General features: G+C 37.2%; 3 protein-coding genes across 3 annotated transcripts; 2 read left to right on the forward strand and 1 right to left on the reverse strand.

Moving 5' to 3' along the window:
* The first annotated feature begins 19,650 nt into the window (after positions 1 to 19,650).
* LOC136806643 (uncharacterized) lies at positions 19,651 to 20,115 on the forward strand. Its single transcript, XM_067063228.1, has one exon. It carries the CDS (start codon positions 19,651 to 19,653, stop codon positions 20,113 to 20,115), a length of 465 nt encoding a protein of 154 aa, XP_066919329.1.
* Positions 20,116 to 21,839: 1,724 nt separating this feature from the next.
* On the forward strand, positions 21,840 to 22,583 carry LOC136806644 (uncharacterized). Its single transcript, XM_067063229.1, has one exon. The coding sequence runs from the start codon at positions 21,840 to 21,842 to the stop codon at positions 22,581 to 22,583; it is 744 nt and encodes a 247-aa protein (XP_066919330.1).
* Positions 22,584 to 41,909: 19,326 nt separating this feature from the next.
* LOC136806650 (uncharacterized) lies at positions 41,910 to 48,254 on the reverse strand. Its single transcript, XM_067063236.1, has 3 exons — positions 46,968 to 48,254; positions 46,248 to 46,472; positions 41,910 to 45,003 (listed from the first exon to the last, which is right to left on the reverse strand). The coding sequence occupies exons 1-3, from the start codon at positions 48,124 to 48,126 to the stop codon at positions 42,500 to 42,502; spliced, it is 3,888 nt and encodes a 1,295-aa protein (XP_066919337.1). The 5' UTR covers positions 48,127 to 48,254; the 3' UTR covers positions 41,910 to 42,499.
* Between the last annotated feature and the right edge of the window lie 6,780 nt (positions 48,255 to 55,034).

The following is a 55,034-nucleotide window of genomic DNA, read 5'->3' on the forward strand; positions in this document are numbered from 1 at the left end:
CTTATGTTAGTATTTTTGTTGAATGTCATTTAACATTCATATATTTTCAAACTTTATTTCTAGCAAGAAACGTGTTATCTTTTTGTTAAACAAAACTTCTTCTGAAGTATCAACTTTTATTTTTAACCTTTTTGTACATATGAATGTTAATACTTTTGAGAAAGAAGTAAAAAAGTATTCATATCTGAACTGAAAGCATATTTGTGCATGATATTGTACGATTAAGCCTCTGAATACACGCTTTTTTTTCTATAAGAATATACTTTATAAGAATATTCATGATGAAATTGGCCAAAAATTAAGAATATGCTAAGAATATCACCATCATGGAATTTGGGAACCGAACCTCAGAATGCTGTTTTTAACGTCTTTTACCTGTAAATTGCCTGTTTTTTCCCCGACATTACCAAGACTTTGACAAATAGTTTTAAATTTTGCTTTGAGTTCACATTACTTGTCAGATGCAGGCTTGGTTTGAATTCTAACCTAAGAATACCTTAAGAATATTTTAGGATGAATTCCCCTGAAAAGTTAAGAATATCCATGATGAAATGAAAAAACACCATTCTTATAAAAAAAAGCGTGTAGAAAATGGCGTTGTATACCATTGATTTTGTCGGTGATGAATGATGAGATAGATATTGATTAAAAAGAGTAGATACATAAACTCGCTATTGTCTTTGGTTGAGCCGTCATTTCTTCCATAACAAGTTTCACTGTTTTTTTCAAAACCTTCGGAAGCTTTCACCGGGGCATTTATAGCGTGAGCTACTTGCTTGTTATACAAGCTCCATTTACTATCAAGGAGTTTCAACATTGATTGTTCTAGATAAAAAAATTTATATTCTGTAACCAATTTAACGTACAGTTGGTACTTTAAGTTTGACAAAAGTGTATTTACTTATTGCTAAATATATTATCATTGAATATAAGAAGAGATAATAAACTTTCACTTGGGGTAAAATAGCTTATATTCATCATACCAGTCCAAGCTAACAAGTTTATAAATTGTACCTTTTGAGGTACAAAATGATTGCTTTCAAAATATTTATTCTCTTGTTTGTAGGATAGTTATATAATCAATCAAATATTTAACAAAGCTTGTCCAAAGCTAAAATACCCATTAAGTTCCCTAAGATAAAAACAATAACCAGTTTAGATTTAAAGTTTATTGACCAATAAATTTCTGTTCAGTTTTTTAGCAATATCAAAATGTTCTACAAGCTGAGGGTATTCTGGGACATCAAACATTGTTCCCCTTTCAACTAGTGCGACTTTAAGAGGTCCAGCAATTACATCAGCAATGGTAATGAAACATTGATTCATCAGCTGGAAGATGAGAGGGAGTACTTTCAAGCTTGGTACCAGAGCCCATTTTTGACTTAAGACAGCGCATAAGGATGTTTTCAACTGGACCGTATTCATCTGCAAGGAAGCGTTTAACAACTTTAGCTACAAACAGCATGTTGATTTTCTTTTGTGAGAAGATAACATCGTACCATTTTCCAATTATGTCTTCTTCTTTTACTGGGACATTCAAGGTTTTCCATGCTTTTAAGGATACAGGAGGTTGTGGAATCTGATGGATCTTCTTCATAAGCAGATGTTTCCAATTCATCAACATCATCTGATATACCAGATTCATTCAATTAATCATCGCTTTCATCATCTTCATCACTGGCCCAAATCTCTTTTTTCTTCTCGAAACCTGCTGGTAGAATCATCTGTGGTCGCTTTCCATCTTTTTGCATGCTGCTTTACTACAAACTGAACGTAAAATAGAATGGCAAGACGGGCATTCTTTCAGTGAAGCTGCACGTCACATTTTTCCCTTGCAAATGCATTTATTTTTACATTGGAAAAAAGGTCTCCTTGTCCATTTCTTTCTTTTGCACTTTTTTCTCTTTGGCTTTAACTTTTCTCTGCTTCTCATCTTTGATTGATTTTACCAATGATCTTACATCTTTCCCCTCCATTGATTCATACGCCTTGTGTAACACGCGCTGAAGGTTTTGGTTGTTGCTTTGGTTTGACCTTCTGAATTGTTAAGAGCCCTGGAATCTCTTCAAGAGTAATAATCTTTTCAGAGCTTTCACGAATTATACTTGAGCCTGCTCAAACTTTTCTTTCCAGTAAAGAGCAAAACCCTGGTGAAGAAATCACTGATGCATCTTTTGGATCAGCTGATGTAGAAGGACCAGAATTTTGAATGCAATTTTCTTCTTGAATGAACTTTTCTTTTTGCATATGGTGAACATTCAAACCATTAGCTGAAATCCCAACTTTTTTTGCTGCTTTTTTCAAAGTGTCAGGAATACCCCATTTGTCCCACATGTCAGCTAGGGTTACCATAAAAGATTCCCTATCAATGGTCATCATTGATGTAAAAATGTCATCTTTTGCTTTTCTGTACTCTGTATGAATGCTTTGGTTACATTGATCAAGCATCTGTGTCACACCTGTTGTATCAGGTTGGGAGATAAACAACCGAATACCTTTCTCATGAAAAATGTCAATACATCATAATCAAACCTTGAGCATCACTCAGCATGACAACTGGTCGCGTGACATTCTTTTCTGTCAGATATTTGTCAAAGAGCTTGTAACATGCTAATAACGACTTATTGTCCTGACTTCCACTTTCTGTTGTTGAAACAAAAAGGCTATCAATTTTGTTAACAGCTTCCTGTGGGCCATGTGGTCGGTTATTCCTTTGACTCCAAAGATTACATGACAAATACATATGCGACCTGAAAAATATAACAAAACATTTAACTTAAATTACAAAAAACAACCGCAACTGTAATTACTGTGTAGCAATTGCAAGTTAGTCTATTATTTCTAGGAATATTTCAAGGAATATTTTTCAATGCTAAATGTGGAATATTTGTGAACAAGTTTTAATAATGTATACCTGATAAAGACACTGCAGGATTCACAGTGACACACTCTCTGTTCTCCATGATCATCTTTTTGCAAGATTCTCCTCTTCCTGCATAAACAAGTCCATTTGGTGTCCCATCCACGCCACAATTAATGAATCCCAATTCTTGAGTTTCATCATGGTTAAATATTGGGCTGGTGTCAATATTTCCGGTGCAGACGCCAGGCTCAACGTTGGTATGATCTGCGAAAATATCGGCTTCAATCAGCTCCTCTGCAAGGGAATCTAAAACAAAATATATGCATATTCAGCAAAGATGCTTCTGATATTGCAGCTAATAGTGGGAAATAGGAGAATAAAATTGTAGGGATAACACTTAACAATTTTTCTGTAAATATGAGATTTTGTATATACCTAGGTATGAACAAGCCATCTCTTTAGTGCAATTGAGAGCTCTGTTGATAGATATTGTTCCTTGACGTTTCAATCGCAGATCATCATGCTTTGCATCCCAACTCTTCCAAAATGATCAACTCAACCTGAATAAGATATCAATATTATCTTTAAAGCTTCTTTGGAGTTGCCTGTAGATTGTCATGCAAGTGACATGAAACTGTCAGTAGCCAAAAAAATTTAATGTTTTCTTCTCTGAATGAAGCTCCTTTATATAAGTAAATAACAAGCAAGAAAACTCTAATCTACTAATCTCTTTCGAACCAAGAACTCGTTAATAAGAGAGGTATTTAATAGAGAGGCACACTTAGGAGAGATGTGTTTTCAAAAAGAATATTGAAAATACACTTTGACTAACCTTCCACTTTCAAAGAGCCTTCTTAGCATTGTCAGACAGCTTTTTGAAGGCTCTTTCACCCTTCACTTTATTTGTGTAGTTGCGAATTTTCAAGGCGTCCATGATTAGGTCAACCAATTCTTTCTTGGACACTCCTTGGTAGCACCTATTCTTGTTTTTGATATAACTGCAAAATGCCTCTTCTTCTTCCTTTGTCAAAATGTTACAGTATTCTTGTTCTTTTCCTGTTACAATTTCTCCTTTCAATCTTCGATCTATAGCATTACGATGTTACGGAAACAATCCAGATTTCAGTGCCAAATAACCAGTTGCATTATTTTCACGACACCATTGAACAGCAGCTTCTATTTCCTTTGGCCTCTTTTTGGTAGCTGACCAAGCAACTTTAGCCTCAGCTCTCGTATTTGGCCTCCTTCTCTTCACTCTCTGTGGTATATAACATATCTTTGGTGTTAATTTAGGCTTCATTTTCTACTTTTTTTTACTTTTTCTAGCCTGAAAATAGACAAAAATATTCCTTTCATTAACTGCTCAAAACTCTTACATTTCAACTTTGCAAAAGTTATAAAGAAAGTATTGGCTGCCAATGATTATAACAACACTTCTGTATACTCATTTATGAACCCTTCGGTATTAAAGTTCAAAGCATCAAACCGATATTTGTTGAATATTATCCTTTCTGGAGTTCTATTTAAAAGCAGTTTTAACCGAACTTAGGAATGGATTTTTTTAAATCGAGAATCAAATATTGTCCACATTTTACCAATTTTAAGTGCTTTTTATTTTGCATGATATTATCGATTCAGATTAGTCTGAAAAATTAGGAACGCATTTAAGAACATTTTAGGCTGAACATTTCTAAAAAAATAAGCACATCCAGGCTCAGCCAAATTTTAGGTGTTCTAATAAAAAAAAATGTGTATGACTACAGATATATTTGTATATTTTGACGTACGCATATGCAAACATATGTCAACTTTGAAGTGTTGTAAAAGTGTAACAAAAATGATAACCCAGGATGAAAAACCATTACATAGGTCAACCTAAAGAAGAATTTAGGCTTTTGTATATTTTGAGGTACATGCACCTGTAATTCTATTCTACATTTTCAAATTGAGAAAGTTATTGGCAATGACATCTAGCCTGGATATCCAGACCGTAAACTATTTCACCGTCTAGTTTTTTATAATCTTGTCTCTGGTTTACGGTCTAGTCCAAATAACCCATCTGATGCGAGTGTATCCGATTGGCCAATATGTGACCAGTCACTGATCAGAATTTCCGCGGAATTTCGTATATTTTTCTATGCATGCGCATAATTTATTGAAAAAGCTGACCTTGCAAAAAAAGATAAACAAATGAAAATGAAGACACAAGTTTCATTTCTAAACAAAATGGGGACTGGAAAGGAGCTTTTATAAGTGTGGCTGATGTTTTGATGTAGTTTAAAGTAGTTTTGAAAGTTTTTTGAGGTTTTATAGTAAGTTAATTATGTGTGTCTGCCTGGGTTTGCAAAGTTTTGATAGTCTGTCAACAAGGGTTCACTCACAGGCAGTATCAAACAAACAGTACCCAACTTTTTTTAGTTTCACCAGACTGTAAAATTTAAAAAACTTTGTATTTTGCGGTAACAGTTTTTTTCCAAAATTTTGAGTCTGGATACCCAGGCTAAATGACATCCTGAAATATTGAAGTCGCTGTTCTAAATTTGAACGAGTGATATGCACTTTTGCATCCCATAGAAAGGCATTTTTTGTAAGAATTAGAGAAAAAATTAGGTCGTAAAATTTTGACCAATTCAAATTTAAATTAAGTATATTTTAGTAATTTTGGTACGTCTTCAATAGAAAATTTTTCTCCAACATCTTAAAAGATCCTACTTTAGACGTAAAAACTTTTCCGAATTAGGTGATTAAAATGAAAAGAACTTTTCTCTCCAGCACTTCACAATATTCTTTATCAGTTTCGATGAAGTGAGGGCTTGTTCCAACCCTCAAATGGTCATTTTGCTGCTCATACCATTGATCGAAGATCTTAAAAAAAAGATTATTCTAATGAATAGATTTGAATACCTCGATTTTTAAATCATAAATTTGACACTATGCGCCCACAAGGTACAAAGTTGGAGTCACGAGCTCATAATATACCCGTTTGAACGAGGAGCTGTGGGTCGGACAAGTTTTACTTATTTGTCAGCCTAAGCTGTGCATTCAAATAGGTAAAATTTTCCACCATAAGACGCCAAAAAAAATCCGATCTCCCGATCTCATTTTGATTTCTAAACTTTCTTCCGATCGGGTTAACTTTTTGGGTACTTTTAGCGTGTGTTGTTTTTACAGATCATAATGTGGTGTTTCAAGATGGCGGCTCAAGCGATAAGTCGATAAAGTGTTGTTCCAAAGTATTTCCAGTGTGAATCTGTTGCAAGCTTCAATAGCTGTCATTTATTTTTTTAACTTGGCAAATCAAACACATGATTTTCATCAAGGGGATTCTTTTTCTACATCTTATGAAGGTTTAAATCCGTTTGCTCAAGTTTTTGTTTATGTTGAATTTTCTGATACTTTTTATTTTTGCTTTTTATTACAGTAGTTTTTGAAATAAAAACATATTTTTCTTGTTTGACTCTAGAGGGGGGATTGATGGTGTTATAATGTTATTGGAATTTGATAAAGTATACAAAAGTACATACAGCTACTGTCTAAATTTGATAAAGACTGGATGCAATCGTGTTTTTTTGGACTTGGACGTGTTTGGCTTCAGACGACACTGCCAATACACCGGACATTCCAGCATTATTTTTTGTCCGGTGTTTTCTTCATTAAATTTTCCGGACTACACCGGACTGTCTAGTACCATCAACTGCTCCAACTTGGGACGAGTACGCAACATGGGACTTGTTGATATCTTGCCTGTATTTTCACTTACTGTTAAATCTCTTTGACAACAAATTTGTTTTGATAATTCCACCAAGTTTATCAATCATACTTTCTGTCATAACATGTCACGATAACTTTTACTGATAGCGCGCCCTTTTTAACTTTTGTTTTCATTTCAATGGACCGGACTCAGAATGGAGAATTAGAGAATGCCCGCCGCCTAACCGCCCGTTGAGGGTTTCTAGATATTTAGGTTGTATATTTTCAATTAAAAATTGATTTGGGATTGTTCGCTCCCCACCCAATTTTTTTGTGACCTCAGCTGCCTGTCTATAACAAATAGATCACATTCACGCGTGTTCCACTACGGATTTTTTTTCATATTTGGTGTGAAAGAGAAATTGTGTATTTTTTAATACGTGGTTCATTAAACTCAATGCAAATGACTTTGGATGTTCGGTGAAATTGTGGACTTTTGTCCAGTGATTTATCCATATATTTGCGCACCTGACAAACTGCAACGGAATGTTCTGTGTATCGGCAAGGTTGTGGTTTGGTTTGCTTCACAAAAAATTGTTTGGTTCCCATCATTTCTACTTTAAAAAGGTGGGTCGTTCGGTCAGTCGGTCGAAAATATTTTTCTGTTAAAGAAGCTGGTCCGAATTAAAAAATTGAGAAACCATCAACCGTGGATAAACTAGTTTTCGGTTTACTCTCCATTAGCACGCAGCTCGCTACTTCGATTTGAAAACTTGTAAACACAGAGCGTGCAGAGGTTGACAGTGGGAATCCAGCAAAGCAGCGGAAAAGCTTTCAGACTTACAGACTCTACCTGCTGACCGTAAATCAGGGCCGGTCAGATATGACGGGAACCAAATGATGACGATCACATCTCCTATTATTGGACTTTCAAAATTATGACAAATAGTCTTTGGAATTTGATCAATTATTGATATGTAATGCCACATAAAGATAGTAATTTACCATCAATTATCTTTTACAGTTCTATATATTCTGAGGTCCTACGCATTGCTAGATGCACTCTTCTTTTTTAAGATGTTCTGCCCAGAATTTCAGAACTTTTCAAGCGCATGCTCAATCAGGGAGCTGAAAGATCTTTCTTGCGAAAACAAATTGTAAAGTGTTTTGATAGATTTCCAGGGACTTTAATGAAATTCGGAGAATCTTTAAATGGTTTTTTAGCGGAACTGCATTTTTGAAAAATTGAAAGATTTTTTTTTAATATTATGTACAGTGGCCCATATATGCAAACATATTAAAATATACAAACACAAACAAAAATTATAAACACTAACAACTAAAATGCAAACACTTTCAACTAAATTGCAAACACTTTCAACTCAAATTACAAACACTAACAACTTAAAATGCAAACACATTTAACTAAAATTGCAAACACTTTCAACTAAAATGCAAACACTTTCAAGTAAAATTGCAAACACTTTCAACTAAATTGTAAACACTTTCAACTCAAAATGCAAACACATTTAACTAAAATTGCAAACACTTTCAACTAAAATTGCAAACACTAACAACTTAAATGCAAACACTAACAACTTAAAAGCAAACATTAACAACTTGAAATTACAAACACTGACAACTAAAATGCAAACAATAATAACTTAAAATGCAAACACTAACGAATTAAAAATTGCAAACACAAACCAAAACTTCGAAAAATATGATACAGGACACAGGGTACAGGCTGACAGGCCTTCTCCTGGTATATCACATGTAATAATGACTTAGGGTTTTAGTCTACGCATGCGCATTACATGGGCTCTTCGTGGAACTTACACCGTATGACAAGGCAGACTGGGCAGACCATACAAACTTTCGATAATTTAATTGCGGATAAAAGGGGAACACTGTCTTGCGCTGTACCAATTCTGAAAATAGTCCAGACCGACTTAAGGCAAAATCTAATCGGGTGCTGTGTCTTCAATTTTGGTCCTACGTCTTAGATATTTTGCACGCTTGTTCTCCACTCGGTAGAGATGCCTGAAGCCAGTTTGACCGGCTGAAAACGCCGTACGGCCTGGCAATCGTCCTTACGGGGACGTTCTGCAGCGCACCTTTCGCGGCCCGTAGCCCGGCGACCAGTGACAGTGAAACAATGAAATTTGGCATGCTTTCCCCTTTCGATGTGCTCGACGTCTCCAGAAAGTTTCAATTCATGATACCCACCCAGTCCGGCGCTAGTGGAGGGGGTCATTTACGGTTCCTTAGCGCCCTTCCGTCAACTTTTCAGGACTTCGGACCTATTTTTTCGAAATCTACACCCAAAAAACATGAAAAAACAAAACCTGAATAAAACATTAAAATGTGACCCTGAGCCGATTCGAACTGGGGATCCCTAGTACGTGAACCCAACGCCTTATACCACTGGGCGAACTGGGCCAACTTCTAGCCGGGCGCTAGTGTATTTTCTGAGGGATGTCATTCCTTCGCTAGTTTGACTTGGTCCAGAGCTCAATAGGGACCCCTCAAAGTATTTTTTAGACTTGGCTGAAGGTGTACGTCAGCACCAAGCGGTTCACGAGTTGTAGAAACGTCTCACTGCTTTCCATCCCACCGGGGGCTCCAAGCTGGTCTGGTACGAGTTCTGACCCCCCCCCTCTAAAGCCTTCCCGTGAACTTTTCAGGACTTCGGACCACTTTTTTCAGAATCTACACCCCAAAAACATAAAATATCAAAACCTGGTCAAAAATTTCTAAGTAGACCTGAACCGGATCGTATTCGATCAGGGGATCCACAGTGCCTGAACTTTGGACCACTGGGCTAGCTGCTGGCCGAGCGCTGGGAAATTTTCGGGCTTGTTAATGAGCTCTAACGATCCCTTAGAGCATTCTTGAGACTTGGATAAAGGTGCAAAAGTAAAGCACCACCACTCAAAAGCATAGTATAGCATTACTGGAAGAAAAACCTCCACCACCGCTTGTTAAAGGACTCTCAAATGACTTCAAAAGTCATTAGTATATCATTAATAAAATCAATTATTTCATACGCAACATTAAATATATTTTAATACATATTTCATTACGTCATCGTCCCTTGAGACTCTTTTCGCCCATAGTCACATTTTCTGTTTTGTCACTCTCACTCTTCAGTTACACGAGAGCTTTTAGAGAGATAAGACGTATGGTGTTAAGACATGTTTTTGAGTTTGACATTTTGACATCATTTTACTTTGAATTTCAATTCACATTCGAAGTACATTTTCATGGCAGTTTTTACACAGTGACTACACTTGGGCAATCTGGTAAGCATTATTCTAGTTATTTGACATTTTTAAATTCAGAAAATTTACAAAAATATTTATTTAAAACTTAGATTTTCATTTACTTTATTCATTTCATTGGACTTTCATTGCACTCACGCACGTTCGTGTTCAGGCTCTCTGGCTCGTTTAGTCCTTTTCCTTTTCATTGGCCTTGCCTTGTTTTCATTTTGGCTCAGTTCAGTTCATTTTCTGGCCTTCATTTTCCATTTGCATTGCACGTTCGTGCCCTGGTATCATGGTCTTCTCAGCTGTGCACTCGTTTCGCCCGCATTCTCATTCGCACGTTCGTGCTCAGGCTTCTTGGCGGTCACAGCTGTGGTTCTACCTTGTTCACGTTTCGTGCCTTTTTTGTTTGATTATTAGTCATTTTTTCATTAATTAGACATTTTTTTCACTAATTAGTCATTTTTCACTAATTAGCCATTTTCAATAATTAGTCATTTTTTCACTAATTAGTCATTTTCACTAATTAGCATCATCATTCCTAGTTTTCATTTATTTAGTCAAATTGTCAATTTTTCTAAATTATTTTCTTTGTATTCATTTCAGTTTGAACACTTCACTCCATATCACAATAATCACGTGTTACAAACATCCCTAGCGGTCCTGCCCTGCTACATTCAAACAGAATCTCGATTCAATCAGAAACTCATTCAAACCAATCATGTCGCACCATTAACAATCTTCATGCTGTTACGATCCAAGAAACGTATCGATTACAAAATGTTCAGTGAGGACGGTACAAAGCATCTCAAACCTGATCTCACCGGAGCCACTGCAGGAGTCGTGGCTGATGAGCTTCAACATGTGATCAACTCAATCACCCTCATCCTGGAGGAAATCAAAGACTTTATCATTGAATCTGCTATTGACGGTTTAACACCACCAGAGGAGATCGATGACAACATTTCAAAAATTGGATCAATGAGATCAACTCTACGTCACCTCTTCATCAAAGTGCCGAATGACTCCATCGACAAAACGCTTTTCGAATCCTACGACTCAGCAATCTCCAGCATCCAAATGTACATCACTGATGCAAAGCAAACCAAACGTGATCAACGAGAATTCGTCGAGAATTCATCTAAAGAGGCAAAATCGAAATCAATCGAGTTTTCCATCAAAAATGTTGACCACTCCCTAAAATTAATCGAATCCCAACTTTCCATCGATTTCAATGAAGTAACAGACACTGTTGTCCAATCTGCAAGCAAAGATATTCCTGATATCACGAAGTCAATGGAGAAGATAGCAATCGAACTCAAGGTCCTTATCAGAGACACAACTGGGACAACTAAGGAGCCATCAGTCACAATGCTACAGCAGAAGTATTCACGTTTGATTACTTCTCTTCAAACCTTCTCAACCAACGTCAAAAAGCAGCTTGCCGACAGAGAGATCGATAAACTCTCGACATTCAAAGATTCGATCCTGAAAATCAAACTGCAGAAATTCAGTGGATTCGACTCAAAACTAGACATTTACTCATTCCAAACCGAGTTTGAGAAGCTCCACAAACGCCATACTCCAAGATGCTACATGCCAGACCTTCTTCGCAACAATTATTTAGAGGATCCAGCCCTGTCAATTGTGAAAGCTGAAACAAACATTGACGAAATCTGGAAACGTCTAAAGTCATCATTCGGTAACACAAACATTTTATTGAACAATAAACTGCAAGAGCTATCCAGTCTCGAAAATATCTGGAGGCTTAAAAATCCATCCAAAATTGCTGAAGCTCTCACTAAGATCATCTCGCTCATGAAAGACCTAATGTCATTATCAGAACAACACAACATTGAAGCCAAGCTCTACAACAGTGATGGAATCCAACGTCTCTACAAATTGATTGGTGACTCTAGAACTACTCGATGGTTTGAGTCTATTTGTGACCAAGATTTAGAGGGTAAAGAACTTTGGTTTCAACTGATAGAATTTTTAGAGAGAGACTTAAAAGTTCAACAGCAAAAGCAACTCTTGACATCGCTAGACACTGACAAGCCACCAAGAGGTCAGCATTCGCATCCAAGCATTCGAGATCCTTCAATTCCAATTCCAGACGATCAAACTCAGTGCGCCATTTGTGGTTCAAAGGATCATCCAACAACCATTGGACCAAAAGGAAACAAGCTGATCCAATACTTTGTCTGCAAGGAATTCGCAGATATGTCACCTTCTGAACGCTTTTCCATCCTAAAACGTAAACATTTGTGTCATCAATGTCTCTTCCCTGGTGCCCACGTCGACACTGGCAAGCATCAGGAAGGTAAATGTCAACGTCAATTCATATGCAGACACAAAGATCATGACAACTTCACCATCAAGAAACACGTGCTTGTCTGTGAAGAGCACAAGAGGGATCAAGAAAATGTCAACCAACTCGAGCGATTCAAGCAGAGGTGCATCAGCAAACGTAACAACATGCCAGAGTTCTCCAAAAACATCTCCAATTTCATCATTCCAAACCAGATCACCAAAGGACTCTGTGGACGAATCAGCCATCTTCCAGTTTCAAGAAGTCACCATCAACCATAAACCGTATTTGATTTTCTACGATTCTGGATGTGACGATTTCATCGTTCGTACGTCATCAGTCAAATTATTGGATGCCGAATTGCAGTGCCAAATTCCTATCAACTTGGGTGGAGTCAACTTCACCATCAAGAAACACGTGCTTGTCTGTGAAGAGCACAAGAGGGATCAAGAAAATGTCAACCAACTCGAGCGATTCAAGCAGAGGTACATCAGCAAACGTAACAACATGCCAGAGTTCTCCAAAAACATCTCCAACTTCATTGCAATTTCATCATTCCAAACCAGATCACCAAAGGACTCTGTGGACGAATCAGCCATCTTCCAGTTTCAAGAAGTCACCATCAACCATAAACCGTATTTGATTTTCTACGATTCTGGATGTGACGATTTCATCGTTCGTACGTCATCAGTCAAATTATTGGATGCCGAATTGCAGTGCCAAATTCCTATCAACTTGGGTGGAGTCGGAGGTGTGACAACTCCAATACGAACAAACGTTTATTCAGTCAAGATCCCAACCCATGACGGATCTGATGCAACATTTGTTGGAATATCACTGGACAAAATCACCTCAACATTTCCAACCTACAATTTGAACGGCCAAGTCGAGCACGAAGCCTACAAGAAAGTTGGAGGTGATCCATCGCAACTTCCAAAGCTACCACCTACCATTGGAGGAGACGTCGATTTAATGATTGGAATCAGATACCTCCGTTATTTCCCAAAGTTCGTGTTCCAGATGCCTTCAGGATAAATGCTGAAGCTCTTCTAAGATCATCTCGCTCATAAAGACCTAATGTCATTATCAGAACAACACAACATTGAAGCCACTCTACAACAGTGATGGAATCCAACGTCTCTACAAATTGATTGGTGACTCTAGAACTACTCGATGGTTCGAGTCTATTTGTGACCAAGATTTAGAGGGTAAAGAACTTTGGTTTCAACTGATAGAATTTTTAGAGAGAGACTTAAAAGTTCAACAGCAAAAGCAACTCTTGACATCGCTAGATACTGACAAGCCACCAAGAGGTCAGCATTCGCATCCAAGCATTCGAGATCCTTCAATTCCAATTCCAGACGATCAAACTCAGTGCGCCATTTGTGGTTCAAAGGATCATCCAACAACCATTGGACCAAAAGGAAACAAGCTGATCCAATACTTTGTCTGCAAGGAATTCGCCAGATATGTCACCTTCTGAACGCTTTTCCATCCTAAAACGTAAACATTTGTGTCACCAATGTCTCTTCCCTGGTGCCCACGTCGACACTGGCAAGCATCAGGAAGGTAAATGTCAACGTCAATTCATATGCAGACACAAAGATCATGACAACTTCACCATCAAGAAACACGTGCTTGTCTGTGAAGAGCACAAGAGGGATCAAGAAAATGTCAACCAACTCGAGCGATTCAAGCAGAGGTGCATCAGCAAACGTAACAACATGCCAGAGTTCTCCAAAAACATCTCCAACTTCATTGCAATTTCATCATTCCAAACCAGATCACCAAAGGACTCTGTGGACGAATCAGCCATCTTCCAGTTTCAAGAAGTCACCATCAACCATAAACCGTATCTGATTTTCTACGATTCTGGATGTGACGATTTCATCGTTCGTACGTCATCAGTCAAATATTGGATGCCGAATTGCAGTGCCAAATTCCTATCAACTTGGGTGGAGTCGGAGGTGTTACAACTCCAATACGAACAAACGTTTATTCAGTCAAGATCCCAACCCATGACGGATCTGATGCAACATTTGTTGGAATATCACTGGACAAAATCACCTCAACATTTCCAACCTACCATTTGAACGGCCAAGTCGAGCATGACGTCCACGAAGCCTACAAGAAAGTTGGAGGTGATCCATCGCAACTTCCAAAGCTACCACCTACCATTGGAGGAGACGTCGATTTAATGATTGGAATCAGATACCTCCGTTATTTCCCAAAGTTCGTGTTCCAGATGCCTTCAGGATTAACAATTTACCAATCCATATTTCGCAGCTCATGTGGCAGTCGTGGAGTTATTGGTGGTCCTCATCAATTGTTCACCATGATCAACAATGAATTCCACAGGACTGGTAAGAGTGATTTTATTTCTAAACAATTCAGACTTTATCAAACTGGTTACCAACTCAACCCAGACGTTCCACTTCTGTGCACAACTCGCACCTACCAAGTCTCCAACAACTCGTATCCTGGCCAACAATCAACGTTCGACATTGCTGAAAGTGCCGGCAGTGAAGTTACCTATCGTTGCACCAAATGTCGTTCTTGTGTCGATTGTAAGTCCAATGGATCAATAGAGGCAACAAGCATTCGTGAAGAGGTCGAACAAGAACTCATCAATAAATCAATCATCGTAAAATCCGACGAGCAAGTGACGATCGCAACACTACCATTCATCCAAGATCCCATCACTCGTTTGGTGCCCAACCGTTCTAGGGCACTGAAAGTCTACAATCAACAAGTTTCAAAGCTTAATCGTCATCCAGAGGACAAGTCAGATGTATTAGAATCCGAACGTAAGCTTCAAAGACTTGGACACGATGATTACGTCAATAATCTCCCAAAGGACCAGCAAGATCAACTGTCATCAAACGCTATCCAAAACTACATTCCATGGCGGGCTATATGGAAACTCAGCTCGCTAACAACGCCATGCAGAATTGTGTTCGATGCATCACAGCCAACAAATAGTGGATATAGCTTAAACTCAATCCTCGCCAAAGGAACCAACGGAATGAACAAATTGGTGGAAATCCTCATCAGGTGGTACACTCACAGATCCGCCTTCCATACCGATGTCACCAAAATGTATAATTCCGTCAAGCTACGCTCTGATCACTGGTGCTACCAACGATACTTATGGCACGACACACTCGACATCAACCAGCCACCTGAAGAGAAAGTGATAAAGACGTTGATATACGGTGTGCGATCAAGTGGCAATCAATCCGAAAGAGGCATTCGTCAAACCTCATCCTTGTCGAAAGAGGAATTCCCAGAAGTTGACCAAATCGTAAACGAAGACTTGTACGTCGACGATTGCATGTCTGGTGAAGTTGATGATCAAACCTCAAAACAACGAGCCGACCAAATGGAAATCGCTCTCAGTCGGGGAGGGTTCGGTTTGAAAGGTTTCACATTCAGTGGTGATGATCCTCCAGCATCCTTGACCAAAGATGGAGAATCAATCGGCGTTGGTGGTCTCATTTGGTATCCGAAATCAGATCAAATTGCCATCGACGTAACCGAATTAAATTTTGCCAAAAAGCATCGTGGTAAAAAGCCAACCATTCAAGTCGGTGTAATACCATCAAAACTCACTCGACGTCATTGCGTTTCGAAAGTTGGTGAAATATTCGACATCACTGGCAAATTGACACCCATCACCGCTTCATTCAAGCTTGATCTTCGCAGCCTTGTCGATCTTGGACTCAGTTGGGACGATGCCATTCCTGACAATCTCAGACCGATCTGGGAAGATAACTTTACCATGATGCAAGAAATCAAGACCATCCGGTATCAAAGAACCATCGTTCCTCCAGATGCAGTCAATCTGAACATCAACACTGTCGATTTTGGGGATGCTAGCAAACAGATGGCAGCTGTCGCTATCTACGCACGAATGCTCCGTAAAAATGGCGAATATTCCTCGCAACTCATCTTCTCGAGATCCAAAGTCATCTCACCGACAACGCAACCACGTGCAGAGCTCATTGCTGCTGTGCTCAATGCCCATACTGGTGAGGTCGTCAGACGTGCACTCAAATCAAAATATGATGGATCAATCAAACTAACTGATAGCACAATCAATCTGCACTGGATCAGCAACGACGAGATCACTCTAAAGCCATTTGTACGTAATCGAATCATTGAAATCAAACGCTTCACGTCATCCGAAAATTGGTACTACATCAACACAAAGCAAATGTTGGCCGACCTTCCAACACGTCGGGTTGCAAGCTTTTCGACATCAACAACAGTTCGAGATGGATCAACGGTGATTCCTGGATGACAACTGATGTCAAGGACTTCCCCATCAAAAAAGTGAGTCAGATTATTCTTAACTCTTCTGACCTTACCCAAATGAAGAAAGAGGCTACTTTCGAGAGCAACCAACATCATTCATTCACGAAGACTTCTGGACATTCGTCACTTCCTGCCGAAGTGAGCGAACGCTACTCATTCTCGAAATACTTGATAGACCCCAACAGATTTCGTTTCACCAAAGTTATCAGAATTCTTGCTCTCGTATTTAAATATCTGCAAAAACTTAGATATTTAGCTCAACAAAGACGTGCATCCAATACCAACAATCATCAGCTTATCATCAAATTGGACGATATGGAAGTTCACATCAAATCAGCGGTTCGATTCGTCAGCCCTAACAAATACAAACGTATCTCAACTGAAGTGGACGGTATACTCATTTACACCGGTCGCATTCTTCCAAACGAAAGCATCAACATCGTTACACCAATGACTCGTATCATGAAAGATCTCCATCAAACTGTCTTTTGTGTACCGATCCTGGAAAAGCATTCACCACTTTCCTACGCCATTTTACAAGAGGTTCACTGGTTCAACAAGACCGTCAAGCACTCGGGAATCGAATCGACATTACGTTATGCATCCAAAGTCGCCCACATCATTGAAGGTCGTGAGGTCACAAAGAAGATCAAACGAGCCTGCAAACTGTGTCGTTATCTCGAAAAACAACGCATCAAGGTTTCGATGGGGAAGATTCCAAACTCCTGCATGACGATTGCACCAGCATTCTACAACACTCAATGTGATCTAGCCGGACCATTTCAAGCATACAGTTCATTCAACAAACGCAAAACGATCAAAATTTGGTTGACGATCTTTTGTTGCTCCACAACTTCCACCATTTCGATCAAGACAATGGACGACTACAGCACGCCATCTTTTCTACTTTCCCTTACTCGCTTCGCTTGTGATAACGGTTATCCAATGAATATGTTCATCGATCAAGGCAGCCAAATGGTCAAAGGCTGTGACGATTCAAGGATTTCGTTCAAAGATCTCAAAAACCGCCTTCACGTCGACGTCAAGATGAATTTCGAAGTTTGCCCTGTCGGCGGACATAATTATAACGGAAAGGTTGAACGTAAGATACGAGAAGTGAAATCATCAATCAACAAATCATTCCAAGGAAGGAGACTATCGATCCTGCAATGGGAGACACTTCATCGGAAGTAGCAAACTCCATGAACGACCTGCCTTTGGCACTCAATGGCATTGTATCCGATTACGAATCAATGGATCTCATCACACCGAACCGTCTCAAGCTTGGACGTAACAATGATCGTAGCCCTACCGAACCACTCATCGTTTCCAAGAATCCATCGAAAATCCTTCAAACCAACACCGAAATCTTCGACACTTGGTTTGACAACTGGCTGATCAACCATGTTCCAAAAATCACATATCAGCCCAAATGGTTCATCAACGACAGAGACATCATGGTGGGCGACATCGTGTTGTTCCTCAAGAATGACTCCCTCATCAACTCCACATATCAGTACGGTATCGTTCGAGAGTTATTCCCAGGACGAGATTCAAAAGTTCGGAAAGTCAAAGTTGCGTACAAGAATCATAACGAAAGCGTGTTCCGCGAGACGAATCGTGCAGTTCGTGAGTTAGTAGTTATCCATCAAGTGGATGAAGTTGATCTGGTGGATGGTTTAAATGAAATGTTTAACTTGACTAAGTGACTTTTGCATCTGCCCGGGGGCAGTGTTAAAGGACTCTCAAATGACTTCAAAAGTCATTAGTATATAATTAATAAAATCAATTATTTCATATACGCACATTAATACATATTTCATTACGTCATCGTCCCTTGAGACTCTTTTCGCCCATAGTCACATTTTCTGTTTTGTCACTCGCACTTCAGTTACACGAGAGCTTTTAGAGAGATAAGACGTATGGTGTTGAGACATGTTTTTGAGTTTGACATTTTGACATCATTTTACTTTGAATTTCAATTCACATTCGAAGTACATTTTCATGGCAGTTTTCACACAGTGACTACACTTGGGCAATCTGGTAAGCATTTATTCTAGTTTTTATGAATTCAGAAAATTTACAAAAATATTTATTCAAAACTTAGATTTTCATTTACTTTCTTCTTTTCATTGGACTTTCATTGCACTCACGCACGTTCGTGCTCAGGCTCTCTGGCTCGTTTAGTCCTTTTCCTTTTCATTGGCCTTGCCTTGTTTTCATTTTGGCTCAGTTCAGTTCATTTTCTGGCCTTCATTTTCCATTTGCACGTTCGTGCCCTGGTTTCATGGTCTTCTCAGCTGTGCACTCGTTTCGCCCGCATTCTCATTCGCACGTTCGTGCTCAGGCTTCTTGGCGGTCACAGCTGTGGTTCTACCTTGTTCACGTTTCGTGCCTTTTTTGTTTGATTATTAGTCATTTTTTCATTAATTAGACATTTTTTTCACTAATTAGTCATTTTTCACTAATTAGCCATTTTCATTAATTAGTCATTTTTTCACTAATTAGTCATTTTCACTAATTAGCATCATCATTCCTAGTTTTCATTTATTTAGTCAAATTGTCAATTTTTCTAAATTATTTCTTTGTATTCATTTCAGTTTGAACACTTCACATCCATATCACAATAATCACGTCGTGTTACAAACATCCCTAGCGGTCCTGCCCTGCTACAATAACAATGCACTTAAATCAAGCGCTTACAAAGAATCAATCACCTACAAAAAACGAAAAAATAATCGCCCAAGATCAAGAAAACGAAAAATTATATGGTTTAATCCACCATTCAGTTTGAATGTCAAAACTAACGTTGCAAAAAGATTTCTTGCGATCGTCGATAAGAATTTCCTAAAAAAACACAAATTTCGAAAAATCTTGAACAGAAACACTTTGAAAGTTAGTTATATCAACATCGTTACACCAATGACTCGTATCATGAAAGATCTCCATCAAACTGTCTTTTGTGTACCGATCCTGGAAAAGCATTCACCACTTTCCTACGCCATTTTACAAGAGGTTCACTGGTTCAGCAAGACCGTCAAGCACTCGGGAATCGAATCGACATTACGTTATGCATCCAAAGTCGCCCACATCATTGAAGGTCGTGAGGTCACAAAGAAGATCAAACGAGCCTGCAAACTGTGTCGTTATCTCGAAAAACAACGCATCAAGGTTCGATGGGAAGATTCCAAAACTCCTGCATGACGATTGCACCAGCATTCTACAACACTCAATGTGATCTAGCCGGACCATTTCAAGCATACAGTTCATTCAACAAACGCAAAACGATCAAAATTTGGTTGACGATCTTTTGTTGCTCCACAACTTCCACCATTTCGATCAAGACAATGGACGACTACAGCACGCCATCTTTTCTACTTTCCCTTACTCGCTTCGCTTGTGATAACGGTTATCCAATGAATATGTTCATCGATCAAGGCAGCCAAATGGTCAAAGGCTGTGACGATTCAAGGATTTCGTTCAAAGATCTCAAAAACCGCCTTCACGTCGACGTCAAGATGAATTTCGAAGTTTGCCCTGTCGGCGGACATAATTATAACGGAAAGGTTGAACGTAAGATACGAGAAGTGAAATCATCAATCAACAAATCATTCCAAGGAAGGAGACTATCGATCCTGCAATGGGAGACACTTCATCGGAAGTAGCAAACTCCATGAACGACCTGCCTTTGGCACTCAATGGCATTGTATCCGATTACGAATCAATGGATCTCATCACACCGAACCGTCTCAAGCTTGGACGTAACAATGATCGTAGCCCTACCGAACCACTCATCGTTTCCAAGAATCCATCGAAAATCCTTCAAACCAACACCGAAATCTTCGACACTTGGTTTGACAACTGGCTGATCAACCATGTTCCAAAATCACATATCAGCCCAAATGGTTCATCAACGACAGAGACATCATGGTGGGCGACATCGTGTTGTTCCTCAAGAATGACTCCCTCATCAACTCCACATCTCAGTACGGTATCGTTCGAGAGTTATTCCCAGGACGAGATTCAAAAGTTCGAAAGTCAAAGTTGCGTACAAGAATCATAACGAAAGCGTGTTCCGCGAGACGAATCGTGCAGTTCGTGAGTTAGTAGTTATCCATCAAGTGGATGAAGTTGATCTGGTGGATGGTTTAAATGAAATGTTTAACTTGACTAAGTGACTTTTGCATCTGCCCGGGGGCAGTGTTAAAGGACTCTCAAATGACTTCAAAAGTCATTAGTATATAATTAATAAAATCAATTATTTCATATACGCAACATTAATACATATTTCATTACGTCATCGTCCCTTGAGACTCTTTTCGCCCATAGTCACATTTTCTGTTTTGTCACTCGCACTTCAGTTACACGAGAGCTTTTAGAGAGATAAGACGTATGGTGTTGAGACATGTTTTTGAGTTTGACATTTTGACATCATTTTACTTTGAATTTCAATTCACATTCGAAGTACATTTTCATGGCAGTTTTCACACAGTGACTACACTTGGGCAATCTGGTAAGCATTTATTCTAGTTTTTATGAATTCAGAAAATTTACAAAAATATTTATTCAAAACTTAGATTTTCATTTACTTTCTTCTTTTCATTGGACTTTCATTGCACTCACGCACGTTCGTGCTCAGGCTCTCTGGCTCGTTTAGTCCTTTTCCTTTTCATTGGCCTTGCCTTGTTTTCATTTTGGCTCAGTTCAGTTCATTTTCTGGCCTTCATTTTCCATTTGCACGTTCGTGCCCTGGTTTCATGGTCTCTCAGCTGTGCACTCGTTTCGCCCGCATTCTCATTCGCACGTTCGTGCTCAGGCTTCTTGGCGGTCACAGCTGTGGTTCTACCTTGTTCACGTTTCGTGCCTTTTTTGTTTGATTATTAGTCATTTTTTCATTAATTAGACATTTTTTTCACTAATTAGTCATTTTTCACTAATTAGCCATTTTCATTAATTAGTCATTTTTCACTAATTAGTCATTTTCACTAATTAGCATCATCATTCCTAGTTTTCATTTATTTAGTCAAATTGTCAATTTTTCTAAATTATTTCTTTGTATTCATTTCAGTTTGAACACTTCACATCCATATCACAATAATCACGTCGTGTTACAAACATCCCTAGCGGTCCTGCCCTGCTACAATAACAATGCACTTAAATCAAGCGCTTACAAAGAATCAATCACCTACAAAAAACGAAAAAATAATCGCCCAAGATCAAGAAAACGAAAAATTATATGGTTTAATCCACCATTCAGTTTGAATGTCAAAACTAACGTTGCAAAAAGATTTCTTGCGATCGTCGATAAGAATTTCCTAAAAAACACAAATTTCGAAAAATCTTGAACAGAAACACTTTGAAAGTTAGTTATATCAACATCGTTACACCAATGACTCGTATCATGAAAGATCTCCATCAAACTGTCTTTTGTGTACCGATCCTGGAAAAGCATTCACCACTTTCCTACGCCATTTTACAAGAGGTTCACTGGTTCAGCAAGACCGTCAAGCACTCGGGAATCGAATCGACATTACGTTATGCATCCAAAGTCGCCCACATCATTGAAGGTCGTGAGGTCACAAAGAAGATCAAACGAGCCTGCAAACTGTGTCGTTATCTCGAAAAACAACGCATCAAGGTTTCGATGGGGAAGATTCCAAACTCCTGCATGACGATTGCACCAGCATTCTACAACACTCAATGTGATCTAGCCGGACCATTTCAAGCATACAGTTCATTCAACAAACGCAAAACGATCAAAATTTGGTTGACGATCTTTTGTTGCTCCACAACTTCCACCATTTCGATCAAGACAATGGACGACTACAGCACGCCATCTTTTCTACTTTCCCTTACTCGCTTCGCTTGTGATAACGGTTATCCAATGAATATGTTCATCGATCAAGGCAGCCAAATGGTCAAAGGCTGTGACGATTCAAGGATTTCGTTCAAAGATCTCAAAAACCGCCTTCACGTCGACGTCAAGATGAATTTCGAAGTTTGCCCTGTCGGCGGACATAATTATAACGGAAAGGTTGAACGTAAGATACGAGAAGTGAAATCATCAATCAACAAATCATTCCAAGGAAGGAGACTATCGATCCTGCAATGGGAGACACTTCATCGGAAGTAGCAAACTCCATGAACGACCTGCCTTTGGCACTCAATGGCATTGTATCCGATTACGAATCAATGGATCTCATCACACCGAACCGTCTCAAGCTTGGACGTAACAATGATCGTAGCCCTACCGAACCACTCATCGTTTCCAAGAATCCATCGAAAATCCTTCAAACCAACACCGAAATCTTCGACACTTGGTTTGACAACTGGCTGATCAACCATTTTCCAAAAATCACATATCAGCCCAAATGGTTCATCAACGACAGAGACATCATGGTGGGCGACATCGTGTTGTTCCTCAAGAATGACTCCCTCATCAACTCCACATATCAGTACGGTATCGTTCGAAAGTTATTCCCAGGACGAGATTCAAAAGTTCGGAAAGTCAAAGTTGCGTACAAGAATCATAACGAAAGCGTGTTCCGCGAGACGAATCGTGCAGTTCGTGAGTTAGTAGTTATCCATCAAGTGGATGAAGTTGATCTGGTGGATGGTTTAAATGAAATGTTTAACTTGACTAAGTGACTTTTGCATCTGCCGGGGGCAGTGTTAAAGGACTCTCAAATGACTTCAAAAGTCATTAGTATATAATTAATAAAATCAATTATTTCATATACGCAACATTAATACATATTTCATTACGTCATCGTCCCTTGAGACTCTTTTCGCCCATAGTCACATTTTCTGTTTTGTCACTCGCACTTCAGTTACACGAGAGCTTTTAGAGAGATAAGACGTATGGTGTTGAGACATGTTTTTGAGTTTGACATTTTGACATCATTTTACTTTGAATTTCAATTCACATTCGAAGTACATTTTCATGGCAGTTTTCACACAGTGACTACACTTGGGCAATCTGGTAAGCATTTATTCTAGTTTTTATGAATTCAGAAAATTTACAAAAATATTTATTCAAAACTTAGATTTTCATTTACTTTCTTCTTTTCATTGGACTTTCATTGCACTCACGCACGTTCGTGCTCAGGCTCTCTGGCTCGTTTAGTCCTTTTCCTTTTCATTGGCCTTGCCTTGTTTTCATTTTGGCTCAGTTCAGTTCATTTTCTGGCCTTCATTTTCCATTTGCACGTTCGTGCCCTGGTTTCATGGTCTTCTCAGCTGTGCACTCGTTTCGCCCGCATTCTCATTCGCACGTTCGTGCTCAGGCTTCTTGGCGGTCACAGCTGTGGTTCTACCTTGTTCACGTTTCGTGCCTTTTTTGTTTGATTATTAGTCATTTTTTCATTAATTAGACATTTTTTTCACTAATTAGTCATTTTTCACTAATTAGCCATTTTCATTAATTAGTCATTTTTTCACTAATTAGTCATTTTCACTAATTAGCATCATCATTCCTAGTTTTCATTTATTTAGTCAATTGTCAATTTTTCTAAATTATTTCTTTGTATTCATTTCAGTTTGAACACTTCACATCCATATCACAATAATCACGTCGTGTTACAAACATCCCTAGCGGTCCTGCCCTGCTACAATAACAATGCACTTAAATCAAGCGCTTACAAAGAATCAATCACCTACAAAAAACGAAAAAATAATCGCCCAAGATCAAGAAAACGAAAAATTATATGGTTTAATCCACCATTCAGTTTGAATGTCAAAACTAACGTTGCAAAAAGATTTCTTGCGATCGTCGATAAGAATTTCCTAAAAAAACACAAATTTCGAAAAATCTTGAACAGAAACACTTTGAAAGTTAGTTATAGTTATCTACCAAACATTTCAAGAATAATTTCTTCACATAATAAGAAAGTGCTTTCAAAAAATCAAAATCCAACAACTAACGACCCAGCGTGTAACTGTCGTAAGAATAATATCTGTCCACTTCAAGGAAATTGCCTTAAAGAAAACGTCATCTACCAATGTCACATCAAATCAACTATCAACGACCCGGGCAAATTTTACATTGGTCTCACTGGCAACACGTTCAAGGATTGTTGGAACACACACAAATACACACTGAGACACGAAGATGCTACAAACCACACCCAGCTCTTAAACCACCATTGGGATTTGAAAATATCAGGCGTCACTGACCCAATCCTCTCCTGGGAAATTATTGATCAAGCTGCATCATACAAAAATGGAACAAAAACGTGCAACCTTTGCTTGGCAGAAAAATTCCACATCATCACTTCCAAACGCAAACTAGTGAACAAAAAAACTGAATTAGTCTCTAAATGCAGGCATAAAAGCATAGATTCATTCTAAAGAACTATAAATCAGTCCCCCCGGACAAATAACTTTTATTTGCACCTTTTCAACTTTTTAATCATGTACATTATGTAATCACTATTCTATTAAGTTTTTTTATTTTAGCGCTTTATTTAGATATTCCCTTTGGGACCAGGTATTTCGCTGAGACTGTCTGGCGAAAATCGATTAGCTGAAACAAAGAAAATTGATAGGAAAGCATTACTGACTCCCAAAACAGTTGTCAAAGCGTTTACAACCCTTTGAATTTGAAGAAAACTTTATTAAAAATCATCAACTCGCATATTAAGGGATTTAGAATTACAGCCTTCTAATGAACATTTTCTGTGACAAGATTCCTCGTCTTTTGTATCAAATCAATACAGATGAAAGTTTGCTCTTCAACTCTATCGGGAATGAAAACACTTTTCCCATATGACCAATTTTTTACAAAAGAATCCCACTGCACAGTCTGCTACTTTTATGGCAACCAATTTATTTATGCTGTTGTTTTCGCTTAGTTGGTCATTAAGCCAAGAGAGCTCTAACCCTCTCTTGGAGAACAAAAGGTTTAATGACCAATTTTCGACGTTAAATCTGGAATGCTGATATGAAGCGATCAAAATCTGATGTTAAGCACGAATCTTCATTGTATATTTTTTACAACCCTTAGAAATTTATGAAAAGGACCGTTGATGTGAACCACTTATCTATCTAGCGTAGTGAAAAACCACCCGTAGAATTTGTTCGTAGAAAAAAAATTTTTCTTACGCATGCGCACAATAGAAAGTCAGATAATTCGATTTTAGCCTTGACTCGTCAATTGATAATTGCGCGTATAGGGCCCGACAAAGTCAAAACTTTTCGACCAGTTGCGTTTTAAAGGCCCATTACGCTGCGCGCTGGGCTAATCATAAGCAACAACCAACAACCTAATTATCTCTATACTAATATCTTCTATCACTGATGGAAAAATTATCTCCTTTATTGTGCATTCTGAAAGACAAATCACTATTTAAGAAAAACGCCCACGTCTGAAGAAAATTCGCAAACGGTTTTTTTGCCGGAAATATTTTACAGCTGGTAGAGTTTGCCAGTCTTATAATAGATAATAATCTCATAACCGATCACCATTGCTGAGGCATATGATGATCTGAAAAGTTTATTCAGCGGAATTTTACAAAACCCCGTTTGAGGTCTGGGAAAAACTATGACACGTGACCAGATACTGGTATCCGATAAGCCCGCAGTTTTCAAGATTTCTTTTTCATTTTATGGGAAACAATTTTTTGTAAGAACTAATTATCATAAACCTCTGTATCTTTTGAAATATCGAAACTTTTCCAAGAATTTTTTTCAGATAATAACAGGTAATTGTATATGGAACAATCTGAATCTTCACCTGCCAAAAATACTAATTCTTTTGCTGCTGGAATGCCCTTTGAGCACCTGAAAATGTCATGGCTGCAGAATCGTAAACAGTATCATTTAAATTGGAGTTTTTAGACCTTTTCTAAATCTATCTAAATCCTTCCAAATCTATTAAAAAGTTCTCATGAAAGGTTTTTTAAGTCTGATTATAAAAAAGCCAAAAAAGTATGTAACCCAAAAAATTAGCATCGAAACCGCTTGAAAAAGCTCAACAAATATAAAAATTTCACAATAATTTTATCCAAAAAGAGTATCCAAATATCCAACAATACAAATAGAGATTAAACTAGTCAACCCTTGGTGTTTGAATCAATTATTTTGTCGATGAGCGCCTCACTGAGATTTCACACAATGTAAGTTAAGAAAAAACTAAACGGTTGTCGTCTGAAAAATGCACAAAGATGGCGGAAAAAATTCAAGAAAATAATCAAAAATCACCATCAATAAACGACTTTTGCAGCCCGTCAAAGTGCATCATAAATGAAGAAAACGCACTAAAAGATACCCTACAATGCAGGAAGTGCCACCGTTTAGTCCATTATCTTTGTACAGAACTGCCACTTTACAGATCCAGATATGCTTGTCATACAAATCAAGAAGTTTCCAGTGTCAAAACTGTACCAAAATCGCGCCACAGGTAATGGAAAGGTATAATTCAAATGAAACATCAAAAATTGAAGGATTCAAAAACGAAATCAAAGCCTGTGAGAATATAATGAAAAGGCAGGACGAAGAAATAAACCATTTGAAAGCACAAGACGTCAATGTTATGGTCAACGAAATGAAAGAAACTATCGACACCAGAATAACCACGCTTGAAAAGAAGATTGAAAGCATCATCGAAAAGAAAGAAGAGAAAAGACCACCAATGAGCTACGCTAAAATCACATCCAAACACATCGAGAAAAACATTGGAGATGCGATTCGAAAAGAAAAACAGGAGGAGCAGCTGATTCGATCTACAGCACGCAACCTAATTTTTCATGGGATTGATGAATCGACAGATGAAACTGAAGAAGAAACAAAAATCGAGGACGAAGAATTTATCCATGATAAAATTATTGGTCAGCGGCTCCATCTGAGGAATATAAAGATTACCGAGACGCAGCGGATCGGGAAATTTACGAAAGAAAGAGAAGATAAAGCGAGATACCGACCAATTAAAGTCACATTTACGAACGAAGAGGACAAGAACACAGTGTTGCAAGCAATAACAAAAGAAAAACGCTTTCCTTACCGAGTGACAGAGGATTAGACCAAAAATGAAAGACAGATAATCAAAGAATGGTGTAAGGAAGCCGAAAAAATGAATGCTAAAATCAAGGAAGACAACACAAAATGGAAAGTCCGGGGGAGTCCACGAAAAAAACTCTATTTCAAAAAGATCATTGTAAAAAGTACGAGCGGTTTATAGAGGCCCATGTGCCTTCACGGTGGCCTGCAAACCTGTAAAGCTTTATTATTATTATTATTATAAGATTATTCTGATAGAATGCCTGATTCCTCTTAATCATTAAGGAGAAAGCAAGAGAGGAGTAAACATTTTATAAGAGAACATACCTCAAATAATTTGGTTGGTGTTTGAGGAGCAAAATCAATGTGAAAGAAATGCAACTCTCAAAACAGTCTTTCAAAGCTTTTAAGGTGGTCGTTAACACTTCTGAGATTGGATCATCTTTTTTGGGTCGATTTTTCAATTTTTGGTTTAAATTAAAGTTTGAACCTTACTAAACAATATCCCGAAGTTTTATTTCATATAAAGAAGAGGAAAGTGGAAAAATTTAGGTCTTTAGACACCTACCTGAGCAGATCTTAGGGTCCGCCCTAACCGCCCACGCCGCCGCCCGTCACGAAAACCGCAATATTCGCTCTTCTGGTCCTTGGAGCGACTCTAAATTTTTACCGTCGCTACTTAGAGCCACAAAGAACATTTCCGGAAAATTTTACACCGGTACTGTTAATAGTTCCGGATATATGACAATCAAAACAAACCCGCCATATTGAATCTTGTCAAACTTGAAGTGTGGATTTTTGGTAAAGGGAATAACCAGACGATGTCAATCGAACGAATCGAACGCCGAATCAATTGAACGCAATCGAACGCAATCGAATGATTGAAATTCGATTGCCGAACGCAATCGAATGCCAATCGAATATTACCGCGATTTTCTCGATTGATTCGATTGCGTTCGATTGACTAATGTATTCGATTGATTCGATTGATTCAACTACGTTCGGTTGGCTTATGCATTCGACTGGTTCGACTAATTGATTCTGTTGATTAACATTGATTCTCGTTCAACATTTGAATAGTTAAACGAGATGAATCATTTTAGCCTGGATTCTAGAAAATGCAGATCATGCAGGCGGCCCACATGTTTACTGCAAGTTGTGTGTCAAAGCCCGTTCGTTGCGTTGATTTATCTATCGTATCGCGATACTTAACCTCCCTAATAAGAGGCGCTCGAAATTGAAAGGAATTGAGGTAAATTGGAATCTAATTTAATCGACCACCCGCCGAATGCAGTCGAACATAATCGAACATCAATCGAACGTAATCGAATATCAATCGAACGTGATCGAATATCAATCGAACGTAATCGAATATCAATCGAATCAATCGAATTTTACCCAGAATTTTACGTTCGATTGATATTCGATTGCGTTCGGCAATCGAATCGCAATCATTCGATTGCGTTCGATTGCGTTCGATTGATTCGATTGAAATTTTCGTTCGATTCCGTTCGATTGACATCGTCTGGGAATAACTGTTTCATGGCTTATTTTCTTGTAGTAAGTGATGGTTTAATGCTTCCATTTTATATAAAGAGCTTCTCAAAACTCCAAGGAACATTTTTACTTGATAATCTTTCTAATTTCCTCCCCATTGGGATCAAATTTCAGCGCCACAAATGTGTGACAGGTACGTGAAACGTTTCTTCTGTTTTCTCTCTCTTTTTAAGTTATTTAATTGATAATTTACTTTCAAAAACGTCCATAATATATTCTTGAAACTATCCATACACCTTTAGTTGGGTTTTGATAGTGATATAGTTGATTTTGGTGCATTTCGAGGTTTTCGCAAAAGTGAAAGTGAAAGTGCTCTTTACTAGACTTGAGCGCAGCTTGTATTTCAAGTAACGGGGATGGAAATTTGCTTCTCTACAATAAAATGTGTTACTTTAACCAATGAAAAGGTTAAGGAATACTTTTCAATCACTTTTCACCAACTTTTAGCTTTTTCGCAGGCAAAAGTAAGGTTTACGCAACTTTTTTGCATGTTTGCGGTAAATCTCAGGGTTCCAGGCGAAGCCATGAATTTGCTGACACATGCAAAAAAAATGGCTTTACTTTCTTTCTTATATTGAAAATTGGATAAGTGCATCAAGTTCAACTGAAATATGTCAAAAATCCCATATTAAAAGCTTTTTTTTCCTCTTTTTACAGCAATAAATAGTTTTAAGGCCAGTTTACGCAAAACAGCAAAACCGGGGGTTTTTGATCTCTTGGCGGAAATATCTCAGGATTGGATGGTCCGATTGGCATGAAATTTTCAACACAGCTTCCCCTCATGGAAAGGTGTGATCTGAGTGAAACAGTTTAAAAAAAAAATGTTTTGTTGATTTTATAATTATAAAAAACAGTTTTTTGGGTTTTTACCCCCTGATTTTATTTTTTTCAAATTTTCTTTTCACTCAGATCACAGAAGGTCACTAGTGTAACATAACTGCCAAATATCAAAAGCTAACTCCTTCTGGTTGCTGAGATTTTTCTGCCAAGAGATTTTCGAATCTATTTTTAGAAGTGACGTCATGACCCCCGTCTTTGATATTTTTAATTATTTTTTCTATTTTTAGAACAACATAATAATGAAGTACCATCATACAAAGTTTCAACAATAGATCATTTATACATTTTGAGATATTTCAATTTGAATATTTTTTGACATTTTCAAAAAGTTTGTTAACGACCACCTTAAATCAATAAGTACGAACAGCCACTGCTGTGGGTGTAAGTCGGAGCTACACTTAACTAAATAAACAACATGTGAAACATTGAACTTTCCCTTTATAAGTCTCAAAATCCATAAAAAAAATCAAAATATTGACCAACAGTCAAAACATGAATTTCAGGTGACATTTTGAATTTGGTTCGGAAGAAAGCCACGGTCGCAGTATAATCGATTTTCTTTACCTCACGTTTCCAAAGACGGCCCGAGCAAATCGATTTAATTTTATGCGAATGCCCGCGATTGAATCGCGAAAAGTACTCTGAAATTTCAGAGTGTCGGCCATCAAAGAAAACCCAAGAACCTTCGCAGGTCTTCTTGCAGAACCATTTCCTTTAGAGCACATGCGTGGAATGCGTGGATCACGAAAAGCTGCTTGGAGGTTAGTCTTATAGACTATACCATTTTGGCGCAAAGTACAAAAACAGTCAAAATCGTATGAAATTGAGTTTCCGTATGCGAGGCCAACTGTGATCGGTAATTAAAAAATCAAAACAAAAAGAAAACAGGCGGAAGAGAGAAAGGGAGATTCCACGAAATAATTTCTTTCTTTTTGGATACCCTCTCCATTTTATTTCCTTGATTTGTTCTTGGAACTGCACTTCCTTTCTTAGGATTAGAATGAACAGTGTCGCATAAGAAGGATATTTTGAGAAAGAAAAACCTTACCACGTGTTCACTACACGTTTTTTTATAAGAAAGTAAATCCATTTCATCATGGATATTGTAAATTTTTTTTGGGAAAATCATCCGAAAATATTCTTACAGCACATTCTTAGGTTAGGATATCCTAAATCAGAGTAGATTTTTTAACATTTAGTACATACGTCTCAAGCCTAAAATGAGGGTTACATGGGGGTAATTGACAATTTATAGTTGAAAGTGCTCTAAAAATGGGATTCTTAGATTGAGTAGCAAAATTCCATGATGGTGATATTCTTAGCAAAATTTTTAATTTTTTTGCCATTTTCATCATAGACAACTTCCTATAAAGTGTATTCTTATAAAAAATCGTGTATTTTGAGAACGAACAAACCTTGTCACGTGTTCACTAAAAAAATCTGACTAACATCAATAGGCGAAGACAGAACTTCTGTCCACCTTATTACCTTCCTCTTCTTCTTCGTGAAGGTATAATTACCTATAAATCACTTTCTTTATTTCGAAACATAGATTTTATCTTGATGAGGTCATTCATTTTTAAATATCAAACATTTTGATCCCTAAAACACATGTAAAACATTTAATATCGCATATGCAATTATCTTAGCAATATAAATAGGTAAACATCCAGCGTCCTTAAGTTCTGTTAGAGTTCTTAGTTCTTAAGACCTGAGTTTTGAGGTATTTCTTAAAGATTTTGATACTAGATTTGTAAGTTATGAAAATATATTGATGATTTAGCTTATTTACTCGTTTTTCGAAATTTGGAGTTCGGGAGAGAAAGTCACTTTTGGGCTAATTGATAAATTTATTCGAGTCTTTCAATTCGGGAGGGGTTTGTAAACTTCCAGTAGGAATTTCCCTTTTTTTCTCAAATATTACAACCATGATTGTAGATCTGTTACTCTTTAATTTCTGTATTAGGATCTTTTCTTTTTTCCAGTTTCTTAATGCTTGGGGACACGAGAAGTTTTTTTCGCGTTGTTCGTTGGTGCAATGCAACATGCTCCATTGCACCAACCTGAAGCACTTTCTCGTGTCTCCATCCCATTTTTCTTTCTACCGATAAAAGTGAAATCTCACTTTTGTCCCTGGGACAAAATCAGCGTGTCTTTTGGGTATATCCCTCACTTTTTGTCTCGTGAAACAAAAAAGAAACCATGGGACACGCACTTTTTTCCGACATGTCGGTGGGATGGAGCATGTTGCATTGCACCAACGCGAAAACAACTTCTCGTGTCCCCAAGCCTTTGTTAGAAAGGTTCTCTCATCTTTCGACCTGGCTTCCCTTTTTTCTTTTTGCCATCAGTTGGATAAACATATATAGTCTACTTTTAATGACATATTGTGTTTATAATGATTAGAAACATAATGAACAATTAAGGATAAGCTGTATTGATAGGCAATTAGCCTGAGGCACTTTGACATTGTTAATTAAGTGCAAATCCTCTTTTAACGAAGATGTAGTAATTTAAGCAATGCTGTGTGACTTTAGGTACCATACCTGATCTCAGACTTCGGACTTCATGTTTCCATACTTATTCCTTTTTCTTTTGGACTGTAGGAACCACACTTGATCTCAGACTTCGGACTTCTCTTTCCATACCTTTTCTATTTTCTTTCGGTTTATTCGCTAAATTTGTTTTTAATTGTTCTAGTAATGTGTCTCTAGTGAAATTTGGTTTGTTTTGTTTGTTTGTTTTGTCTTTTTTCTTTTAGGATTTTGGGTTGTTAGAATTCATTGGTAATTTGATTGGCTGCGTTTAGACCAGCCTGGCATTTGTAATTACTTGCAGTATTCTTTTGAATTCAATTGTTCGGTTTGTCAAATGCCTAATGATGCCAGCGTGTTGGCATTTCGTTGGCATTTGAAATGCCATTTTGAGCAAAGGAATCCCCTTTTCTGGCATTTCAAATCAAACAAAGGAACCAAAACAAAGAGAGAAAATGACATTTTTGATTTTTTTAAAGTATTTGCACGTTTTTTATTTAGTTCTTTCTATAGATTGTAAAATTTGCAAGATTTGCCATAGGCTAGCCCTACGGCAAAAAGTTTCAGTCTTAATGACTGCAGTTTTTGAGAAATTCCATGCTTTTCATTGTTTGATCTGTCAAAGTTGAACTTGAGGGAATCACCTTTTCAGTAATGACTCTAAAAAGACGATTCCTTAAATTCCATGACAGAAAATACAATGGAAAAGCTATTACAATCGACTCCCTCGTGAGCAAATGCCAAATTACAAATGCCAGTTGGTCTAAACGCAGCCATTGTTGTCATATGATGTGGGAAAAGTTTTAGGGTGCTTTTTCACTGAGACTGTCTGGCGAAAATCGATTGGCTGAAACAAAGAAAATTGATAGAAAAACATTACTGACTCCCAAAACAGTTGTCAAAGCGTTTACGACCCTTTGAATTTGGAGTTAATTGCAGCATGGTTGACAAAATTCAATTTAAATTAATTATAGGTCAGTCGATTTTATAAACAGTTCTCCAACAGTGGAGGCAGTTCTTTCATTATATGCAAAAACCAAACCATTTCTCTGCTGATAAATGTTGATCCTCTGTTTGTTATTTTATTGCAAACAATCTATTTTCGGTGTATCTTTGGTTTAATTGGTCATTAAGCCAAAACGGTCCTTTTCATAAATTTCTAAAGGTTGTAAAAAATATACAATGAAGATTCGTGCTTAACATCAGATTTTGATCGCTTCATATCAGCATTCCAGATTTAACGTCGAAAATTGGGCATTAAACTATTTGTCCTCCAAGAGAGGGGTAGACCTCTTTTGGCTTATTATTATCTTTTATTATTAAGCGAAAAAGGGAGCATAAATAAATTGGTTGCCATAAAAGTAGCAGAATGTGAGAGGGATTCTTTTGTAAAAAATTAGTCATATGGGAAAAGTGTTTTCTTTCCCGATAAAGAAGAAATCTGTATTGATTTGATACAAAAGACGAGGAATCTTGTCACAGAAAATGTTCATTAGAAGGCTGTAATTCTAAATCCCTTGATATGATATGCAAGTTGATGATTTTTAATAAAAATTTTTTCAAATTCAAAGAATTGTAAACGCTTCGACAACTGTTTTGGGAGTCAGTAATGTTTTCCTATCAATTTTCTTTGTTTCAGCTAACCGATTTTCGCCAGACAGTCTCAGCGAAAAAGCCACCCTTAGTGTTTTCTGAAATTTGGTTAGCTTCTTCAGGTATAAAAGAAACTGTAATAAGACACTTTTGAGTGATCAAGTGTATATGAAATGAAGGAATGAAAAAGTTCCTAATTAGCTCTCATTACCACGTGGTTGCATGCATAAGCCCTAAAGACGGTTGCAGTTTAAATACCCTGCGCAGGTCTGCATCTAACAGGTGCCGTATTGGGCTTTTCCAGAAAAAAATTGAATATGGTGGGCGGAGGATATAACAATTATAACAAACAGGACAGAGCAAATTTACCCCCCCCCCCCCCGGTAAAGGCAAATTTTGATGATTTTTCGCTACCCCACGGACGATATATCCTCCACTCCCCCCCCCATGTACGGCATTTTCTGAAAGAGCCCATTATTATTAATTATTTTGAAATTTGATATTTGATGAGTTTATATATTGAATGGATTAAAAGTGAGATAAATGAATGCCATAAGACCTGTGTGGTGGCAGGCAGACGGTTGTACAAGACCTGATCAGAGAAGCAGGCATTGAAAATTTGATGATGATAATAAATGTAATGATATATTGATAAGGAGTATCGTAGAGAAAGATGCATCCGGGTGGTGTAGACCGTTACGCATTTGCCACTTTATTCACTCTAGAGCTGGTAATCTTTGCTAATTATGTTCTAAATATCACCAAATATGTCAAAAAATTGGATTGATTGTCTTTCTATTTGAACCTTGATCTTTAGCCAGAAGGAATATAGGAAATTTCGCGAAAACAAGATGGCTGGGGGAGTCTTCAGAAGTCCGACCGCTAAAAAGTCTGACAATGCAATGCGAAGGTTTGGCCAGTTTTCCGAAATAGATTTTTTTGAGAACAAGTGATAAAATAAAAAGAATAAGTGTTTCAGTAGACATACTTCCGGACTGATTCCTTTTTGTCTGGATACGGCCTGTTTTGCTGTCGGACTAGAAAGCGTCAGACTGGTGTGACGGCTGGCTGGTCTCTGTTTATTTACTATAATGACCAAAAGAATGACTCTGATAATCTCTATATGGATGGCCAGAGCTTGGCCTGCTCCCCAACCTAATTATATTGTAATTTTCACATATTGTTAATTGGTCAGCCTCGGTGACCCTTCAAATCGGTTCCGCGATTTTTTTCCCGCTGAGGAAGCTCTGGATCATAATTTTGGAACATTTAAAACCGATTTCCCGATCTCACTTTGATTTATGATTTCTGAACTTTCTTCCGATCGGGTTAACTTTTTGGGTACTTTTAGCGTGTGTTGTTTTTACAGATCATAATGTGGTGTTTCAAGATGGCGGCTCAAGCGATAAGTCGATAAAGTGTTGTTCCAAAGTATTTCCACTGTGAATCTGTTGCAAACTTCAATTTCTGTCATTTATTTTTCTAACTCGGCAAATCAAACACATGATTTTCATCAAGGGGATTCTTTTTCTACATCTTTTGAAGGTTTAAAGCCGTTTGCTCAAGTTTTTGTTTGTGTTGAATTTTCTGATACTTTTTATTGTTGCTTTTTATTACAGTACAGTAGTTTTTGCAATAAAAACATATTTTTCTTGTTTGCCTCTAGAGAGGGGGTTGATGGTGTTATAATGCTATTGGAATTTGATAAAGCATACAAAAGTACAGCTACTGTCTAAATTTGATAAAGACTGGATGCAATCGTGTTTTTTGGACTTGAACGTGTCCTATGTTTGGCTTCAGACGACCCTGCCGATACACCGTACATTCCGGCGTTATTTTTTGTCTGGTGTTTTCTTCATTAAATTTTCAAAAGTGCACACCGGACTTCACTGGACTGTCTGGTACATTTTTCTCTCGGAAACAAAGTACACCGGAACTTTTGTCCAGTGATTTATCCATATATTTGCGCACCTGACAAACTGCACCGGAATGTCCAGTGTATCGGCAAGGTTGTAGCTTCAGTCATATTATATAAGGCGGATCGCAAAAAATTGTTTGGTTCCCGTCATTTCTACTTTAAAAAGTGGGTCGTTCGGTCGGTCGATCGAAAATATTTTTCTGTTAAAGAAAACAGCTACATCTTGTTGAAAGGGAATCGGCGTGGACTGGTCCGAATTAAAAAAACGAGAAACCGTCAACCGTGGATAAACTGGTTTTCGGTTTACTCTCCATTAGCACGCGGCTCGCTACTTCGATTTGAAAACTTGTAAACACAGAGCGTGCAGAGGTTGACAGTGGGAATCCAGCAAAGCAGCGGAAAAGCTTTCAGGCTTACAGACTCTACCTGCTGCCGTGATACAGTGGTCATCAACCTTGATTCCTGTACGGGAGATCAAGGTTCTATTCTTACTCACGGCAGCTCGCTTGGCAAGTGAGGGAACCTTCGCCCGGGTCCACCCATGCCATGTGAGGGGAATTGGGTAGTCAGTCCAAGGTGCTGACGGGACACTAACTTGGTGTCTATAGTTGCGAAAATAGGCTTCTCAGCCTCCTGCAACTCAACCACATAGACATAGACATAGACGTAAATCAGGATCGGTCAGATGATGGGAACCAAATGATGACGATCACACAGTTTTTGTTGAAATTGATCAAATTATTTTTCACGCATCAGTTCCGAACAGCAGATTTTTCTGATCTTTGCGCACGTTTTTGGCTTCAACTAAATGGTTGATATGGAATGAATGGTGACAACAGTTTTTACATATCTTTTATCGGACTTGCAGAAAGCGGACTGCGGAAAGTTATGAGAAATGGTTTCTAGATTTTTTAATGAAGTATATATACCAATACCATCAAGTTACACAACATGGGCCACTCTCTGGCAAATTGTGTTTTTCCAGAGTGTGCGGTTTGTGACTACTGTAGCTTAAAATTGTTAATGGCGACCAGTTACAATTTCTGGTAGGAGCTGCAGAGAATTGTGACAATAGGTGTTATATATTGGAAGTTGGTAAAGTGTACAGACTAAAATTGTTCCTGCTTTAGAAATTTATGAAGGATCAAAATATTTCTCACAAAGTTATATATATACTGAAGATGTAATATCAGTCATTTTAGGGAAAGGAAAAGATTTGATATATAAGCAGCTTAAAAAGATCTAAATTAAAAAGAAAAGAATGTTTTCGTATTTTTTTTGATTTATTATTTTTTTGAAATCATTCCAATATCAGACGATAGAAAGATTTGGGACTTTGAAACAAAAGAGAGATGGTCAATTTAAAAGAATGTGAGAAACACAAAACCACCAAATAACAACTCTCAACGCACATATATAAATAGAAAACAAAAACTATGCCTGAAGTCCCGGACTTGTGACCGGTTCAAAGCGACTTTACACGTGTTACGGGTACCCAACACTCAGTCTCCCTCAGGCAATATCTAAAACAGACCCGCAGTTCCAAACACATAAACAAACTAAATAATAAAATTAAATTAAAAAGAGAAACAAGCTAAAAGATATTTATAACTGATCCATTTCTATATAGGCAAAAACTATGTTATTCAGGAGTTTGCGGTTTTCTTAAAGTTTGTAGCTTAATGGCAGTCAGTTATAATTTTTAGAAGAAGCTGCAGAGAGTTACGACAAAGTGTTATTGGGGTTTTATCAAGTAAACAAAAAAAGTACAGTTTCTATGTAATGAAAACTAAAAATGGTTCTGCACTAAAAACACTAAAATTATGGCATGTACCTTTATTTTGGGTTTGACTTTTTGGCAATTTTCTTATTTATTTGTAGTATAACACTTTGGTCAGATATGGATATTATCTACACCCGACAGAAAAAATGTATTATAACTGACTAAAATGAACAAAAAGTTTAATTACACTAAACTAACTAACATCCCAAACGAGCGAGGTTCCTGGACTTTTCAACCGGCAGATAATTGCCATTGTATCGAACGCTGATCTAACATTTGCTCGCATCTCATCAAAATTATCCCTTTCACCCCGTTGACCCTCTAACCCCTTTGACCCTCTAACCCTTAACCCTCTTAGCTCTTTTGGCTGACCTTCCAGCCTCGGCTGGTTTATTTTAGTTTAAATTATGCAGGCAAATATATCATTTTTGAATTGAATTGAATTGAAACTGCAAAATTTGATCTTTGCGAAAATTTATCCAATTAAAAGTAGTCATTAAAAGTAGTCCCTAATGACCATAATGCAAAGATCTTAAATTACGAACAGTTACCCAGAAATTCCTCGTTTTATGGGTATGCTCCTTTCAGGTTCAAACCAATGGAAAGTTTTCGCATTGGGCCTGGTACTAGCTCAGATTATTTCAGACGCATGGGCATACGAGCACGTTTTCACGTACCTTATCGTCCTAAACCTAGTCGGCCCTAAGTAATTAAATTTTGGCTTGGTGACTAAAATTAGGGCCGACTAAAATTTTGGGCCAAATTTAAAGAAGAGAGGATTTTTTATCTATTTCGGAAAAAATAACGGGAAAAAACTGGATTTCATTATGCATTTTGATTTCGCAGTTGACTGAAAAATTCGTTTTTCGCGGCATTTTAATTTCGCGGTTTTTCGGCCTCGACCATGAAACCGCGAAATTTTCATGCCACGATATTTTCATGCAATAAAGTACCAATTATTCCACAGCTATACTAGATTTTAAAATGCCCAATTTTAGCTTGGCTCAGTGGGGGTATCATCCCTGTGCCAAAAAAAGGTGATCTCAACCTTGCTTCAAACTATAGGGGTATCACACAAATGCCAATCGCTTCAAAAATCTATAACAAACTGATCCTGAATTGTATTGTCCCATATCTTGATCCTTTGTTGGGAAAAAATCAAAATGGTTTCAGGAAAGTTAGAGGTACTCTTTCGCAAATACTTTCAATTCGGCATATCCTTGAGGAAATGCATAAATTAGACAAAGTTATTCTCTGTTTCGTTGATTTTAAAAAGGCTTTTGATTCTATTAACAGAGAGAAAATGTTTGAAATCCTTAAACTCTATGACATTCCTGACAAAATAATTCTTGTCATCAGGGCGCTCTACACCTCTACCAAGGCAAAGGTTATCTCTCCTTACGGGGACACTGAAATGGGGGCCCCTGAAATGTTTGACATCCATGCTGGTGTTCTCCAAGGAGACACCCTTGCACCCTTTTTTTTTATTCTAGTTTTAGACTACGTTCTTTCGTATTTCTGTTGATCCTTTAAACTACAAGGGCATCCAACTTACAGCCCAACAAAGTAGAAGAAATCCCGCCACTTGTCTCACCGATCTAGACTTTGCAGATGATCTCGCCCTTGTCTCTGAGACCATTCAGTTCGCAGAAAACCTTCTCCACTCTCTCAAGAATGCTGCTAGTCAGGTCGCCCTTTTTTGTAACGAGGGAAAAACTGAATTTCTATGCACTTCTGACTCTGTCCGTACTCTGATATATCAAAAGATCAAAAGAGTAATTGATTTTAAATACCTTGGCTCCCACATTAATGATTCCGAACAAGACTTTAATATTAGAAAATCTCTCGCGTGGAGGGCCTGCAACAAACTAAACAAAATTTGGAAGTCTAATCTAGATAATAAGATTAAGGTACAAACCTTCAAAACCTTAATCGAACCTATTCTCATTTATGGGTCTGAGACCTGGACAATGACGAAAGCCATGGAAAAAAGTATAGACGGTTGTTACACAAACCTCCTCAAAAAGGTTCAAAATCTAAACTGGGCGAACCATCTGAACCTCAATCAAATATACAATAATCTACCACGCACCTCGCGTATACTCACCTGACTCACTGTCACTCGACCTGTGAAGTAGCCTTGGAAGTTCTCGGAATACGTTTACCAACAGGTTTGCCCCTGGGTCTCCAAAGAAACCGAGGATATGAGGAAACGAAGTCTCAAATTCGAATTACAAATCTGGGATACACGTTTTTATATAAGAATATATTTTATAAGAATGTATATGATGAAACTGGGCAAAAAATTGAGATTATACTAAGAATATTGCCATCATAAAATTTGGCAACTGAACCTGTGACATGCCTGTATATACAAATCGTGATATACCTTATCGTCCTAAACCTAGTCGGCCCTAAGTGACTAAATTTTGGCTTAGTGACTAAAATTAGGGCCGACTAAAATTTTGGGCCAAATTTAAAGAAGAGAGGATTTTTTATCTATTTCGTAAAAAAAAACGGGAAAAAACTGGATTTCATTATGCATTTTGATTTCGCAGTTGACTGAAAAATTCGTTTTTCGCGGCATTTTAATTTCGTGGTTTTTCGGTCTCGACCGTGAGCATGCTACGATATTTTCATGCGATAAAGTACCAATTATTCCACAGCTATACTAGATTTTAAAATGCCCAATTTTAGCTTGAGGTGTGAATTGCATGCTAGATTCAGGCTCGGTTTGGATTCTAACCTAAGAATACTGTAAGACTATGTCAGAATGATTTTACTCAAAAAGTTAAGAATATTCATGATGAAGTGAAAAACACCATTCTTATAAAGAAAGCGTGAACTTCTCCCTTAAAAAAAATACTTTGTTCATATAAGTATCTGATCTTCCCTAGCTGGCACACAAACGTTGTTTCGACGTTTAAATAGCGTTCACAACGTCCATATAACGTCAAGTGAACGTTGAAATAACGTTGTGTGCCAGCTGGGTCTGATTAGGGTTGTTGAAGTTGTGTTTTGTCATTTCAGGAAATCGAGACAAAATCAAGACGAAGACGAAAACTAAAAAAAATCAAACAAACAAAAGTTTACATTTTGCGTGTGAACATTTCATACAACTTGGTCTCAAGAGAAATTGCATTTTGGGACTATGTAAGTAAGAATAGTTTCATCCCACATACTCTTAGGTGCCAAATAAACGCCCCCCCCCCCCCAGCTTGTTAAATTCTCGAAAATTTTCCAACCCCCCGGACCTTATTAGGACCCCCCCCCCCGTTTATTAATTTTTAAGAATATTTTCAGCTATCAAAGAGAAGACCCGTTCTTCTTTGACCCCTGATTTTAGCCTATTTACCTTATTTTTTTTTTTTTTTGGGGGGGGGGGGGTTTCAGAAGTGCAATAACCAATTCCCCCCCACCGGCAATTAGCCCCCCCCCGTTTATTTGGCACCTAAGAGTACACCTTATTTATAAGAACACCCTGGTACTAGCTCAGGTTTTTTCAGACGCTTGGACGAGCACGTTTTCACATCCGTGACAGGCGTATTAAGTCTCAAATTCAAATTACAAACCTAGGTACACGTTTTTATATAAGAATATATTTTATAAGAATATATATGATGAAACTGGGCAAAAAAATTAAGAATATACTAAGAATATTGTCATCATAAAATTTGGCAACTGAACCTAAGAATGTTTTGTTAAAGTTAAAAAAAAAATAATTGGAGACATGCATGTATTTACAAATCGTTATATACACGTTTAATTTATAAAAATAATGTACTTTGACAGAGGGTGAGCATTATTCTTATTTTTCTATTGTTCTAAACAATATGCTAACTCCGAATCTCACCCTGATATTCTTATAAAAAAAGCGTGTAACATAGAAACTGAAAAAAATATAAAATGATAGCGCCGCCCTCTTACCTAAGATTTCAAATCTAAAAGGAGAGCGCCTACACCCTGAAGAGCGTTGTTAATTACAAATCATTTGACTACTGGCCACTTTATTTGACCTTAGACAAAAAGAACTAAAATTACAAAAGATGTTCTATCCTTAAAAGTTCACTACACTTTTTTTATATATGAAAAAACTATTTAAATACATAAAGCTTTGAAGACCAAAATATTAAGAACAAGTTAAGAACATTTTAAGGCATTGTGGACTTTAAAACGTGTAACAGAAGCTATTGTTATCGATGAGATGATGCCAATGTTCAATGCTAAAAATCCCAAATAGTAGTATTGTTTCCTTTTCTAAAACCAAGATGTTTTTGGAAATAGATATTTCAAACTTTGAGAAGTGCTTCACATCTAAAACCTCGAAAAATTAAAGAACGTCGCGGTGCTACGGTACGTGATGAATTCTTATTCTATTTTAATCAATAAAATATTAAATGAAAAAAAAATGAAATTCCTTCATAAATTTTAGTTAGGCTAGTATATGAACCTCTAATTAGCGGACACCATTTGGGGAAATGGATTAATATTCCCTAATTGGAAGTGTCTGCATTTGAGAGTGTCTGTTAATTGAAGGTTCTACTGTATGAGATATTCAAAACACGTATTTTTGTAAGAACAAACTATATAAGAGCATAAGGCTTCGATGACCCAAATTTTAAGAACAATTTAAGGGTTTGCGGGCGTTACAACACCCAATTTCTTAGGAAAATGGACGAAAATACTCACAAAATGGGGAAATTAAGAACATGTTGAGAACATTTTTAGGCTTAAAACTCAAAAAGTTAAGAATATCCAAAGGCTTCCAAAATTTTAGGTGTTCTTATAACAAACCGTGTATTTCAACATGGAAAATCTTATTTCTGAAATCAGAAATAATCATTTATTTCAATACTACTTGTATCAATGTTGTGTTTCTCCAACAACCGTCGAATTTCACTTTCCACAGCATAAGAAGGTGCTTGAAACATTGATATCCTCTTCTCCACCCGTATAGTGATTGGTTTGTTGAATGACGTCAAATGGCGTAAAAAGTTTATTACGTTTGTCTCTTCAACAAATTTGTTCCAAATTTCAACATGAAACGAAGTTGACTTTTGTAACAAATCTTCTGGTATTTCCTTCAATAAAGAAGGAAGACACTCAAAAGTAAGTTTTCCTTGTTCGCAAATGAGATATGGTGTATATTGTTCGATTCTGATCTCTGTCTCGCATTCCTCACCTGATACCAAAGAAATGAGATACTTTTCATCCTCATTATATGATGGATAGCATACTGTAAGAAAACCAATGTTTTTTATGTTCAAATCGTTTATCATATTGATGATAGTTCTGACGTACAAAGTAATTGTCACAATATTTAAACATGCGATTGGTGTGTTGTATGATAACAAGCGCCGAATAACTAATTTCACTCCATCACTATTATTAACATCGGTAAAAGTCTTAATTGTAACATGGAACGAAGTTGACTTTTGTAACAAATCTTCTGGTATTTTGTTCAATAAAGAGGGAGGACACTTCAAAGTAAGTTTTCCTTGTTTGCATTTGAGGTATGGTGTATAACGATCATCAACGATTCTGATCTCTGTCTCGCATTCCTCACCCGATACCAAAGAAATGAGATACTTTTCATCCTCATCATATGATGGAATCCATATTTCAAGCTCAACAATGTTTTTTATGTTCAAATCGTTTATCAAATTGATGATGTTTCGAACATCTTTATAATTTTCTCTGATAATAATCTTTGCTTCCACAAATCGTTTCGAGATAAGGTTGTCACGTGATTCTTTATATAGCGTAAGAAATTCAATGTGATCATTTCTTCCAGTGTCGATGAGAAGTGAGTCTTCATCTTTGATCATTGATGACGGCATCTCGATGAAGCTGCCAATAAAGTCTTCAAAGTTTGGCTTACTTTTTCCAAAAATGTTTGGAAATAGATTCTTGAAGGAGAGAGACTTGGATCGTGGTTTGTGGTTTGTGTTTTGTAGGTTTTTAAAAAATGCAAGGAAGAGTTCATTCTCGTCCATTTTCAGCATCCGTTGAATTCCCAAAATGGTTGGTTTGCAACTTGATAGTTCTTTATTTTCAAAAAATGGTGTGATATCTTTTGTGATTGAGATATACAATCCTGTCAAATACTCATGGAGTATTAAGTGACGGAATTGAAAAGTCACTTCCGTAGAATTTGATCTCTGGTGCTTTGTAATAAAGCCGGTTTCCTCGAGCGGTATCGGACACCTCAGCGATGCGATTTCTGCTTCATTAAAGACCACCTTGTTTTGCATATACGTTGTGACAGATAGTTTCATTAAACATAACAATATTTCAGCGACGGTTTTATCTTTGGCAATATCCATCAAGTTTGTGTAAGACTGCGATTGTCTTTTGAGATGGTTTCTAATGAAAATGAGTGTTGTGAAGAAGTAAAGTTCAGTTTGTGTGTTAATGGGATTTTTTATCAAATCTTCCTCGAAAACTGTACAGATTACGGATAAAAAGACTGGAACACGCGCCATTATGCGTAAATTGTATGATCGTTTGATGAGTTGATGGACAGAAAGTGCTTTGTCTTTACGTTCACCGAAAAAGTTCTGAATATATTTCCAGATGTTCTCATCGTCAAACCCACAAACTTCAATGTTTTTTCGATTGGAATTGATAGGAATTTCTTTCTTCAGAAATTCGACAGCTTTTGGTCTTCCGCATGCGATGACTTTATGGTTTGGGAACCAATCTGCTTTAGGATTTATCAGGTTGAAAACGGTTAGATTAAGACTGTCTCTACTTGAAGCTGATGAGCTTTCTGGAACATATAAGTCTTTTAGTTCGTCCAAGCCATCAATGACTATCAAAGCTCTCTCAGAAATCTCCATCAGATCGTCGAATGAAATCAATTTCATGACTTCAGGATACTTCAGTTCGAAAAGTTCTTGGACGTTTGTAAATTGACTTGAAATTGTGTTCAAATTACGACATGTAAATTTGAAAACAAAGTCAATATTGACTTCTGCATCAAGCTCTCCCTTCGCCCATTTATAAGTCAGCATCTCAAGAAGTGTCGTTTTTCCGATACCTCCAATCCCCCTCACGAAGACCAATTCGTCTTTTTGAGAAAAGATGTTGTTGACTGACGTTTTTGGTGAGGTCTTGGGAATGTATTGCTGTTCAATTAAAGCAGCACGATCGGAGTTAGACCATTCTTTGTCGACGGTCGAAGATGGTAGCACAACCAGATCAATAAACACATCTTCTCGCAACACGGAATTTGTATCTTCATCTGCTTGAGATAAAGGTTGCTCCACCAGACAATGGATCAAATCGTTTACGTAATGTCTACGTAATCCGTCAGAAGCAGCTTTACGACCTGTAATAATGTTCAAAATCATGATAAAATAAATATGTTAACAATAAGTTAATCAATCAATTATAAAATCAATTAAAATCAATTAAAATCAATCATTCAATAAGTCAATCAATATATCAAAAATTAATCGATCAATGAATCGATCAATGAATCGATCAGTCAATCAATGAAAAATTCGATCAATAATTCAATCAATCAATCAATCAATAACTAAATCAGTAACTCAATCAATCAATTAATTAATTAATCAATTAATTAATTAATCAACTAATCAATAGATCAACCAATCAATAGATCAACCAATCAATAGATCAACCAATCAATAGATCAACCAATCAATAGATCAACCAATCAATAGATCAACCAATCAATAGATCAACCAATCAATAGATCAACCAATCAATAGATCAACCAATCAATAGATCAACCAATCAATAAGTATCAACCAATCAATAAGTATCAACCAATCAATAAGTATCAACCAATCAATAAGTATCACTCAATCACTCAATCAATAAGTATCACTCAATCACTCAATCACTCAATCACTCAATCAATAAGTATCACTCAATCACTCAATCAATAAGTATCACTCAATCACTCAATCACTCAATCACTCAATCACTCAATCACTCAATCACTCAATCACTCAATCACTCAATCACTCAATCACTCAATCACTCAATCACTCAGTATCACTCAATCACTCAATCACTCAATCACTCAATCACTCAATCACTCAATCACTCAATCACTCAATCACTCAATCACTCAATCACTCAATCAATCAATCAATCAATCAATCAATCAATCAATCAATCAATCAATCAATCAATCAATCAATCAATCAATCAATCACTCAATCACTCAATCACTCAATCACTCAATCACTCAATCACTCAATCACTCAATCACTCAATCACTCAATCACTCAATCACTCAATCACTCAATCACTCAATCACTCAATCACTCAATCACTCAATCACTCAATCACTCAATCACTCATCATCACTCAATCACTCAATCACTCAATCACTCAATCACTCAATCACTCAATCACTCAATCACTCAATCACTCAATCACTCAATCACTCAATCACTCAATCACTCAATCACTCAATCAATCAATCAATCAATCAATCAATCAATCAATCAATCAATCAATCAATCAATCAATCAATCAATCAATCAATCAATCAATCAATCAATCAATCAATCAATCAATTATAAAATCAATTAATACCTTTAGTTATCAAAGTTTTCTTTATGATATGGTCAACGAGTTCATATTTCCCCATCATCTGGAGCTCCCTCTTTAGATCGAGCCATGAGATATCTTCCAAACTTTCTGAAAATCTTCTTTGTGAATCCTCATCCGTAATACGAAGTTGTTTGAGAAGTTTTTTGGATTCTTTCTCCGTCAGTTCTTGAGAAATGTATTCCAACACCTCGTCCAAGCAACACGATCCTGTATGAACGTCGATTTATAGGTATATTAGGTCAAATCGTGGATAAAACATTATTATCTTATTTTGGTGGAACTTATTTTCACGGTGCGAGGTTACTAAATTGGTGGATTTTGTGGAACTAATTTTTAAACGCCACAAATGATTGCTACGTGCTCTAAGTAACTTCTGAGTTTCAACGTGAGACTTAAGACCTTAGGATCTTAGGATTTAAAAGCTGATTAGTGTTAGAAGCCACTGAAATTCTCGCAAATCGATAATCCAATTAAATAAATTCCAAGTGATCTAAATTCTCGCCCGAAGTTTAAATTTTGATAGATATGAGCCCTCCGAATGCATTAGGAATGGGTCCTACTCCCGCAAGATTTATAGTATAATATTACATTAGATCAGATTTCTGACTAGTGTAAAATTATGTTTCGTTAATGACAGGAAGAGCTTCTTCACCTGTAGAAATATAATTTATAAACATTTAGGCTAATTTGGAGCTAACTTACCTGAATGATATTTCATCATTGGCGAGTTCTTGGGCATATTTTGCTGTACGTTGGCAATCTCCTCCAATCTTTCAGCCAAAGCTTTGATTTCCTCCGAACTGAGATCTTGATGTAGTGATAACTGTTGAGCGAGGTCGCCAATTTTTTGAGTTGTTGAAATTTCTAAATCTGTAACAACTTGAGATAATGATGCTTGTTGGTTGGCGAGGGATTTGTATTGATTCTCAAGGGCTGCCTGCTTGTTTGCTAGGGTCGTATGTTTAGAAGCTAGTACCGTCTGTTTAGTATCCAGGGCCGTCTGTTTAGTATCCAGGGCCGTCTGTTTGGTAACCAGGGCCGTCTGTTTAGTATCCAGGGCCGTATGTTTAGTATCCAGGGCCGTATGTTTAGTATCCAGGGCCGTATGTTTAGTATCCAGGGCCGTATGTTGAGTAGCTAGGGCCGTATGTTTCGTATCCAGGGCCGTATGTTTAGTATCCAAGGCCGTATGTTGAGCAGTTAGGGCCATCTGTTGTTTAGAAAATGTTTCTTGCTTTCTCTCTAGATACAAATACATAGATTTGACAACATTCTCGTACTTTAGGTCCAATGACATTGTTTTCAGCTGCGTTGTGTCGTAAGTAAAGCCAAGATTGTTGATGATTTGCTCTCCTTCCATCCATTTCTGATTAAAGTCTGTTTGATTGATTTTGTCTGGATCTGTGTGGTGGATGTAATTTCGCCATTCTCTCGCACGAATTACAAATGCACCGATACTTAAGTCAGTTGCAGGTGGATTTTTGTTTCTCCATCCATTGAGAGGAGTAGGAAGGTCGGTAAAATTGATAATCAAAATACAGATGAGTGTGACATCAAATTGAGAAGAGTCGGTTGCGTTTCCAGTAGGAGGTAGTAATGCGTCCACCTGATCTTGTTGTAAAACTTTCTTTTTTCCGTTCTTTCCATTCTTCAAGTCATTTATCGTCTTTCGATGATTGGCATCTGTCGACAGTGCTTGATATAGTTTTTGAGGGTCTTGAGGTAGACCATTGTATGTAGGGTCATTTGAGAGGTTATGGAGTACATGAAGTAGAAATGACTTTAGAGGTCCATGAAGGAAGGTGGCAAGTCGTAACCAGAATTGGATTGCAGTGATTATAGCAGCAATCGTCAATGTCATGGCAACAACCTCTGAATAAAAGAATTTAGAATGATAACTTTAATCGTCACCCGTTTTTACTTGTTATAGAAGTAAATTTCTCCCTAGTTTGTTAGTATAAAGCACTTTTTTAAACAGAGACATAAGTTACGTGTATTTAAGTTTAGCCAAGGTTTTAAGCTAATACACCTTTTTGACCGTAGCCGCCAATTGCCGCGCGGTCATTTTTTATGTTCGCTTTATCCCACTAAAATTGTCCCAGTCCTTTTTTCGCACCTATAGACAATAGAAAAATAACTAGTAAAAGTAACTCGCGCAGCAACAAACTCGCCTTTTGTTGGCTGATCATATTGAGCGTTTTGGCGTTACCACCCTCGAAACAGCGGGCGCCTTTATCATTCTGCAACTCTGTCCACCATTTTAAACGAGTTAACAATAGATCCAAAAGGGCGCCCTCGTCAAGGAAGATCATTTGCTTTGGTCTCCGGCTTTGGAGAGTAGTAATTTTTCGATTGTTTTCGATGGAAAATGGTAAGAAACTTAAGTTTACAAATGTCTTTTACTTTTTGCTGGCTGATAGAATGGCAGGATCCTGGATGGCTTCCCTAATGACAACAAGAGCCGCAAAGATGCGGATAAATATTTCCTTTACAAATGTTAAAATAATAATTGATGTCCTCAAAAGATTTCAAAGTGCTTTACATCTCAGATAACATCAAGCAACACAAGTCCCTAAGAATTTCAAAATTCCATTTATGTTATTGCCAGTATTTACAGGATTATTCATAAGATGACTGTAGGTTCAAAGTAGAGTAGCCAAGTAGAGTGTTGTTGAACACATCAAAAGACCTGATTATATAATTATTATTTTAAGCGCTGATTTCCAGAAATATTATATACCAAAAAAGGGCAAATATTTAAAATGAAAGAATGACAAAAAGGAGAATATTTCACAGTAGGAAAACCAAAGAAAGTTTTATATATTAGGCTCTTCCAGAAAAAATCCGTTCATGGGGGTGGAGGATATATTATTTTTTTCATGAATTACCCCTGGACATTTTGATTTTTAACCCCCTGGACATGGGTTATACCCCTGGACAAACATCAAATCAACCCCATGGACACAAAAAATTACCCCTGGACATTGGAATTTACCCCCTGGACATTGCAATTTTTTGGTATTTTTTCAATACCCCTGGACAATTCATCCTCCACCCCCCATGAACGGATTTTTTCTGGAAGAGCCCATTTTCAAAATAATGAGATGAAATATATTGCATTATACTTTCATATATATAAGATATTGTAAAAAATATAAAAATTTAAAGTAACTTTTGGAGTTTTTTGAAATAATGTACGTGCTATAAAGTAAAAATCTTTCAAAACAAGGAAACAATTTCATATTTTCCGACAGAATGCAAAAAAAAAAATCTCATTTTTATATACTGGGAAACATTTCATAATCTGAAAGAATGTCGATAGGAAAAAATTCCCCTAACAGAAGCCATTTTATGATTTCCAAAAGCATGCTGCAATAGCAAAAAATGTCACATACTTGGAAACAATCAAAATTTCCAAAAAAATGTCAGAAAATAAAATAAATTGTCATGCCAGGAAATCACTTGAGTTTTCTTCATTTTTTAAATGCATGTGGAAGAAAATGTCAAGTTCACGACAAAAGTTTTCCACGTTTTAAATGTACATACCGTCAACTGCTTTAACTTGGGACGATTGGTTGAAACATGGGACTGTTTGATATCTGGTCTGTATTTTCACTAACTTGTTAAATCTCTTTGACAGCAAATTTGTTTTGATAACTCCACCAAGTTTATCAATCATACTTCCTTTCATAACATGTCACGATAACTTTCACTGATAGCGACAATTGGAGAATTAGAGAACGCATGCTGCCTAACCGCCTATCGCCCGATGGGATTAAAACAAATAACACGTGTGTAACTTGCCGCGCGAGTGATGTCAAACGCTCCATTGTTCTGCCATTTTTTCAATACACCGTTCATTAACTCAAATCAAATGACTTTGGAGGTTCGGTGAAGAAATGGTGACTAAATCGCCGTCCCATGTTTTGTCAGATATTCCCAAGTTGGAGCAGTTGACGGTAAGAAAATGTCCAAATTCACGACAAAAGTTTCCACGTTTAAAACACACGTTGCAAAAGATCTCTAAATTCACAACTAAAGTTTTCCACGTTTTAAAATGCATGCGGGGAAGAAAATCTCCAAGTTCAAGAAAAATTTTAATTGTACTTGTGACGTGATTTCAAATTATTTACATCCATTTCAATGCAATTAAACCTTTAAGAAGTATAACATAAACATTCTTCTATGGGGCCGTGGTGTTCCAGATTCCGTTTAAGCTTTAAAATTTTAAATTTATAACCGCAACAAGTTTTCACTAACTGTCACTAACCCCAGCAGTTAATTCATTGTTGTAGATAAAAAAACCAAGGGAAATTCAATCATTAACCAGTCAATTTTGCTCCATGTTAAAATTTTTTAGCTAAAATCAGTTCATCAACCAATCCCATTGTTGCATTGTCGGCATTGCATTCTCGTTGGGTGCAAACTTTTTTCATATTGCAAGTATGTAATTTTTCAGGTATAACATGGTCAGATTTATTCACAGTCACTTGCCTTCGTACAATTTATGCAAATATACAAACAAAATTGAAGTTAGTTTGTTGTGAAAGTTGATAAAATGTCCTGTTTTTCCAAGACACCAAGAAGAGATTGTATCATCTCTCTCATTCCAGCTCATTCCAAACCAACAGAATGTAAACGAAACATCAAATCCAGAAAGGAATATTAAGAAAAGTTCACTATCAACCATTCCTTGTGACAATCGTACAAAAATCATGATCCAATTCAACTCATCAAAGCATATAAACCAAAGCAAAGAAAAGTAGCGAAAGAGCAAAAGTTGTTGCCTATTTTCTGCCATCTTTGTTTTGACAGTTAGAAACAAAGCAGTTTGGTCCGACCAACAATACGCTTCTCAAACGGCCGACGTTGCCCGATCGACAAGGAGAATAGAGCGCCGTACGGATATTTACCACAGACGTTTCTCGGAGAAATGACGTCTTCCGCTTCGAAAAAGAACATCCTACTGTTTTTACCGCCGGAGCTTGATTTAAAAAGAGAATCATGTACAAACTCACGAAATTGACCAAAACCGAGCGTTAGACTTGGAGGAGAAGAAGAAGAAGGAGAAGAAATTTTACCGTTTTAACAAATATTTCCTATACAATAGGAAATATTTAATAATTGTTTTTACAACAGAGTCATTATGATTAAAAATAATTTCAATTTTGATGACGTTAAAGTTAAGGCTTGGGGACACGATTTTTTCGTGTTGGTGCATTGCCACATGCTCCATTCCACCAACCTGAAACGCTTTCTTGCGTCTCCACCCCATTTTTCTTTTAATAACATTTGTGCTTCTCTCATTGTCCCTCGGACAATGGAGCAAAATTTATTCGAATCGATTTTGCTCCATTGTCCCAGGGACAAAATCAGCGTGTCTTTTGGGTATTTCCCTCACTTTTTGTCCCATGAAACCAAAAAAGAAACCATGAGACACGCACTTTTTTTCTTGTGGTGGTGGGATGGAGCATGTTACGTTGCACCAACGCGAAAAAAACTTCTCATGTTTTCTTGGATAATGAGCTTGCGTCTGTTTTCTTCTTTTTCATGTTTTCATGTAACAGAAAGCTGTATCTTCACTAGCAAGTGGAGGATTATCCTATTTTAATTTCAGAATTGCTCCACGCCGTGTAGATTGGCCCTTATGGCTTTTGCAATGTGAGTGTTTTTATAACATTTACAAAGATGTGTGACAACAGCTGTTCATAATTTTCTTACGCGTATGGTAAACCTCTGAAGGCACTTTAAAATTATACATCTGAGGAAAATATTCCTCTCGCGGAAAATTCTACAACAAGAGTCTTGTTGTGCGCCGGAAAGTCAAAAACAGATACGGTGCCCTATTCGTAAACACGATCACGCAACTTTGTTGTCATTCCCAGTCCTTTTAAACGAACGCGGTCCTTACGATTTCGGGATTGCATATTCTTCAGATTGTTATGTTTTCACACACACTTTTAGAGCTTTTAGCGTGGTGTTGCAGAAAACAATCACAATCTGATCTAAGGTTCAGAGATGATGCTTCGGAAGAACCTATAAGTGTCGAAATATTATACAAAAAGTGTTTGATTCCTTTCGACCTTAATTTGTTGGTTTGTTCCCGGGGGGGGGGGGGGTAGCGAGGTTGGAGCTGCGGGGGGGGGGGTGCCACCGACTTTCGAACTTCGGACCCTTACTGGGAATAAAAAGGAGAAAACAAAGGAAAATTTTGGGAATTTTACGACCCTTAGCGGGACAAATTTAACCAATTTTGACCAAATTTCGATCTTTCAGGGGGTAAAAAGTTGAAATTTGATTTTCTGATTTTTCCGACCCTTAGCGGGACTTTGGAAGTCCAAAAAAGGTACCCTTAAGGGCGGCACATACCGTACCCTCCATTTGCCTAAGTACCCCCCCCCCCGGGGGTTTGTTTTACTGATTATTGTGTTGGTATATCAAATTTTTGTGCATTACATAGCTTGTGCAAAGTGGCAAACTGGTGTTGTATTATAGACCTCCTACTTAGGATTTCCATTTAGGGTTCCCACCTAAGGTTTCCACTTAGAGTTTCTACTTAGGGTTCCACTTAGTTTCTTACTTAAGGTTCCACTTAGATTCCCATTTAGGGTTCCCCCCACTTTGGTTCCCACTTTGGTTCCCCCAACCCAACCTTGGTTTCCCCAACCTTGGTTCCCCCAACCTTGGTCCCCCAACCTTGGTTCCCACTTATTGCTCCACTTAGGTTCACACTTAGGGTTCCACTTAGGATTCTCACTTAGGGCTCCCACTTAGGTTTCCCACTTTAGGGCTCCCACTTAGGGTTCCCACTTTAGGGCTCCCAATTAGGTTCCCACTTAAGGTTCCCAATTTGGTCCCTACATAGGGTTCCAACTTAGGTTCCCACTTAGGGCTCCCACTTAGGGTTCCCACTTAGGACTCCCACTTAAGGGTTCCCAATTACAGTTCCACTTAGGTTCATGGAAAGGTTTAAAAAGAAGACATTGCATTGACGTCAAAAGAGGGCTATTCCTTCACTTTAGACAGCCCACTTTATGCCCTCTAGAGCTTATTGAGTTCCTTATTTACTTGGCTGTTAATTTTGGGCTGATTTCATGCTTTGTTAAGCAATATGCAGACTACAATTATCAATATTTATCACTTTTTGTTTAGGCTTTTGTAAGTGTGTGTAAGTCCAAGTTTAACTCTTAATGTTCCTTAACTTGATTTCTTATTCTCAGCTTGAGCAGTTCCTTAACAATTCCTTATTTTTCGAACCATTTTTAGCCTCAAGTTCCTTATAAACGTATTCCTTATAAAAAACGAACGTGTAGTGCCTTTTTTCAGTTAGAAAACACATATTTTTGAATAAGTCCTTAAATTAAGTTCTGATTGAGCTAAACGTTAGGTCTTTGTAAGGACATTAAACCCGCATCAAGCTTTTACTGTTAGTTAGCCATTAAACAAGATACTGACCGAAAGCCAAGACGTTCCACTTTTCTTGCCGGAGAAAACTTTAACCCTTTAAGTGCCAAACTTTCTAATAGTTTTAAAAAAAATCGCTAGGTGAAACTTTAAAGGCTTATATCTCCGGATCTTGAAGGATTTAGAAGCTCGTTTATATAATCCGTTGGATAGCTTAGAGTCTCCTCTTTCTTTTAAGCGCCGCCTGCGCGGACCTGTCTGAATGCTTGAAAGGTATCCAGTGGTAAAACTTCAAATCAATTCGCTGGAGGACAGAATCAAGTAAAGCAGGAACAAATATGGAGGTTCTTGGATCACTCGTTGACCAAAAATAGTAAAAAAGGTCAAAATCTTAAAAAAGTGGATTTTTGTCAAATTTTTGCATTTTTTTAACTTTTTGGCTTAAAATCTCACTGGAAAGAGTCACTTTTGATTTTTTTTTGTTTGACCATGAAGCACAATCCTACGAGTCAGACCAAAAATTAGAATTTCTAACTCAAACTGGGCATTACAGGAGGGCTTTCCTAAATGGCCCATGTCTGATATTACGACATTCGCACTTAAAGGGTTAAGTTTTGCTTTCATCGCATTTTCGGTGTTCTTGAATATACTGGTCCAATATGAAGAAGTCATCTACTTGAGGAAAGCAAATTTGATTATACCGAAATACATAGTACTTTTCTCGGTAAAATGTGAAATTTTAGACTGGAACGACGAAGATGAGAATTTATTAGGAAGTAAAGCAGTTCCCTTTTTTTTATAAGAACAAACTATATAAGAAAAAAAGTTATCGATGTCCAAAATATTAAGAACAATTTGAGAACATTTGGCTTTGAGGACCTTAAAATACCTATTTTCTTAGGGAAAAAATGCTCAAAGAATGATGAAAATAAGAACATGTTAAGAACATTTTTGGGCTTGAAACTCAGAAAGTTAAGAGCATGCAAGGCTTCAAAAATATTGGATACTCTTATAAAAAAATCGTGTATAAGAGAGATAATAGTTTGAGAAATGTTCCAAAGTAGAGGGTTGATTATTTGATTAACTCTTCTTGTGTTCAATTTATAGATTTTTTTCGGATAATTTAAAAAAAGATGCGCCTAGTTGAATTTGGATAGAGTCTGGACCCAGGTTTCACTCGGTGATAAAGAGATTACAGTATGCAACAATATCATAAATTTGTGATATATTGCAAAGAGGACGTTTTATGAATGGCTCCAAGATTTTTGCATGATGTATAAAAAGCATGTATCTACATCATTGAGACTTGGACTTTCTTTAAAAAATCAAACATACAATTGGTTTCATTCTTCTTAGACTTATACC

Source organism: Clytia hemisphaerica, unplaced genomic scaffold (assembly GCF_902728285.1).
Source record: "Clytia hemisphaerica strain Z4C2 unplaced genomic scaffold, Clytia hemisphaerica genome assembly, whole genome shotgun sequence".
Classification (NCBI taxonomy): domain Eukaryota; kingdom Metazoa; phylum Cnidaria; class Hydrozoa; order Leptothecata; family Clytiidae; genus Clytia; species Clytia hemisphaerica.

What these genes read in the sequence shown, in the direction of transcription:
- LOC136806643 (XM_067063228.1), top strand. Translation starts at nt 19,651, where the DNA reads ATGACGATTGCACCAGCATTCTACAACACTCAATGTGATCTAGCCGGA.
- LOC136806644 (XM_067063229.1), top strand. Translation starts at nt 21,840, where the DNA reads ATGACTCGTATCATGAAAGATCTCCATCAAACTGTCTTTTGTGTACCG.
- LOC136806650 (XM_067063236.1), bottom strand. Translation starts at nt 48,126, where the DNA reads ATGACATTGACGATTGCTGCTATAATCACTGCAATCCAATTCTGGTTA. An exon ending in AATGATGAAATATCATTCAG is followed by an intron (nt 46,473 to 46,967) that starts GTAAGTTAGCTC and finishes ACGTTCATACAG; the next exon opens with GATCGTGTTGCTTGGACGAG. An exon ending in GAAAACTTTGATAACTAAAG is followed by an intron (nt 45,004 to 46,247) that starts GTATTAATTGAT and finishes ACATTATTACAG; the next exon opens with GTCGTAAAGCTGCTTCTGAC.